This window comes from Anopheles gambiae, chromosome 3 (assembly GCF_943734735.2).
Source record: "Anopheles gambiae chromosome 3, idAnoGambNW_F1_1, whole genome shotgun sequence".
Classification (NCBI taxonomy): Eukaryota; Metazoa; Arthropoda; class Insecta; order Diptera; family Culicidae; genus Anopheles; species Anopheles gambiae.
Window position 1 is genome coordinate 66,528,877 of NC_064602.1, and position 67,320 is coordinate 66,596,196.

At 45.3% G+C, this 67,320-nt stretch overlaps 12 protein-coding genes and 1 long non-coding RNA gene across 21 annotated transcripts in view; 4 read left to right on the forward strand and 9 right to left on the reverse strand.

Annotated features, from left to right (window-relative positions):
• Positions 1-14,714: 14,714 nt before the first annotated feature.
• Positions 14,715-20,189, forward strand: LOC1272481 (ankyrin repeat domain-containing protein 13D). Of its 2 annotated transcripts, none has more exons than XM_061656026.1 (5): positions 14,715-15,182; positions 15,576-15,708; positions 15,779-16,876; positions 16,955-17,300; positions 18,891-20,189. In XM_061656026.1, the coding sequence occupies exons 1-5, from the start codon at positions 15,084-15,086 to the stop codon at positions 19,180-19,182; spliced, it is 1,968 nt and encodes a 655-aa protein (XP_061512010.1). In that variant the 5' UTR covers positions 14,715-15,083; the 3' UTR covers positions 19,183-20,189. The 2 variants fall into 2 exon arrangements, with proteins under 2 accessions (XP_061512010.1, XP_061512011.1); XM_061656027.1 differs by having other exon boundaries at positions 14,730-15,182; positions 17,731-20,189.
• Positions 20,190-20,426: 237 nt separating this feature from the next.
• Positions 20,427-23,058, reverse strand: LOC3291137 (uncharacterized). The gene is made up of 3 exons (XM_061656028.1): positions 22,618-23,058; positions 22,417-22,489; positions 20,427-22,312 (listed from the first exon to the last, which is right to left on the reverse strand). The coding sequence occupies exons 1-3, from the start codon at positions 22,657-22,659 to the stop codon at positions 21,144-21,146; spliced, it is 1,284 nt and encodes a 427-aa protein (XP_061512012.1). The 5' UTR covers positions 22,660-23,058; the 3' UTR covers positions 20,427-21,143.
• An 853-nt stretch (positions 23,059-23,911) lies between these two features.
• Positions 23,912-25,153, forward strand: LOC1272482 (uncharacterized). The gene is made up of 2 exons (XM_061659254.1): positions 23,912-24,054; positions 24,157-25,153. The coding sequence occupies exons 1-2, from the start codon at positions 24,017-24,019 to the stop codon at positions 24,308-24,310; spliced, it is 192 nt and encodes a 63-aa protein (XP_061515238.1). The 5' UTR covers positions 23,912-24,016; the 3' UTR covers positions 24,311-25,153.
• LOC133390929 (mitochondrial import inner membrane translocase subunit Tim10) lies at positions 24,441-25,153 on the forward strand. Its single transcript, XM_061659253.1, has 2 exons — positions 24,441-24,591; positions 24,675-25,153. The coding sequence occupies exons 1-2, from the start codon at positions 24,441-24,443 to the stop codon at positions 24,800-24,802; spliced, it is 279 nt and encodes a 92-aa protein (XP_061515237.1). The 3' UTR covers positions 24,803-25,153.
• Positions 25,154-25,219: 66 nt separating this feature from the next.
• Positions 25,220-28,478, reverse strand: LOC1272483 (nuclear exosome regulator NRDE2). The gene is made up of 2 exons (XM_061659250.1): positions 28,305-28,478; positions 25,220-28,227 (listed from the first exon to the last, which is right to left on the reverse strand). The coding sequence occupies exons 1-2, from the start codon at positions 28,354-28,356 to the stop codon at positions 25,256-25,258; spliced, it is 3,024 nt and encodes a 1,007-aa protein (XP_061515234.1). The 5' UTR covers positions 28,357-28,478; the 3' UTR covers positions 25,220-25,255.
• Positions 28,479-29,574: 1,096 nt separating this feature from the next.
• LOC1272484 (7-methylguanosine phosphate-specific 5'-nucleotidase) lies at positions 29,575-32,645 on the reverse strand. Its single transcript, XM_311397.5, has 4 exons — positions 31,452-32,645; positions 30,510-30,702; positions 30,174-30,407; positions 29,575-30,108 (listed from the first exon to the last, which is right to left on the reverse strand). Exons 1-4 carry the CDS (start codon positions 31,814-31,816, stop codon positions 29,992-29,994), a joined length of 909 nt encoding a protein of 302 aa, XP_311397.5. The 5' UTR covers positions 31,817-32,645; the 3' UTR covers positions 29,575-29,991.
• A 474-nt stretch (positions 32,646-33,119) lies between these two features.
• On the reverse strand, positions 33,120-33,708 carry LOC1272485 (putative gamma-glutamylcyclotransferase CG2811). Its single transcript, XM_311398.4, has one exon. The coding sequence runs from the start codon at positions 33,706-33,708 to the stop codon at positions 33,259-33,261; it is 450 nt and encodes a 149-aa protein (XP_311398.4). The 3' UTR covers positions 33,120-33,258.
• LOC133393605 (troponin C-akin-1 protein-like) lies at positions 33,120-36,248 on the reverse strand. The gene has a single exon (XM_061659252.1). The coding sequence runs from the start codon at positions 34,749-34,751 to the stop codon at positions 34,272-34,274; it is 480 nt and encodes a 159-aa protein (XP_061515236.1). The 5' UTR covers positions 34,752-36,248; the 3' UTR covers positions 33,120-34,271.
• Positions 36,249-36,694: 446 nt separating this feature from the next.
• On the reverse strand, positions 36,695-38,893 carry LOC1272487 (zinc finger protein 235). The gene is made up of 3 exons (XM_061659251.1): positions 38,524-38,893; positions 38,220-38,453; positions 36,695-38,150 (listed from the first exon to the last, which is right to left on the reverse strand). The coding sequence occupies exons 1-3, from the start codon at positions 38,728-38,730 to the stop codon at positions 37,113-37,115; spliced, it is 1,479 nt and encodes a 492-aa protein (XP_061515235.1). The 5' UTR covers positions 38,731-38,893; the 3' UTR covers positions 36,695-37,112.
• A 793-nt stretch (positions 38,894-39,686) lies between these two features.
• On the reverse strand, positions 39,687-41,716 carry LOC1272488 (aladin). Its single transcript, XM_311401.6, has 3 exons — positions 41,213-41,716; positions 40,191-41,142; positions 39,687-40,107 (listed from the first exon to the last, which is right to left on the reverse strand). Exons 1-3 carry the CDS (start codon positions 41,273-41,275, stop codon positions 39,767-39,769), a joined length of 1,356 nt encoding a protein of 451 aa, XP_311401.5. The 5' UTR covers positions 41,276-41,716; the 3' UTR covers positions 39,687-39,766.
• Positions 41,717-42,342: 626 nt separating this feature from the next.
• On the reverse strand, positions 42,343-58,835 carry LOC3291138 (uncharacterized). Of its 8 annotated transcripts, none has more exons than XM_061659244.1 (7): positions 58,393-58,835; positions 52,154-55,205; positions 51,291-51,603; positions 43,978-48,884; positions 43,768-43,891; positions 43,494-43,673; positions 42,343-43,398 (listed from the first exon to the last, which is right to left on the reverse strand). In XM_061659244.1, exons 1-7 carry the CDS (start codon positions 58,397-58,399, stop codon positions 43,000-43,002), a joined length of 8,982 nt encoding a protein of 2,993 aa, XP_061515228.1. In that variant the 5' UTR covers positions 58,400-58,835; the 3' UTR covers positions 42,343-42,999. The 8 variants fall into 8 exon arrangements, with proteins under 8 accessions (XP_061515228.1, XP_061515230.1, XP_061515227.1 ...); XM_061659246.1 differs by lacking the exon at positions 58,393-58,835 and adding an exon at positions 57,787-57,931; XM_061659243.1 differs by lacking the exon at positions 58,393-58,835 and adding an exon at positions 57,617-57,723.
• Positions 58,836-65,740: 6,905 nt separating this feature from the next.
• LOC1272489 (phospholipase D2) overlaps positions 65,741-67,320 on the forward strand; it is an 18,966-nt gene continuing 17,386 nt past the window's right edge. The window contains exon 1 of the mRNA XM_061659249.1: positions 65,741-66,321. The gene's annotated coding sequence lies outside the window, so the exon portion shown is untranslated. The remainder of the gene's footprint in view (positions 66,322-67,320) is intronic.
• LOC133393606 (uncharacterized) overlaps positions 66,736-67,320 on the reverse strand; it is an 845-nt gene continuing 260 nt past the window's right edge. The window contains exon 2 of the long non-coding RNA XR_009766276.1: positions 66,736-67,320. This exon is cut by the window's right edge and continues 90 nt beyond it. This is a non-coding gene — a long non-coding RNA (uncharacterized LOC133393606).

Below are 67,320 nucleotides of genomic sequence, written 5' to 3' on the forward strand. Positions count from 1 at the left end.
CACGCACGCACAGTGCAACAATCAGTGTTTGGTGCGTCGGAAAACTGTAACTTTTCCTTATGCAACGCGACCGCGCTCACGCTTTTGCCGGTGCGCGTTGTGGTACTGCTCGGCGGATGGTAATTGCGTCTTATAAAAAAAAAAAAAACGGCGGCACAAATCGAATTCTCCACACTGAACGTAATATCGTACGGATTGGTTAATCACTTTTTTAACGTCATCCTGCGTCGGAGCACTTGAGACGAAAATATACCATCGGTTTCAAACGCGTCTCGCACGTCCGTGATGGTGGTTATTGACAGCGTCTTCTTGAGCATTCTCAAGAAGGTTCACAATTGAGCCTGCTTGCTCGACGTCGCCCTCTCGAAGGTGGGTACAGCGTGATACAAAACGAAATCAGAAACAAATATGCGAAACAACATCCAGCTAGGAAGAAACCCGTTCTTCCATATCAACTTGTTCGCCCAAGGTTAAGGCGTCGTTTTCCTTTCCCAAGTCCAGAGTAGAGAATGTTGAAAGCAATAAAAGGTCATCCACTAAGGTGCTCACAAAACCTCCTTCGATAAGAGAAGCTGGCATCGTGTGGGATGATTTTGAACTTGAGTGGACAATGTTAGGCGATGTTGTAATTTGGCCCAAAGCACAAACGGTAAGCCCACGGCAAGACGACGCACCGGATACTTGCTGTATCCATCTTCGGACAGCGATTACCATTTCAACGTGGGCAACACTCTTTTATCTCGCCGTTGTCTACAGCCCATCGAACGATCGATATTCACATTTGGAGAAAGAGTTAGACGAATAATATAATACTGTTTCCACAATAGACACATCACAAACTGTACCAAGCACGAAAATGTTTGCGGTTACAAACACAACAACACACCTTCGGGCCAGATACTATCGATCAGAGTGCCGAGGGAAATGGTGATGGTACATTTTAACGTTCCGCTAGCATGATCACATTGCATGGCGAGAGGATGCACAAACCATATTTGCATGTGAATGAGGAGAGAATCTGTGAGGGATAGGTCCCAGCTATTCATTTTCTGGTGACGTTTTATTCACCATCGCTGTGGTTTGTGTGCACTGCGCGCTGGATTAGCTGCTGGTAGTGGTATGGACAAACAAATGCCACAAGCGATGCATTTTACATGCACAGCTTGAGACAAGCCCAGTGCAAGCGTGAATATCATTTCCGCCGGTGACGAGAGATTGCTTCCTGGAAAGCACTTGAGCGCGCCGGATCAGAAACCGCAGGAAAATGATCAAACCGCAGATTGAACTACGGATGAATTGGTGCAGAAATTTGTGGTTGATCTCAACCGTCAGGTTATTCAGATTGTGGGCTATCTTTGATTGCAAAGTGGAACTGTTCTATGAACATAGAAGTAGATTGCGATTATATGCACTACGACTAATTTAAATGTAATGACATTGTGTACGATAATACGAAATGTTTTCGGAACTACTAAGTCATGTTTAAAAGTTGAAGGGTTGCGTTTTGTATCGTAATCTGGATATTTTAAGATGTAAATACTTCAGAATTTTGAAAATCGCACTATTCTCCAATGATGGCTAGAACAAACTAAACGGATTCTATTTTACTTGATATTTCATAATTCTTCGTACAAATTGAAATTAAAACGCCAGTCCCGTGGTACAGTTGTAATATCGTACGCCCATCATAGGATCAATCCCGTATGGATCCTGCTACGAATAAAATAAATAAGTCATAGCCATATCTATTCATGTCTTTTCTTCTATTTGGTGTAACGTCCTACGTGGACAGGCTTTTGAGACTCATTCAGAATCACGAAACCGAATATATAGAACCTTGATACGGAGAAACCCATTAGTGTCTTATGAGAGGCATAGGAAAAAATCATTTCAATTTCTACTCGAGGTTGTTAAACTTCAACCAATTAACAAATGTACTATCAATTAAGTAAATTTCAACTTTTTACTTGAACTCGTTACAATAGAGCTATGGTCGAATAACCCCATTTCAACCGCATCACGATTCCGTAACCTCAGGATCATTACAACATTTTAAGCACAGAGATTGATCGTAAACTTGACCATCGTAAACAGAGAATGATTGTTAGTAGATGAATTACATTTTACACTTTTGCAGAAATTTGCTGTCTTAAATGAAATTTGCATACACATTAGTGGTTTAAATATTTTGATATCACTACAGGACAAGAATTTTCACATCATTAGCCTAACGACCTTGTGATGAGTTCCCCAACAAATAAAAACCATCCAAAGCAGTACCTATTTAGAAAAGAAAACTCACATACTCATTTAATTGCAACCGTAACTGTTGCACTAATCACACGAGAGGGACCCATCACCAGCATGGCTTATTTTGCGGGCCCGTCCTCTTTGGCACATCACAATAATAGTCAATCTCCCGATATCCTACGGTGCAGTAGCATCAGCCGGCGAAGAAAAGCAAACGCAATCCAGCCTTCAGTCCAAACAGTGAAAGTTGTGTAGCCGCGTACCACCGGTCTACCCCTAAGGAGGCCAGATCAGTCCGCACCAGCAAATGAAAAGGAATTCCAACACCACGTTTAACCGCCGGGGCCCCCATTAGTCCTTCACTCAAGGCTAAATCTCAAGTTCAAATTCGAACGGCGAGATTAGCGAACCGTTCCGTGTATCGAGGCCAGCTCGGGGCAATAAAGGACGAGCGCCAGCGTGATAAATGGGCGATCGGGGCTTTTAAATGTAACTATCAGCAGCACTGTTTCCGTGACATCCTGCAGACATCAAAACAAGACCCCCCAGGGACAGGGGAGGGGGGGGGGGTCCTGGACATAGCGTACAGTGGTGCTCAAAACTATAGTTCCCGGAGAGTTTTGAATGTGTTGTTAATGTTTTCACTCGCGCGTTGGTACGCCCGGCTGCTTTATTTATTTGATCAGCCGAACAGACTCATGTCCGCCCTGCCTACCTGCTCTCCACCCGGTTCACAAGATCTTTGCAAGATGGATGGATTTTTAATCGTCCGATAGTCACTTTCTATTATCGCCCTTCAAAACGCCCCGGGAGCGAGAAAGAGAATGCGTCGTACTTATTATGAGGTCAGTTCCGGATTGGCACGCTGTCTGTCTAAGCCATCATGCCAGGGGCCTGGCCTTGTTGTCTACGCCGTACGGGATGTGTTTACCTCAGGCGTTTGCGAAGTATATCTTATCGCAATAAAAAACGAAGACTTTCCCCTTTCGATGTTTCCACCCTCTGGCACTGATTGCCGAGTCGCACCGTTTGTGGTTCATTTTTGACATCATTTCGGTGACAAGGCAGCACGGTAAATAGACCGGTACAGTCACCAGACACCGTTTTGCTCGATCTATTTCCGGATAACACGCAATATCTATCTCTCTCCTTCCAGATTTTCCACTGACAGATGTTTTATTGTTCTTCCAGATTGACTTTTACTGTAACAGCTGCAGCGAACCATAAGTCTCTAGCTCCGGGACATAAACACAATACGAACTAGGTTAATCGATGGAAGATTACACCGGGGCTGTTGACTTTGGGCAACTTGCTCCGGGTGCGCGGTGCACCATTCATTCACTGACATTTCGCTGCCGGTCGCTAGCCGTGACCTTTCATTTATCGTGCCCACGAGCTGGTGCGCGAGCTTCTTTAATTAATTTATCTTCCCCTCCCTGTGCGACTCGATGCATCCTACGCACATCACCAAGATATCTCCATACCGATCGACCGCTTAGAGATGGACTTCTTAAAACAACACTTCTTTACGGTGCCTTCGGGCTATACTGGCACCGGTAAAAGGGGCCCACCAACATAACAGAGAACCGGTAACGCATCGTCGACTGTCCGAAAAACTGTATCCCATGTTTCGTCGTCACGGTTCCCCAAATCGAGCCAGCGCCGCAGTACGAAATGCAGCAAACGTGCGATCATTCCGAGCACGCGGTCGTGCAGGCGGTGTTCGCGTCGATCGTTTTCTTTTCGGCTGGATGCGTGCCCTTCCACGTTCCCCCGGTACAAGGTAAGCGCTTTCAAAATCGGAGCATATTGCGGCCATTGGCCCCTTTTTCGTGGGATGATGGCACACGTTCAGGTGCTTTATTCTTATACCGCCAACACACACACATTCAATGGGCTACGGGTCACCTTCCTAAGGCTGATGGGGATCAGGAGATGTTTGGATCGTGATTTAACTGAGCGCGTAAACAACAACATTCGCCCGACCGGTGCTTAATTAGGCAAACGAAAAGGAAGCCGCTGGCTGACCCACAAAACAATGAGCGACCTCAAACGATGATGGATGAATCTGACATTTTCAGCTGCCGTTTGGCGGCGGACTGCATTAGTCGCGGTAGGGATGCATTTGCGTGGAACTAACGTAATAGCCACAGGACAGCACTGGGAGATGGTAAACGTTGATAGTTACATTTGAAAGGCAGTTTAGGCAAGTGTTTTTTTCTCTTTAAAAAAATCGATCCAAATACATCTCATGAGTTGGTGCCATGACTAGGATATGCTCATTAAGCTCTCGGATACGCAACAATAAAATAAATCCAATAAATGCACGTAACCGTTTGGCAACAATTTCAATCTATAATATTGCACCAAATTCTATAAAAACTATAGTCAAAAACATCAAACACACTTGCCATTTTTTTTTATCGCCCTCTCACAGGCTCATCGAGATCACAAATGGAGGCCCGTTATGGAAGAAAACACACAATTCTTGATAATTACTCATAAAAAAAACAGTTCCTCTTTTTCTCTTCATCGCTTGTATCCCTTCCCGTACCCTTCGCATTAGGTCTTCATAATTAGCCCACTATTCCAGTGACCATACTATTCCCGACAGCAATAAACAGATAGTCGAGCTCATCGCGTTGTGAGATTTGGATTTAGAGCGACATCAACATCACACAGAAACCGCTACGCCCATTCCCATGCCGGACGTCCGAATGCCGTCGAAAGCTGAAGACCTCCTTTGTTCAGTGGAAAAAGTGGAGAAAACAGAAAACAAGCAACACACCCTGCAAATGAGTAAACGATCGAAATCATTTCGATAAACTCTATTGTAAAGACTCTGTTTGAATAGCAAAGAGGCACATTTTGGGTAGGTAATAGAGACAACTCTCTGCAGGCAGAAAACGGAAGGTGTTTTCCCCTGTCCGGTCTGGTCCGTCTGTCTGTCCATCTGTCTGTCTGCTGCACTCATCCGTCCGGTTGATCACATTTTCCTTCTCAAACAAACATCAGCACACGGTTCCTTCACACTTGAGCTGGCCAAAGCGGATGAAATTACTTATAATTGTTTTGCTGGTAATTTCCACCCGGGCATGGGAAATGTCCATTTTCCATACATCGAGCCTCCGGTTCCGACGAACGAAAAGTAGAACGGAATCATCGGTCTAACCCGACCGATTCGGTCACCTTCTTTTTCCTTCAACACCCAGATCCCCAGACACGCAAATCTGGGCCGCTGGGTGATCACTGAGCGAAAGCGAAAAAATGGAAATCAAATTACATCCTCAAGCGCCTCTCAGTCGTACCGCGCGCACAGGCAGTGCGCCAACGACCTGATCGACGATCACTTCATCCGCGGTACCATTACCGAGTGGATCGATTACCGTTCGGATGTGGATTTTTGGCAGTAGGGCTTCCCCCCATCGTGAAGGAGCTAATTTTCTGCATTCCTACCCCATCTACACGCCATTCGGTGTCGGTAGATTCAAATGAGCAACAGCAACAGCAGTGGCGGCAATATCTGCATGCAACTCTCACTTTCCCATTAGTTTTCCCTACCGTGACGAGCAGCTGGTAAGTCCTTCCATTTTTTGCTTCGCAAACACCTTCACGTGGTGTCGAACTTTGCTATTAAATCCATCAAGATTGGCTATGCTGGAATGATCCGTTTCGACGATAAATTGCCGATTTGTGGGTACGATTGATTGAAACCCATTCCGAGTTGGGCTTCAGCTACGGGAAGGTGCGATTTTCCGGCATTTGTGATCGGATTGTTGCTGATTAGCGCACCGCGAACAGCACAACTATCGGTACACGTCTGGCCAATTGCCATCATTCGAGTTGTTTGTTCCGGTGTGCGGATTCGGACATGGTGGGATGCGTATTATTTTCTGCACGTACTACTACAAAAGTGTAGTTCCACAACACATGCTCAATTTACAAGCGGTTTCGTTTGCAGCTGTGTGCATGATCTTTTTGCGTAATGTTAACGAAATTTATTTTTGCTAACGTATATTCAAGCCTTCTTTCGTAAGCCACGGTCGGTTTCGTGTGTGCAGATCGAGTTTGATTTGCAAAAAAAAAAAGATCACGTAAATTATCCGCCCGGCTCTCGGCCGCTCATAAGATATCGATCATGTGTTGAATAATCCATTTGTAATGGAATTAATTTTCGGGTATTACAAAACAGTTACTTATGGTGTGGAAGCTCACTTCCTTTGCTGCGCTCGCTAATTGCTGCACTCACATAACCCGACACGAGGTTAAGATAGTAATTATCACACCAATGCACAATTAAATGAAAGAAAAAAATGAAAATTATATATGTATAGGCCACGACATCAGCGAAATACTGTCAAATTTGTCACATATGGAGTTTTGTCACTTTTTTCAGCTGTTGTCACATTTTCGTAGTCTGAAAAAGTGACAAATTTAGGTTGACAAATCCTGACGTTTTATCAATGTTTTGCAAAACCATGAACGATGATATTTATTTATACATTGTTTTAATTATTCTTTATTTACTAATTCTTTTCAAAAGGTATTGTCATGCTCACATCATTCAAAAATTGTCAACTGTGAGCTCTTTTTGTTTTGCTATTATGGCCAGATAACTTATGATAAAATAAAAATTTTGCTAGAGGGTTTTTCATAATGTAACAATCCGTCAAAGAATTTAGCAACTTAATAGGCGCTAAAGAAAAAGTTAAAAAATAAATGTACATGTTAACTAGCATAGACTAGTTAAATTTTACAAAAATGCCATCTAATTTCAGTCAAAAACCCTTTATAAACAAAACAAATTATAACCGGTAAATTATATTAGTAATTTTATATTCATGATTTTAGTCACCATTCGATGATGGCTAGATGGAGAATGCTTAGAGCATATTACAACGTCACAGATAGACATTTTTCTCCCTAATGCATTTCCATACGCATACGAATAACCCAAATCAATACAAAATACTCGCGATTATAAACATTTTCACATATCCTGGCTGTTTTATCCAGTGATGTAGAGAAAACTCAGTAAGCACAGTGAAAACACGTTCGTTTAGATATGTATCGCGTCTTCTCAACTCCGTTGGAAGGCGGAAGTTACTCAGAATGTATCTGCCCCACGAACAACCTGCTTCATCATTTGTAATGAGTTTCGTTGCTGCTCGTATTTACTCTTTCCGTAGCACACGTCCCAACATACACAGGCGCGCTTCAACACTCCTCGTTTACTATCCAGCAAATGTACCGCAAAAATGTAAGTGTGTACGTGTTTCCCCCCTGTCATTAGTAGTACGGCTGTTACACTTACCCACGAGTTGTCTTTAAACTGCGCCATGTTGGAATGGCCGGCTCACAGGTGATTCGCTGTTCGGCTACTACGCTTCTTGTGTTCACATTCGACGGAAACAGTTGTTACCTAGTGTGTTTGGAGCGTTTTTTTTTCTAAACGGTTCAATGATCGTCAAAACATTGTCAGTGTACACTGTGTGGACTATCAGCCCCCTTGCGCCCTTGGTAATTGATCAATTGACACTCGTCACACTGGTCACTAGTTGTAAGCGTTTGAAACTCGTACACCCGAACACACAGACACAATGCTTACACACGGTGCTATTTAATGGCAGAAGCTTTTTTTGCCCTTTTAACTACTCCACACCACGTTTCACTAAACAAGGGACCGGGGATAACCAATAGACTATGTACACACACCAAGTAAGCTTATTCACAAAAAACAGCACTATTTCAAAAAAGCCCTTGCACTAATGCACCGATTGAAAGCAAACTTGCATGAGAAAGTGTACCATTTCATACTCTCAAGCAAAGGCAAACTAACAGCATCACTTTTGGGGAATGGAACACCGGCCTCAATGGAAAACCGTCGAAAGAAATCTTGGAGTAGAAAGCAGTTGACACTTTTTATTTTCGGGCAAGAAAGATGACAGAAGTGGACCACTTTTGATTTGCTGACAGTAATGGGCTGTCACACGCGCGATATCTTCCAATCACAGTATGCTTTGCCTAGTTTTTGGGACTGGGCTGCACGATGGTACTTTTCACACTGAAAGTGGGCTAGAAAATTTAATTTTCCTTTCAAGCACTAGCACACCATTTTCCATCTCCGTACGGTCTAGCTTTTCCTTTTACTTTTCGTCTAGCGAGGTACCATCAGATGCTCACGATCGATTAACACAGCCGCAAGGCTTCCACTCTCGAAGTGCACTCTTTCGATTTTCTGGGCGAAGCAGCTTAGCTCATTTCTTTTTCGGATATTTGATGCACTCAAACTATCACACACACATACAAAATAGATGGACGTGAAGTAAAAGTAACAAAGTAAAACCTTCATGTACACACTAGCAAGCACATCTGTTGCACCTTTATACCGCTGCCACACACTCTTCTAGGACGCACGTGTTAATTCGCTGACTCGCGTTGCTTTAGCTTTTTTGAGGTCGACACTGCGAATTTGACTAAAACCCATCAAATGACAGCGTGACGCGCAGGGGATTTTCTCCAATTTCGCTTTCGCACGAGGGTTTTTGCTTTTATTTCCACTATGTTGGTCTGCAATTAAACACGATGAACTTGTACGTTTTATTTTTGCTGTTTTGTTTGCACTCAGTAAAATGAGACGAACGGAAAGCGAATACAGCAACCGTTCACATACAATGCTTCCTTTGATCGAACGATGGATGCCGCTGCCGAAGCACTCTTTTCAACACACACGAAAAAAGTGGACAGATTTTCATCAGCAACCGATTAGCAGATTATTCGTCCCGTGACGATGAACAACATGATTTTATGTCATTTGTCGTATTTGAACGCCACCACGCAAGAAGTCTGGTTCTTTTTACTCGCACTGCGCGTGTGTGTTTGTGTCACTATCCACACGCGGTTTCAATTTTCGTTTTTGTTTGCTCCCGCCGAGCTGTTCTACATTTTCCACTCGGCGCCCCCTTCCCGGCGCAAACGCGGCGCTGTTTTGTGCGCAACGTGACGCGCTCTAACGCACTGACGACAAACAACTCTAGCTGGAAGCTGCGTCTTTGGGGGGTTTTTGATTTATAAGCGATGGGTTTTTTTCACTTTGCGATATTTCTAGCTCCTACTGGAAGCCGTACAAATGCTCGATCACACGTCACTGACCCACAAAGCTTCAAACACTATCGCCGCGAATGGTTCGCTCCGTCTTGTAGCTTGGTTTTGGTACTGTATCGCGTGTTAACGCTCGCGGATTAAATGCCGATTTGCCGATGCCGACCAAAACAACGGTTCGTTTGAACGCAATGGACCGCGCCGTTGAACAGCAAGCACCCTGCGAAAGCAACGGTTGGAAAGACTATGAAACAACCCTCGGACGATACCGGGCCCCGAGAGACGGGCTCCATGAAATCGCTCGCGACTTGCTTCAGTGGTGGTGGGGTACGTTTGAAAAAAATAAATGGCGGGTAAACCTAAAAGAACCGTACCTTGACTTGGTTTGTTGGAATTATGATGATACGATTTTCCATAATTATAAATAGTTCTCTGAAATTCCTTATAACTTTTTCAAGATTTTACAAGTTTAAATATTTATTGTTATCCTTCCTGTCGTAGATCCATTACCAGACTGATTTGTTTCTTTTCGACACCTTTCCCTAGAACCTGTTCCTATGTATACTTGATCGTTTTCTTCAAACATTCTACTCAACCCATGTACCAGGCATTCTTTTTTATAATTGTCAAATCTTAATTAATTTATTGTGATCATTTTTAAATAACCCGTTAATCATACTCTCGTTCTCTAGAAAGATCTCATTCGATCATTCTTGAGCTGGGAGCCGCTATGCATAAATTGATTTTAAATAATGCAATTCTCGCCTACATGAGCAAGTAACAAAGATAGAGTACCAATTATGTACTCTTCTGGAATCAATTTGCACCAATTTTTGTATTTTTTCCCAATGTATGCAGATAATTTTAAATCAAACTTTTGTTGCTCATAATGCAAGAATATGCTTTTCTGCGTTGGGTAATTTTAAAACATTTAAATTTATTCCTTATGCTAAAAACGTGTTAAGATGGAAGTTCGTTATAAGAGGGTAATAAATAAAATGAAATGAATCTTTTCTGGGAGTGAATGTAACTCATTTCTAACAAGATAGTTCTATGATGTCTTGTAATATGACCGCAAAAAGAATCGGTTAAAAATAATAATGATTTCGAACAAAGAATTGTCGTATCTTATCTTGTGTATATCAAACCCAAACATTGGACAAAGATACCTAGAGGCCCTGCACCTTTACGATCCACCTGTAGGCTAGTACGCATCAACCACTCTCTTTGTGCCGAGCTCAGCGAAAATAGAGATACACACATGGAGAGCCAACATCTCTCTCGTTTGAGCGTTTGAGAGAATATGGCTCATGTTGGCAACGGTTTGTCAATAAATGTTCCCTGCCACACTAATGCATTCATAAAGATGTTCATTTACAAAAAAAGAAATAAAACAGCCAATCAGTGACATTCTGTTTTCCACAGATTTTATTTTACGGTTTTTTCTGTTGGTTTGCTGATTTAACCTAAGGTCATCAAGTAAATTACAATAGAACATTTGAAGCTTGGATTTTTTTCAGAATTGCTTAAAGATTGTGTAATAAGATACTTTAAATAAAATATCGACAAAGGTTTCAAAATACATTAAAAACCTAATTGCGCATCTACTGTAAATGTAAAATAGACTTAACCTCCTCGTTTCTCTCGTACAACGAGGCTAAACTCCTTCGCATAAACAAATGCCCACGAACTGCCCACTAGACAGCCGGTTTATCGATTTCAACTTGCGAATTAATTCACCAACCAAGAAATGCGAAATGTGTTCGAAGAAACTTCTTGTAGGATCATCGATGCGTGGACACGCACCAACAACAGACAGAAGAAAAAAAGGGTTAACAGTTTTACAACAATCTGCTCACGTCCCCGCGTCGGCGATAGTTCCGCTACCGATGGCCTGATAGAGAAAGCTGTGCGATCGAGAAAGGTTCTGCAAGAAAGAGTGTGCCAATTGTTTCGAACACGTGTTCCGATGCCTCCATCGATTGCTGTTGGCTAGCGTGTTAACATTACGCGTTGCTGGTCGATTATCCTAAAAAGCTCTATAAAGATGGGCAGGTGAAAGGGGTAGAAAACAATTTAACTTTCAATTAAACCCCACCGCATCGTCTGTGATTTAGACGTTTAGAAAATAAAACTGAAGCTGAGACGAAAGAAATAATAAAAAAAAAACAACCGCATGAACAGTAAATGGAAAACGAAAGCAAATGAAACACACTGAACCCGTTTGTAGATTGATCAGCGCAACAATCGCGTCTCGCTTTTATCAGCTCCGCGAAGTGGTAGAGATAGTGTGCCCGAAAACTCGGCACCTAAATTGAATGATTGAAATTTGAATCTCAACGGTTCGCTGTCGGTATGTTTGTTTTAAGCTCTATTCCGGCCAATACGCATACACTCAACACACGACGCTAAACCGTGCTAAAGCCGGACAGCGGTTGACGATTTGTGCGGGTCGATTATAGGAAAACGAATGTGTGTTCGTTCTAGGATAATGCGGAAGGGAGTGGACAACCATTCCACGCATGGCATATTAATTAGAGTAAATAATATCCAAAGCTACAGTTGTATGGTGTGTGTTCGGGTGGAGGCCATAGCAAAATGAATGAATTTTTTTTTGTTGCTTATTTGGCGTAGCTTGGTACCACAAATGGGTTTAGCCATGAGTGTCTTATAAATTACCTGTAGTAGGACAGTCATTCTTACGGATAATTTACTTACTTACTTACTTACTTACTTACTTACTTACTTACTTACTTACTTACTTACTTACTTACTTACTTACTTACTTACTTACTTACTTACTTACTTACTTACTTACTTACTTACTTACTTACTTACTTACTTACTTACTTACTTACTTACTTACTTACTTACTTACTTACTTACTTACTTACTTACTTACTTACTTACTTACTTACTTACTTACTTACTTACTTACTTACTTACTTACTTACTTACTTACTTACTTACTTACTTACTTACTTACTTACTTACTTACTTACTTACTTACTTACTTACTTACTTACTTACTTACTTACTTACTTACTTACTTACTTACTTACTTACTTACTTACTTACTTACTTACTTACTTACTTACTTACTTACTTACTTACTTACTTACTTACTTACTTACTTACTTACTTACTTACTTACTTACTTACTTACTTACTTACTTACTTACTTACTTACTTACTTACTTACTTACTTACTTACTTACTTACTTACTTACTTACTTACTTACTTACTTACTTACTTACTTACTTACTTACTTACTTACTTACTTACTTACTTACTTACTTACTTACTTACTTACTTACTTACTTACTTACTTACTTACTTACTTACTTACTTACTTACTTACTTACTTACTTACTTACTTACTTACTTACTTACTTACTTACTTACTTACTTACTTACTTACTTACTTACTTACTTACTTACTTACTTACTTACTTACTTACTTACTTACTTACTTACTTACTTACTTACTTACTTACTTACTTACTTACTTACTTACTTACTTACTTACTTACTTACTTACTTACTTACTTACTTACTTACTTACATACTTACTTACTTACTTACTTACTTACTTACTTACTTACTTACTTACTTACTTACTTACTTACTTACTTACTTACTTACTTACTTACTTACTTACTTACTTACTTACTTACTTACTTACTTACTTACTTACTTACTTACTTACTTACTTACTTACTTACTTACTTACTTACTTACTTACTTACTTACTTACTTACTTACTTACTGATTAAACTTCGATAGCATGCAAGCTCTTCAATAGTTCACGGTCTCGCGCCTTTGACTACCAGTCCGTTATCCCTACCTTAATGACGGACGCCTCTACGCAATCTTGCCACCTCAGTTTGGGCCTACCACGCCTCCTCTGTCCTTGTGGACGGCCTAAACAGACTTTACGCATTGGGTCGTCCGTTCCCATGCGTACCGGTACTATATAGGTACGACAGGTTCTTTGAGGTAAACTGATTTTTCAGGCTGTGGAAAGCCAACATCCTTGCGCGCAGCTCAGTTATCATGGTCTTGTCGTTTCTGACCTTTGACCCAAGATAGGTGAATTGTGGGACGACTTCAAAAGTGCGTTCATCTATCTGTACGTCACGCCTACGTAGAGTCTGATTATTTATTGTTAGGGCCGCTGACGTTGCCACCATCAGTTTGGTCTTTGCCTCGTTTAACTGCAATCCGAGGTTCTCTGCCGCTTACTTGATCGCTTGGTAGGCTTCTGCTACATAGGAGAGTAGCAGACCAATGATATCTATATTATCAGCATATGCCAGGATCTGGGTTGACTTATAGAAGATCAAATTAAATTAGAGCAGTAAAATGAACGTAGGTGGAGGGAAAATATGTGTCAGATAACAGTCGCATTGATAGAATTTTTTCGATCGAAAAATCGTGCTGAGATCGATTGAAACGAATCATTAACGTTTTGGTTTATCAATTGATTTTTAGTCTGCTAACGGTTTTTATTCAAATGGAAACTCCTTTATCTTTTTAACTACTCATAGAATAATTCTGGAAAAAATATGATAGACGTGAAATATACAGTTTTCAAAATTCTTAGAGCCATTTTGCTGTGAAAATTTAGTTGAGTACTTAAAAAAATGAAGTACAGTCAGAATTCATTAGTTGAACGCTTTTTAGTTGGCATGCTTTTTAGTTGAACGCTCGATAGCTGGCTGATAGTTAGATTAAAAAGCATGCGTTTGTATGGGAAAACAGGTTTTTGAAAATTTCAAAAAATTCTCGGCATGCTGGGAAAATTTTCAGAATATTTTTGTATGGCAAATCGTGCCAACTAAAAAGCACATATTCAACAAGGGAATAGAAGTTCAACCAGTGAGTTCAGACTGTAATGTTTTTTTTTTTTTTCAAGCATAAACCATTCAACTTTCAAAACGATGGTGAGCTGAACCAATATATGCACATCTATAAAAACTAAATTATTTTATTAAATTTCCATAGCAATATTGCATCGATATTGGAATACGCATTCAAAAGTTATAAGTCTCCAAAGTCGCTGGCTACCCGGGTAGCCCGGTTGCCTGGGATGTGATGTATTTTTGGTTGCCAGTGACAAGGTTGAACACTTCTTTGTTATTTGTGTTTATACTAATACGTTATTCTAATAAATCACCCATTAGATATCCCAATATTTTCCTATGTATATCTCTTTCTTTTTATTTTAGTTCTTGACTTGACTGAAACCAGAAACGGCGCCTTCGACTGACATGCAGCTCACACGCTTCCTTGAAGCTGCCGTACAGCTGCCCAACAGCGACCTGCGCATGACAGCAAACGCAAAGCAACCAGCTGTCATCATTGACGGCTCGAATTCGGTACTTGGGTATTCGCTGCACAGAGAAGAGAAAAAAAAACTTTCCTCGGACGCAAAAATCTATCCTGTTTTCCATAATTATTCTTTCCTCACTTCCCGGTCACTAGCAACGGCACTGCAGCGGAGCAACAGTGCAATCGTCTGTCCCAATCTTCCACCAACCGAAAATCAATCGGCAAGGCAAAGCTTCCAGTTACCGTGATACAACATCGACAATCTCCGTCGCCAGTGCTTCCAGTGGTTTTGTTATTGTGGCCACTGTGGCGTACGCTGCACCGTGTTTGATGCATTTGGCTGCCGAGATTTGCTAGAGTCGAGTGCTGAGTGATAGTGCGACGGTCCGGTCCGAAAATGATAACCATCGATAAGATCAAGGAAAACTTTCCCATCCATTGGCACGTGTGGAATAATGATTATCAGGAGCTGCAGCAAGCCATCGGCGAGAAAACGGTAAGAACGGAAACAACGGAAAGCAAGTGCTCCTCTTCCGGGACGAATGTGGGTTGGATAGCGCCCCCCTCTCCCACAGGATGCCCTCAGTAGAAGGAATACGTTGGCACGAAAAAAAGTGATTAATCTAATTAGTGTCCTCGCGGTCGCGGTCTAATTCGATTAGACCGGTAACAACAATGGGCAGCCGTTTTGTGTGCGAAAACAAATAATCACGCCATGGTGAGGAGGGGGGGTTGACGAGGCAACAAAATTAATGAATCATTCAACTGATTTCCCCCGAGACACACATTGATCGGTGTGGAAATGTTTCTTTTTTCGCATTTTTTCCCTCTCCCCTCTGACGATGATATTTTCTCATTTTTCACCCTCACCCCCTCACCGCCGTTTTAGCATGACCTGGAAAAGCTGGATCCACGGGGTCGAACACCGCTAATGCTGGCGGTAAAACTGTGTCACCTGGAATGCGTCAAAGCGCTGCTGGCCGCTAAATGTAACGCCAACGTCGAATGTGACGGATGGTCAGGTATGTTGCGCGCGCCCCGACCAAACTCTGCTTTATGCTCACTCACACGCCTTTGCTTTGCTCCTCCCAGTCGTACAGGAAGCCGTCTGCTCCGGTGATCCGAACATTCTGACCGCCATCCTGGAGGTGCGTGATCTGCAACGGCACATCAAGCGCGTCTCGCACGTGCCCCAGCTGCTGCAGCACCTGCAGGACACGCCCGACTTTTACATCGAGATGAAGTGGGAGTTCACCAGCTGGGTGCCACTAATGTCGCGCGTCTGCCCGAGCGACACGTACAAGGTGTTCAAGCGGGGCTCGAACGTGCGCATCGACACGACGCTGCTCGGCTTCGACAACAACACCTGGCAGCGGGGCAACCGGAGCTACATCTACAAGGGCCAATCGAAGACGGCGAGCATGATCGAGATCGATCACGACACGGGCGAGGTGTCGGTCGAGCACATGCGCAACATCGAGGACGAAAACATCGACGGCATCCGGCCGAGCCGGGAGGCGGTGAACCTGCGCCTGCAGGCCCCGGTTATCTGCAACCACATCGACATGGACAAGATCAGCTTCGAGCGGAACAAGTCCGGCTTCTGGGGATGGCGCAGCGAGAAGGTCGAATCGATCAACGGGTACGAGTGCAAGGTGTACGGGGCGAGCAACGTGAAGTTTATCACGCGCACCCGCAACGAACACTTGGGCAGTGAGCAGGCGAGGGTGAAAAACTCCCGCACCCCGCTGCAGCACTTCCTCGGCATGACGGAGGAAGACTACGACCATGCGGCGGTGGCCGGTTCGAGTACAAGTGCGCTTAGGGGAGGAGAGCAGCCACCGCCGCCCAGTGCCCCGTCGTCGCCGTGTAACAATGGTTCGGAGGATCGCACGCCGGATGGAGCGGAGGGCGAGTGCAGTGGCACCGCGCAGGAGGCGGCACCGTCGGCCGAAGAGTACTTCTCCGACGTGGACCTGAACGGGCGAGACGTCGGTAAACCAAAGCGAATCACTGCCAAAGAGCAAATGTTTAAGGCCAACATCTGGCTGAGCGAAGAGTTCCCGATCAAGCTGCAGGAGCAGGTGCTGCCGATACTGGACCTCATGTCCACGATGGCCAGCCCGCACGTGTCGAAGCTGAAGGACTTTATCACGATGCAGCTGCCGTCCGGATTTCCCGTTAAAATTGGTACGATTTCCGTATGATACATAATAATGCCGGGTCCGTTCAATCATACTAATCGGATGTCTTCACTTTTGTTTTTAGAAATTCCACTCTTCCACGTGCTGAATGCGGTCGTCACGTTTGGGAACGTTTTTGCGATCGAAAACCCGGTCCCGCACGTCAGCCATATCCGCGAGAGCGACGAGCGGGTGACGTGCGTGATCGACGACGCGTGCTTCGAAGCGCCGAGCGGGTACGGTGTCCGGCGGGGCATCGCCGACTTCCGGCAGCAGCTCACGTTCGAGGACGAGGACGAGCTGATGCAGTTCGCCATCCAGCAGAGCCTGGTTGATTCGGGCAGCGAGAACGACAAGGTGGACATCTGGGAGGCACTCAAAGCGCCGAGACCACTGACGCCGCTGTACTACGAGGACGAGCAGCTGCAAAGGTATGGAAAGGGTGTTGCCGGGTGTGGTGGGAACTGTGGCATTTTGGGGAGAAGATTGTTTAAAATGTTTGGTCCTGTACACCCGTTCGATTACTTTCACTGTATAGATTTAGGAGGTCTGTTCAACCTACCAGTTTGATTCTATTCCTTTTTCTAATCGTTTTGTGTTTTTCGATCCTCACTCAAAACCTCCTTCCTTTTTTTAACTCAAAACTAAATTCCCGGATTTTTAATACTCTCTCTCTCCGTTTCTATTCTTTTCTCTTTTTCTATTTTTTTACCAATCTAAAAACGCACACATGTTTCGTTTTCACTAAAATCCCTGTTGTGTCCATTTTTTTCTAAATGCTTTTGTACAAAATCATGCTTTCGCGAACCTTCATGTAATTGTCGACTGTCATGTCCGTTTTCCCGCATCACATCCCCGTAGTTCCTCTGGTCGAGCGACCTCGCCCGAGACGAAAAAATCGGGAAACTCACTGGGTGGCATGCTGCCCACTTCCATCGCTAGAAGTCCGCTAAAGAAATTGTTTTCCAAAAGTTAATCAGCTTTCGCTATATGCGCTTTTTCAATGTGTGTTTTTGTGTGCGTGTGCGTCACTGCTTAAAAGTACTTTTTTATCAAAGCAATCTTTTGTGTAAGCTTTTGTGTAGTGACCAACCAATGGAGGGCACACAAAACACACATTTCCCTGTGTCTGATTTATCAAACCATCCCACCAGAAAATAGTTTAACAATTTAGTGTCAAATTTGATTTCGAATGCCACAGTTCTAAATTACTGTTCGCCGGCCATACACGTTGCAAATAGAAACGGCATGTTCCTATGGTCAACTGACAAGAATCTCCGTGCACAGACTCCTCCTCCACCACCTTCATGTGTACTGCTGGCTGTGTGCGTTTGCATACATGTAGTTGTGCGTAGGCCGCCACATCGCCATAGTAACGATTTCGCATATTTTGTCCACGTTGCCTAACGTTTATTTTTACGTGTAAGTACCATGTGTTGTACTGCTCCCTTCGTCGCCATCGACTATTCTCTGTTGCGCCCGTGTAGGAGAGAGGATGAGTCAGGCCGCTGCTGCTGCAAACAGAGTACGAACAGAAGTTTCTAATATAATGAAAACATTACTATGTGTCTTGTTAGTCAAGCACAATTATGTAGCGCATCTAATCAAGCATTTAAGTAAACTTATTTATTCTACCCGGTAACACATTTCATTTGTTGTAAGGCTGTGTTGTTTACGATAACGCTTTTGTGTTTACTTATGCATATTTTATGTTTTAAGGCGTTACACTCAAATTACATTTCGTTGATGAATATGTTTCGCTTCGTGTACTGAATTCGCCTCGCAGTGTAGGAAATGTGTATTTGCTCTAACCCCCTCCCTTCACAAACACTGTCCGCCGTAGATGCTGGTACACTCTCCACCTTCCCTTCCCATTGACTACTCTGCATCTCCCCAAATATGTGAGTCGACTTCGCTGCTGTAAAAAACCCAAAATCCCCCCAAAAAAAAAATCCGTATTGCTAGTAAAACAACAAAAAACCCACACCATGGTTCGCTTCTCTATGTTGTGTAATTCACAGAGCTTTGCAAGAATCACTGATAACCGGATTTCAAAGCAGTAGCGCAGCGACCGCCACCACCACCGCCGCCGCCGCCGCCTCTACGCTCCCTCCCGCCCTAGCCCTCGACCATCCTGGCGGTCCAGCGGATGCCTCGCCGGACGAACCCGACTCCGTGCCCGACTATCTCGACCCGAACCTGGAGCTGGCAATCAAACTGAGCCAGGAAGAGGAAACGCGCCGCGAAGAGGAACGTCGGCGGGAGGAAGAAATGTTGGCGGAAGTGTTGCGGCTCAGCTTGCAGGACAAATAGGGACACTACGGCCGCGGCGGAGCGATTGCGATGACGTTGGTGAAGGTGTGGAAAAAAATAGATGCTTCCGTACGAAGATAATCGAATGCGATCGATCAACTGTGAACGAAACGACGGATGACATTGAAATGGCGTCCTATGCAGACACGGACCCCTGCGTGCATCTTCCAACGTGCAGAAACCTCATCCCCATCCCTTACGAGGTGCTAAGCGAAGACGGGCGTATTAGCGTGGAATTTAGACCCGGTGCGTATTATTTAATTCGAGTTAACCACAACGTTTACGCTGCCATAGCAGAACGAACACAAATGCGCCAAAGGGTGCACCATCCTATCAAAGCCAAGCGCTCACGCACGAAAGGGAAAGTACAACGGAGTGTGTGGAGTGTGGGTCGCGTGCGTCAGTTGTCCCGAACCGATCCCACTTTAAATCAATTGGTACGCTGCTCCCTTCCTACCTAGTGCGTAACGCGGTCCTTTATGATAACCACTCTTAACGTCCCGTAGCTTCTTATTTATTAGTACCGTGACATCAAGTGATGCGCTAGAGCAATAATGCAAACGCAAATCTTTACGCCCATTCCCATTATTCGGGTTCGAAAAGAAAAACCCTCTTCCGCTCCCGCGCAAACAAAACAAAAACTTACCCCACACAACAATCGTCTAGAGAGGAGGAGAGAAAAGAATGAAAAAGAGAGGAAAAAACAGTGGAAAAGGAGGTATGTTTCCTACATAGTATATGTATATGTACGTACGTATGAACTACGCGCTCATACAGGTACAACAAACCAATTGATGCGTGCGCCAAAGCTGATTCTTGCGGATGATTTTTTTTTCGTTTTGTTTCTGTTTTTCGATAGCTATTAATTAATGTACACTATACCTACTACCTGAAAGGCGTAAGTAAGTAAGAGCCAGGATAAAGCAAAAACCCTAAAGTGAAATACAAAACTATTTTATACTAATCGCTTCATAATCACAGTCAATAAATTTTATCTATTTATACTATTTTGTTTAGTATGTTTAGGTAATTTTTTGTTCTCACTCCCGGAGCTACTACTTTGACTAAAGCACGTGACGTTATTATACAAAAATAACACCCCCCCTCCCCTGATTTACTATTTTCGTTAATACTTCTGGTACAAATCTCCTTCCCCGAAGAAGAAAAAAAAAACCGTCTAAATCGCGTTAACGCCTACCCTGTTTCTTTCTTTGACTATCAAATTGGTGTTCCGGAAACACGTGTTTCTTGGTTGTTGTTTTTTTTTTGTTACCGTTTTCTTTAATTTACGCTTTAATACAATCTTATTTCACAGTTACTGCGCTAACATGTTATGCTTTTCTTCTAAAGGCAAACAAAATTGAGTGCAGAAAGCCCAATTTAAAAAAAAAGACGAAAAAACCGAACCAAACCTCATACACACGCAACACGCGGCGTGTACGCGTTCTTCCGTTCGTTTGTACGACCATCCGGATCATCCGGTGTGACGCGAGGCTTCTGGCCCCGTTTCAACAGTTTCCGGTTTAGTGTGTGTGTGTGTGTGTGTGTGTGTGTGTGTGTGTGTGTGTGTGTGTGTGTTTTGTTTTACGTTTTGTTATTACTTCTCTCCGTTTTGCTTGACAGGCTTTACATGAAACCTATTGAATGTTTGGTAAAACTTATCCCTCCCTCTCTCATCCTTTCCGAGGTGCTTGCCTTCTGGGAAAGTGGGCAGGCATGACGCATAACACCATTGCTTGATTTTTGAACACACACATGCACACACACACACAATTGGTACTATTTACACTCATCACATCATAGCAATAGTTGCGTTGGGCTGTTTGGGTTTATGCGACAATTAGCTTTAGGGACAAACGCTAGCGAGGAAGGCCGGTACGCAAAACCACTAATAAATGCTGCAACTGTAACGCATCTCTCGCTTCCATTCTCCACCGCGTATGCCGGCTTCCGACGGTAAATTAAATGTCGTCATAATCCTCGTCCATCCCCGGAATGGTGGACGAGAGGGCGGAGAAGAGTGGTGGTGCCGTCAGTGCCGATGCCACCGGACTTTGGACGGCTGCTGAGTTGGCGGCCAGGGTTGCGGTGCTGGTCGTGGGTGATGCATACTGTTTGCTGCCTCCTGCCCCTCCTGCTCCTGTTTCCGTCAGTTTTTTCGGTGTCCGACTACCACCACCACCTCCATCTGCACTGGACAGTGCGGTAGTGCCGCCGGTTGCTAGGCTGCTGAGATCGATTTTGATCGTAGGCTGCAGGGAGGAGGAGGAGGATGACGACGGCACCGGGACGGGCCCGGTCGATCGGCTCCCGTGCGGGGAGGCGGACGTGGCCGGTAGTCTTAGGTTCGAGTAGTCCAGTTTTATCACCGGTTCGAGGGACGGTGCCGACGGGGCGGCTGCGGCGAGTCGTTCAAAATTGTACGTAATCTGTGGCGTTATGGCACCGGATGATGGTTGGTGGGTCGAGACGGGTTTGGAGACCGGGCTGGACACGGTGGTGGCGCTACCGGCCGGTAGATTTGGTAATATATCGATCTTGAAGGGCAGCGGAGTGGTTGGTGCACCACCGGCCGGTGCCGAGTTGAGCCGGTTCAGTTTCGGCGGCGGTGGACTCTCCGTCCCCTCGAGCGGTATCTCTTTGTAGAAGTTCAAGCTGCCACCCTGACTGAGGCCCCGTTTGCCGTGTGACGGCTGACTGTTGTGGTGGTGGTGTTGTGGCAGCAGCGAGATGGATGCTGTAGCCGGTGTGTACGACTCGGAGCGCTGGAGCGACGCCGGATGTACCATCTCGTACGGCAGGTGGTGGTGATGACCCGCGATGAGGGATGCCGAAGCCGATGCGGTTGCCGCCGCCGCACCACCATTCGAGTAGGACGCGGAGGATGATGAGGTAGAGGTCGAGGCCGGCGAGGTGCCTTCATTCCCGTAGCCCGCTTCCGACCCGGACAGCTCCTCGTTGATGCCCATGTCGGGGATGTTTTTGACGAGGTCGCGCAAAAAATCGAACCGACTCTCCGATATGATGCACTGCTTCATGTGAGATGGGGAGAGCGTCTTGGCATTCCGGGCGTTGGTGATTTTGAGCGTTTTCGTTAGCAGCGATTCGACGAACAGCTCCAATGTCCTAGGTACTCTGGCGGAGAAAGCAAGGTGCGAGTTAAGGAAAACTGAGAGCAAAAATTGGTCAACACAACGGTAAAGAAAATAAGAAAGCATTTGTTGAAAAGGATATAGATTATGACGGGCACTGCCTGGGCCACCTTTCCAACCTCCTCGTCCGTTTGCATTATCTTTTTGATGCGACCCTACAAAGAAGAGAGGGAGTGTGAAAACAACACATATTAGCATAACATACACACAGAGCCACACACACAAACGGGAGCAATCAAAGCAAACACCGGCGATGGATGCCCCCATATACTGCGCCACTTACCGCCGGAAAGCGTGCATTGTACTTTTTCTTTTTCGAAGGCATCGCTCGATGACAAAGTTAATAGTCACTCCACGGCACTTCCTACGCCGCAAACTGCAAGCCAGCGAACCCACACACCAGGCTCGAAAAGGCTTATCTCCGGTGCGTCTTGTGGGGCTTTTGGGTTTATCAATTTTCCGCCGATTCCTTGCTACCTTCGCAAGAACGCAGACCAGAAGTTTGCGGTCTTTCCTCCCCTGCCGTACGGACGATGATGTAACTGCCCGGTTCAATCCGTGCCGATCGAAGCGTCTGGTGTTCTGCTGTTCTGCGTGGAAAGGTAAAACCAAAACAAAACACTTCGATTTCGATGTGAGCGCTTTAAAATTTTTGGCGTTCTTCGAGGCACAAACACAATCTTTGCAAGAAGCAAAATGTTGTCCAAAAATATCAGTTTGACAGGCGGCGTAGATGTCACCTGCGATGACAGTTTTCAATGCAGGACACAGGGTGGCGATAAAAAAGAGAAGTTCAGCAAGGAGTAGAAAAGCTCTAATTTTGTAAAACCTTTTTTTTTAATTTGCTTTTATACAAACTGTCAAAACCATCCGGTATATTGAATAATTTGGGATTTCCAGAATGCATGCTACTTTTGCATGCTTGCTACATGCTAACATATTTATGCTGGATAATTTTCTGTTTTTGTCCAAGCAGCCCCGGCAAAGCCGGGTCAGTCGTTTACCGTCTGTTAAACGAATTCTTTTATGGTTTCTTCAGGCCGAGAGCTTGAGCCGTTTAGATCCCGTTTAGTGGTCGTTTAGTAGATTTTTGGTCCTTGGGTATTTAGGTCCTGAAACTGAACTCAAACCTATCACAGTACTGGAACGGAAGCTGACACTGAGAAACTGATATGCTTTTTTTCTTTCTAGTCCTTATAATTATATGCTTAGTACTACGAGAAAGCAACACAAACACCGTCTCTACCCTCATGCATCTTCGTTCCACCCTGTGAACAATCAAATTAGCGAAAGCGAGACAACATGTCTGTTTTGTTGATTGGGAACTCAGAGTTGGAATGTAGAGAAAGTTCAAAAACAAATTCTATGCACAAAATGTGCAAAATTACGTTGTAGAATGTTAACAGCAGGTCTTTTTCTTAATATTATTATTTTTTTTCTATAAACTACGTAATTAAATTCATTCAAACTGTCACTTAAAATGTCCGTCGTTTTGTGTTTACAAATTCCCACACAACTGTCACTGCGCAATCTAGAAGCAAAACCGTGTGCTCCACCGCCGTACAGTGTTTCGTAAGAACCTTCCCTCGCGTACCGGGTTCAAATTCAGCGCAGAAAGTGAAACAATTCCAACACGTTTGTTGATGTAGCGAACATTTCCTTTTTTTCCATTGCATACGATTATGCGCCTCGGACATTTGGGAAAAATCGGAATCGGCTGGTAAGAGAAAGAACCATTCCCGAGGTACACCATTTCACCCAGATTTCATTCACTAACATCATGTCCTTCCCATCGTGTGCGTTCCCCGTTTTCTTTTTCCAGGGGCATCATCAGTGTGCTAGGCATTGGAGCGTTCGTCGCATCGAAAAATTCGGTCGACAAGAATCGCTACGAGAATATGAAAATTCGCGAACGAATGCGCCAATCGAACGTGGGTCAATACGAAGTCAAGGAAGCGCGACGGTTCGACGCATAAGAGAAACAACCGAAACTCCCAGGAGCCTACCCCGCTTGAAAGAGGCAGCAAACGCAATATCAATCGACAATTTTGGATAACTTGTGGTTAGTTGTGAAAGCAAGAAGCAAACACCTCAACCGGCCACACCATGAGCATGCCCCAGCTGGACGCGGCCCAGCAGGCCAAACTGCAGCTGATGCAGGAGATGGAAATCGAAATGATGTCGGATCTGTACAGCCGCATGACACAGGCTTGCCACAAAAAGTGTATCCCACCAAAGTATGCCGACTCGGAGCTGGGTAAGTAACTTGAGGGGGTCGCGAACAACGGACACAAGAAGACTATTCGCCGCTAACGCATCGATTATTTCACAACTCCACAGGAAAGGGAGAATCGGTGTGCATTGACCGGTGTGTGGCAAAGTACCTGGAGGTGCACGAACGCATCGGCAAGAAGCTGACGGCAATGTCAGCGCAGGACGAGGATCTGAAAAAGAAGATGGGTGTGTAGAAAGGGTGAGCTCGAAGGCAAAGGCACTGTTAGAGTTAAATCCGTACCCGCATGTTAGCCACCACGTGTGTTGATTCGTTTTTTTTTACTTTTTATTCATTCATTACTTACTCAATGGTAAGCAATATTGGTAGCAGCAGTTCAGGGAGGGTTGGGAACCGCGTATGTTAGTTTTCAGTTGATCATTTGATGCGCATTTCGTCGTCAGCTCATTTTGACTTGTATTCATCTATTCGGGTTGCTCGTCCGATGCCACACAGTTGCAGCGTAGATTACATTACATATGCTCGAAATCGATAGACTCGCGAGAATAGATGAATAAAGCAATGGATTGACAGAGAGAAAAAGAAACGGACTCGTGTGTTGGACTCTCCTTCAGCAGTTCAAAACAATAAGAAGAATGGCAAGACTAATATATAAGTAGGATATACATCACCGAAAACCATTTTATTGTTATCCTTCACGCAGTATAGCCAACTCTTCCGGGATCGCGTGCACCCGGAGCTGCTTTTCCATCATCAAATCAAGCAGCTGGGACAGTTCCTGCGGTGCGCAGGACGCCCCATCGAGGTAGAGCGCCTTATTCCACGGGCACGCTTCCAGTGCCACGTACAGCGTTCTCCGGCACTGCTCCAGCACACTGTATCCGGGTGGCGCGTTCGGTTGATCGAACAGTTCCCGCAGGTACAGCCGCCAGAGCAGTGCATTGCGATACAGTACGGCCGCACTGTCCGTGCTGGTTGATTTCAGCGCACCGCCGAGCAGGTTCAGGATACGTTGCTTGTAAGGCGATGCTTCCGTGGCAATGAAGTCGTCCAGCGTTTCAGCCGTGCACGCCTCGCGATACCGAGCAGCAATGACCAGCAGCAGTACGGCTTGCGGGGTGAGATGTTTCCCCAGTACGCCGCGCAACCGCAACCAAGGAAGATTGTCGTTAAACACCACCAGCCGCAGTGCGTACAGATTGGCAGGGAATTCGTTCAGCGTACGATCGACGAGATCAAGCAAGCTGCGCAAACCTTCCGCTGGCGGTGGCTGGTGGGCCTGCTTTCTGCCATGTCGTGCGATTTCGAACAGCTGTAGGTAGATCTCGAACAGCTGCTCACGCAGTAGCCTTTGCCTTGCGTTCGTGGGATCGTTGAAGAGGTAAAGGAACGTTTCCAGTTGTTTGGTCGCTTCCGATAGATTCGATCTTATGAGTGCCAGATACGTCACGTACGCTTTGATCGACGTTATCAAGGGATGGACTAAAAAATGGTGCTCCGTGCGAGGGTTTAGCTCCGTGTCGGGTTGGGATTCAGCACGGACGGCACGGTTAACACGATCGCTGAATTTCTGCAAAGCGGAAAGCTTGGTCGTATCTGGTACAGTTGGCGTGGTGGCCGTCGTTTCGAACGTCAGCTCGTGTCTTTTAAGCGCTAGATTTGTCAGTGTCTGAATGGCTTCATCTTTCTGTCCTTCCAGCAGTAGCAGCTCCACCACAGTCAGCACAAGATGGAAAAGATCGTTATCATCCTCTTGCGTATCATCGTCACCGGACGGTGGTGCGGCTTGTTCGGATGAACAGAATACCTGCACGGAGGTGGAAAAAATCTTCCTGCACGCTACACTAAGCCCTGTCATTTCGTACTCGAGCAATCCATATTCCGCGTACACGGGCAGGCTGTTCTGGTTCGTGCTGTGGGTGTGCTTTAGCAAGTGCTTTACCCTGGCACGGACCGCTTTTGCTTGCGCTTCCTCGAGGATCGACTTCCTCCCCGCGGACAATGCTTTTCCCTCGCAGACCAGTATGCGTTCGAGCTGTAGATAGAGAGTGAGCAACACGGCACTTTCTGTCCCGGTGAAGTGATCAATCGCTAGGGCAAGCGATTTTCGCACCAACTCAAGGTACGATTCGTGCGCAATATTTGCCCTTATATACGATGGCGCTACGCTGAGCTGTTTGATGAAAGCGTAAAGCGAACCGTCCAGCGTACGGTCCCGAAACACGTCCAGAAAGATGGGTAGCAGCTGTTCCGGGTAGTCCATTTCATACGCTTCCACCTCCCGGTCGTACTGTCGGCGGAAAGGGAATTTCATTAACTTTAACGCCGTCAGTGTTAGCTCGAACGCACGCGTCTTGTTGATGAGCGGATACACGAAACCGACCACATCGTCCGTCAGCACCATTCGCTGGGGATCGCTGGCCAGTCGACCACCCTCGAACGGTAAGTAATGGAAAGCCGTACGCAGTTGCTCCACCCGCAACCATATCTCGTTCATTGGGAGGCCCGATTTTAAAATCAACTCCTCGTACTCGATCAGCTGCTGGAAGTGTTCGGGCGAGGCAAACGTACCGTCCGTCCCGTACCGTCCACTCACGTTCATGCTCAGCGCGTGCTGCACCATGCCGAACATTAGCTCACACAGGCCCGCCTGACGACAGAAGGTGGCACAGTTCCGGAACAGCTGCAGCATCGTTTCGTCGCTCCGCCGGGCCATAAACAGGGAGCGGGTACTCTTCTCGTACAGCTTCAGCACATCCGGCACGATGCACTGGGCCATCGCGCACTGCTTGTTACGTATTAGCGAACGCCAGAGCGTCACGTTCGTTTCGTCTTTCGTGATGGCGCGTCGTATCAGGTTCAGCACCTCGTCGGTCGGGTGGACCTGCACGATCGCTTCCAGGTAGAGCTGCAGAAGCTTCTCATCGTACGGAAACTGGCGACGGGCTCGTTCGATCAGCGAAAGCTCCCGCTTGTGGTTCTGGTAGCTGTCGAAGTGGATCGGATGATCCTGGCGGTAGCGCACCAGTTCGATCCACTTGTCCACCGTTTCCTCCGCCCGGATCGACCGTTCCAGCTCTGCCTCGCGGGCAAATATTTCCTCCTGTGCCTCCTTACCTGTATGAGCTTTGCCCTCTCGCTCTTTCGCTTTCACCGTCCTGTAGTATCGTTTGTATCGTTCCCGACCGGAACCCTTGCCATTGAAACGAACGCCTAGAGGGTTGAGGGTAACCAAACGATAACGGGGACAGGCCGGACGGTGCAGCTTCTCCACTGTCAGGTAAATTTTGAGCGGATCTACATCGGTGTAGTAGTCGACTTCGGAAACGCGGACCGCAGAAGGTGCCGGAATTGCTACAGCAGTGCATTTTTGCTTTTCTGTCTCACTTTCCGGCGAGGAGGAGGAGGAGGAGCCGTGACGTCGCTTGGAGTGTTTTTTCTTGCGTTTCTTTTTGTGTTTACTTCGGTGGCGCTTGGAAGGTTTGCTATCCTTTGCCGTGTCTGGCCGGCATTCCTCATCGGCAATGTCGGACTGATTATCGTCCGGCGTTTTCGGTGCGGAGTTTTCCGATTCCGTTTCATCATTCGTTTGCTTTGTGCCAAAACGAATGAAGCTTTGATTTGTTAGCCAGGCTAGTTCCGAAGGTGCGCTTGCCGTTGCTGTTTATTGGAAGAGAAAATGTATGGTAGTTAGGGGCGAGTTTAATAACAAATGGCGGGATGTTTAAATAACTTACGTTCACTTTTAGCCACAAGGGGTTCAGTGTTGTAGGCCGGGAATAACGACATCGCAAGGTAAAGTATCGCTACACGAATATTTTTCACAAAAATGTGATGAACCGCGATTTATGCCCTTTCGTGCATTGTTTACAAACAATTGTTCTGCTCAGCTTCCACGGCTTCGGATTATTCGTGTGTCAGATGTTTTTGACAGTTTGCGTGTTTAAATTCAACGACCAAAAACAGTGGCGCTCAACGCACACGATTCGTCAACGGATTCGCATTCGAATAAAACAAAATTATCGAAATCCATAATTAAAAATTATAATGGAGTTCTACGACTAAAATATGTTACAAAATAAGCAGTGATGAAAGCACAATAATAACTCACAATTAAAGCCCCAGAGACCTGCTTGGGTTTAGCTACTGTTGAACTGACAAACCGCATGGAAAACGGTGATTTGGATCAACGAGATCGAAGAACTCTTTGGATTAAAAAAGACAGATTAGAGATGCCCATAGAGAAGCTAAAGTGTGAATGTAGTGCTACAAATCTTACATTAAAAACAAGTGTTAAAATGTCTGAAGAAGCAGCTTTTGAAATTCGTCTGCTGCATGGCGATAAACCACCATCGGCAAAACCAGTCGTGAATCATTTCCCATCCAATCCTAGCTGTCTATAGCAAATCTGGACAATCCGTTGTGATTCCTTTGGCAAGGACGCTTAGAGGAAGACATATCTGAAAGCATCACTTCTACGTCCCACCAAAATGATGCTGAAAACTGAGAAGAATTCGCTTAGGAAGCTTTACGTAAGTTTTCCTATAATTTACTATATTGCTATTGGCGTGCAATTGGCTATCAGTGATAAATTGGTCTTTTCCACATGAGCATAGTCTCTGTTGGGTACGGAGGGCACGGTCTCTTCGAGTATATTGAATTCCAAGGGGAGCATGTTGTTAACGCTTGCATTTGAATACTTTTTAGCGGGACAATCCTAGAAAGTAGGTCTCCAGCTTACCTTTTAAACCGTTTGTATGAGTCTTCAAAATCACTCGCTTAACATCCTGTCTACCATAACGAACAACATGCGTTTTTATTGTTTTTGTTGATGGTATCCTGTGAATTCTAATTATTTAATAACATCCGATGTTGATTTGAAAGGGTCACCTGCGGTTATTCATTATTCCCGCTCCTTCCAGTGAGTAAAGTGGTATTAATTCTCAAATAGTATGACCATGATAATCCATCATAGCATCCTCACCCCAGCAAATACAAAACACAGCGTTAGTCCAGAATTTATATTTTCCTTTAACTTCACATTTACTTCGAACGAATCTTCTGACCTAGCGTGAAACGCTTACAAAATGCTCAGAAATGTGTCATGATGTATGAAAAAAAAAAAAACATTACAAGACGGAACCAAATCAACAAAACTTCCTATCGAAAATCGATCACAAACACTGGAACAAAAACGCAACAAACTCACGTTGTTTGTCCTCGCGCTGAAAACGTTGAGATACATTTCCGGCAGTAAAGTAGTAACGCACAGTATAATTAAGTCAACCGAGGCCGGATGGTGCGCCAGTCGCCAGGCCAGCGACGATGGCTTTGTGATGGATGGCCACACGCTCCGAAAGCCGTTCGAAACGATGCGCGACCATTGAATGCAAGGTGCTATTGCTCGGGGCAATAGCTGCTAGCTCACTCGTGCGATTGCTTCTTCACCATGTCCACAATCGCCCGCGGGATGTCCATCGTTTGATCGTCCACCAGCACGATGTCGAACGCGTCCATGTACCGAGGTAGATTCAGTTCCGGCTGTCGAAAGGCGAACAAAATAGTGTCAAACTAACTGTTCAAAGTCACGCTCGCGCAACACTTACATGATCGAACAGAAATCCTATCTTCAGGATGTGGGAAGAGGATGGCACACCACTCGCCATCCCGGCGTCTCCGAGCGAATCTCCCATCACTATGACGTGGTCGCGCGAGTGTACAATGTCGTAGTACTCGGTACCGTCAAGGACGGTTTCATTTTTGTTGAACGTGTGAATCATTGGATTCTGCAGACCGTTTAGCATGCCATTTTCGCTGAATTGCAGGAAATTAGACACTAGCTGTAAAATGGACGAGGGCGGGAGATTAGATACATGCAACCCACCAGCAACGTTCCATTGTTGTCATTTGTCGGTAGGCCATTCTGCTTGCTATTTGCTTACCTTTACATTTGGGTACATGACGTTGGCGTGCTTCAACACGGACGATACGCAGTTGCCCAGACCGGCCGAAAACACGAGACAGGGAACGTTCAGCTCGTGCAGCTCCTTGAACATGTCGTGCGTGCCATCGCGCAGCCCATCCTTGTACCGTTTTGCTACCTCGTCGATGTCTTCCTGGGGTAGCTTGAAGCCTCTAAAATAGGAGTAACAAGAATGTAAATAATTCGATTTAAATTTCATGTGCTATTTAAAAATTGAAATTCATTTTTTTATAAAAGTTAAATTTGATTGAACCTTAATTTTTGTTGATGATATTCAAAATATGACCAATGCATGAAGGTTAAAGACTAATCTATAGATTAGATCATATGAATAATTTCTATGTTAGTAAAATATGCCAAATTTGAATAATCCCGTACAAAATTATGAACAAAACATTCACCTCCGATTTCTCGCTTGTTTTCTAGGTAGGAAAATAGGACCAAAACAAAACTAAAAATTTAAATTGGCAAAATGAATTTCATATTCACCATTGTGAGAACTTATTTTGACACATTAAAAAAAAAACACATAAAATTAGCTAATATTGAGCAATATCAATGATGCTAAATGAAAACACCTTTACACATATTGCTATAGCAACGACAACAACTTTGTTAGATTTCACCGACCACGTTATCAACGATCGGACAAAGAAGCCTGTGTCAACCTTTGCGTAGTATAATCGATAGCGCGCCCAATGCCTCCAATCTTCGGAGCATAGCCTAAACAACATTCATTGTGTGATTGATGCTGTACAGATAACCGGGGCGCGTCTGATATGATAAGCAACAAATTGTACATCACAGCATTGTGTCATTTACAGGACGCACAAGGGGGTTATGTGCTAAAATGTTAGGAATGAAAAAAAAAACAACAAACATCTTGCATCTAAATGCTTACCGCAGCAGATCGCCCGTTTTGGCCCACCATTCAATCATGTAGACCACCTTCTCCTCGTGCGCCATGTGCGGGTCGATTTCGATCGGCCGGTACTTGTGGTAGAGGTTGCGCTGCTCCAGTATCACATCCTGCGGGATGGATTTGCACTCGTTGAACATGCCGAAGCTCGTCAGCACCTTCTCGCCGTTCGCGAGCCGCTGCTTGGTGATTGTGTAATCGAAATCGGTCACCACCTGCAGCTTCTCCCTACCGCCCGCCACTAGCTCGTTCAGCATCAGCTCGACGCGGGCCGGATCACGGATCTTGACGTGCTCCCGCTGGAGGGCGGCCACCTCGCTCAGCTGAAACTTTCGCTGTCCCACCATAATCGTGCGTCGTAGGACCACTTGCCACAGCGTAATTTTACTGACTGGCGTGCGTCCGTCGGCACGCACCAAAACCCGAAACGCGACGACGACGACAGCGACAACTACCCGAACGAGTGTGTGTGTATTTTTTTTTCTTCCTTCCCTTTTTCGTCTCGGGTTGCTTTGCTGGTGCACAGTTGTTATGACCGACCACTAGATTCAAACGAAGGCCCGGGGTTAGACGCGGAAGGGTGTCGGACCTTTAATGTTTGTTGCCTTTGCCGAAAACCGCACGCGAACGAAAATACGAAAAAATGCTATTTATACGCCTGGTCCCACTGACTACGGTACTACGGGGACGCGCTGTTGTTGTGTTGTGTCAACCTCACCGCTTCCTTCCGTTGCTTCGCCTTTCCCGGTCTCCCTAGTTACTTGTTGCACTTTTCACGCACGCCGCCCGTGTGTGGGAAGGCCAATGTACGACGCTCTCGCTGATTGTTTAGGCAACGCACACGACAAAGTGTGTGTCGAAAACACCATGGATAAACAAACACGCTCTGCGTACACAATAATGCCAAGCCGTGTTTGTCGCGGTGGAACGGTGCGTTTTCGCTAGAGAGGCGACGCTTTGTGCTTCACGAAGATAAAATACACTATTCTTAGGTTTGGTTGGAGATAGAGAGGAATCTTGAATGCGAATAATTGCAAGGATATCGGTTTTCACGCGTCGAGTTGCCCTTTCTGCAGAAATTTGCACACGGCCGTACGAGGAAAACAAAGATGTAAACAAGTAAACATACTCACAGCTGTCAAGCGCCAGTTCAAAACGGTTGCTTGGGAACCGTTTGAGCCCTAGGTGGATACTGGGAAGCCTTGCGGTCATATGTAAGATTTATTTTTATTTTCATCAGTTAGATTTTTTTTATTTAATTTAAATGATATTATAATGCTGTTATAATTTAAAACAAAGAAACATATGAGTCCAAATCTTATATAAAATACTAATTTCGCTCATTTTTTCTTTAAATATAAATTGACCTTGTTTGTGCTCATAGTCATATCCTTGTACGAATGTGATCTAAAATTGTTAAATATTTACCTGATCAGGCCCATTGCACTTGCTGAACACAGTTTATTTTTTTCATAAAATTCAAATTAAAAGTTGAAGCTTTTAGCACTTGATTAGACAATTAAAAGCTTTTGTGACATCTTCTACGTGTTTCTTTTTCTTTCTGTTCCTTCCCATCATGTTCCCCAATGTAGATTATAAAAGATGTGTTTAAGCGATTTCAAATGACCTTCAATAATGTTTGACGACTCATTGCGAATCTGTTGGCTCTTCTTTGCCGCTGCAGCTTATCTTTATTTTTGTTGTGCACGCGCCCTGAATGTCTAATTAGTACCAGCGCCTGCTATTATTGGCGGCATCGTACCAACCGTACCACCCCATCCAATACAGATCACTCATCAAACACGATATCATCCGATTCCGCGTACGGCTTTTCGGGCGTGTCCCGGTACTCCTCCAGCAGGGGCAGCTCCAGCAAACGCTTCGGAAAGCTTCGTATCAGATAGACCCAGCAGCACTCCACCGCACTGCTCGTCTCGTTCCGTATCTCTTCTGGCCGGCGATCGTACAGCTGCGGATAGTCCTCCAGCACGTCGAGCCGGCCCAGCATGCGATCGTCGATTTCGTAAATTTCGCCCACGACCGAGTGCCCGGTGCCGCGAACGTCCAGCAGAAAGGGCACGTTGTGCCGGGTGGCAACGACGAGCGGATAGCGCCCAACCGTACGTCCTTTGGCGATGAAGCGGGCCTGCCCGTTGGCCGCATCCGTCAGCCAGTGGTGGTTCGGTTCGCCCCTCTTCAGCGTCCCGTAAACAAACACTCGGCGAAGCGTGGTGGACATGTTTGGAGCGACGCTAACTATGATCCGCTACTACACGCAACCGCATACGAATCAGCACACTGGCGAACTGTGTGGTGAATGATCTCGTGCGCTGTACGCTTGTACGGGGCAAGGCTAGCGCACTATGCCAATCTCATTATCTCGCCGGCAATAGATAATTTCGTCTAGGCACGCCTTGAAGTAGTAGTAAATGTTTTTTTCTAACACGAGCGAATCTGGAGGTATTAATTGCTTTTTTCTTGTTTTATTCTAACTGCTTAAGATTGGTTCCGCACTTCCGCCCACGGACACATTGTGTATGGCTTGACGTTGCTTTGGGAACTTCGGAATAAATTGACGTTTGTTTGATTTATTATCATTATTACACTCCACCATGTAATACTAAGTACAAAATAAATCGTGTGCGACCTTGTAGGATTCACGTAAAACAACCCGTTAGGGTTTTTTTTTCGACAACATGCAGAACGCAGAAGATTTGTTCTGCTTCCCTTACCCTGCTAACCACCTATCACTACACCTTTTTTACCCCCTTAACCCACACATACACATAAACACAACACACACTACTCATCACCCTTGAGCAGTTCCTCGAAGATGTTCACCTTCCCGGGCGGCCGGCGCGAGTACGGTTGCTCCAGCGAGTTCCGGTACTCGGTCAGCATCGGCAGCTTCAGCAGCCGGTCGGGACAGTTGCGCAGCAGGTACAGCCAGCACGGCAGATTGCCCCCCTCAATGCCGACATTAATATCCTCGACCTGCCGATCGTACAGCTTCCGGTAGTCCTCCAGCACGTCCAGCTGCTCGAACAACGGATCGTCCACCTCGTAGATCTCGCCCGTTACGTAACTGCCGGTGCCCGGTTTGTCCAGCAGGAAGGGAATGTTGTACCGGGTGGCGACGATCAGCGGGAACCGCCGGTTCGTCGAGCCCTTGCAGATGAACTTGGCGTACCCGTTGTCGGCATTGGCCAGCAGATGGTGGTTCGGTTCGCCGCGCTTCAGCGTACCGTACACAAACACCCGGCGCAGTGCTCTCTGGGCCATTCTTGCACGTTCGCTGTCGGATGTGTTTGCAAGGAACTCTCTCTCTCTCTTGCTTTAAGGCTCTAATCCAGGGGTTGTAACCTTAAGGCACGGTGTGCTCCAGCTAGTTTGGAAGCCCCGGATGTAATGACTAGGAATGCAAATCAGTCCACTTCGGAGAGGTAGTTGGTTTCGATTTGTGCGCACCAAAGCAATGTTTCACGCAGTTTCACAATATTTGCTCTTGCTGTCGGACGCGTGCTGCTCCCGAATGTTCCAATATCACACAACACTCCCAAGATATGGGCAAAAGAGATATGGAAGAACGAACACGCCCGTGCACGGCGAGAAGACGACGACGCACTGAGTTGGGGCCGGACAATGTAATAGTGGAAATTAACACTTTACAGCGCGTTGGGGATGAGATTTGGTTTTACTGAAAACCGGCCAGCAGGGATACACGCTGCAAGGGAGAACGGAAAAGGACACACACACACCGGTTTTGGTTTGGTTCGGTCGGTTCGTCTGGCAAACCGGTTGGGCGCAATGCTCTTTCCGCGGTCTTCTTCGTCATTGCGCCGCATTCGGCGGCCCCGGTTGACAGTTGCGCTGCGACTGTGTGCGTTTCTATGGTATTTGTGTTTTTGTTTTCGTTTTGTTCTTTTTCTTTATTTTTATTTCTGCGATGTATCAGCGTGGGGGAAACTCTGCAGCAGAAGGAGGTTCCATCTTTTTTATTTCTAATGCACCAAATTCATAGTAAATTCTATACATAATTGAATGCCATCGTTTATCAACTTTTTTCTTTTATTTATTTTTACCACTACAATCAAAGCGCAAGAACGCAATTTCCCTTTCATTCGAGGAATCGTCATTGCAGCTGTAAGTTGTAATGCTCTAGCGAAAACCGGAACGTGTCTTTACGGTCTGCAAGTGGAGAGGTGGCTTTATCCCGTTCGTTCACAGTGGAATAAAGTGCTTTTCTTGAAATCTGCTTTATCTCTGCTTGGAATGCATACCGGAGCAAGGTTCAACGAATTTCAATGCGTTTTAGTGCCTTGTTCTTGTTTATTGTTCTGCCTGGTTTTTACTGCCTATCCGTAGGTGCGCTGACCTTGTATAGACACTTCCTGGTTGTCGAGTGGGACGTCTACCTGCCTGCTACAACCAATATTTTCTGAAAGGCAACTTGAGGGCATATCTGCTAGGACGACCCGATGGCGTCCCATCTGTGCCATTTTGGTTATAATGCCAGACGTTTTAGCTTTGTAATGTCCTTTGCGCTCTGGAGAAAAATATCGTGAAATGTCCATTCGTTAAACTACTTAAAGAATTATTAAACTCTATCTCCATTCAAAACATGACAGCAGCACTGTGATTAGTTTCTTTAGGATATCCTTTTTGTACTCAACGACTGACACTAGATGACTGATAGTAGAACGTATATTAAAAGTTTTTTAAACATCTGATCATGCAGATATTTTATTTCCAGTCTGGTTTGCACAATAAAGCCTATATGTATATCTCCCGGTTCGCATCCTTATAGAACAGGCATCAGAACGGGAATCAGTCTTCAAAAGAAAATTCTTCTGGCACAAGTAAGTAAGTAAGTAAGTAATAAGTAAGAAGGTAAAGGTCTAATTGCTAGCCAGAAGGCCAGAACATTTGCTGTATGGAAGCAGTTGAATATTCTGCGCCAACCTCCGTCGACAGGGCTTTCTTCTTGTGGTCTAGCTACATAACTTATCTGCAAACAACTTACTGGTAAGAGCATGAGTTCAGCTCCTCTTATGCCTCTCATGTCTCATCTATCGTATCATGTCGTTCATCGGCTTGGTCGGGGTATCCGATTTGCCATACCGCCATTTCAAAAGTCATGAGTTCTCAAAATCTTCAGGATTCTCAGGAAATCTTCTTCAAAAATTCGAGTAACCCGCACAAAACTTCATTGAACTCAAGATAGATTTGTTCGAAATTCCGATTAAGGCAATGTATAACAATGTATTTATTTGACAAGACGTTTTACGCAGACGTTTAATGTTTACACATACATTTAGTGCATTAAATATGGCGATCTTCTTCTTTTTATTCTTCTTCCTTTTGGCGTAACGACATCCGCGTTAATGTCGACCTATACAGGATTTCGAGACTTATTTAAGTACCACGCAGTCAGATAGACAATCACTTTGCTTCGGGGGAACGACCCATACGAGGCTTAAACCCAGGACGAGCATGGTCTTAAGTCGTGCGAGTTGACGACTGTATCACGAGATCGTTCCTATGGCAAACAGAGCCATAAAATATGTATATGGCCCATATGGCTCATTAAGACGAACTTATAATGAAAAAGTCGCTAAAGAATTCGACACACTTCCCGACAACTCAATACTTAGCATTCGAAGCAACCATCTCCACCGTATCCGTACACTTTAAATGCCCTTTATCATCGATCAAACCGAGCGCCACCAGCTCTTGGGGATGTTTGGCTTTCATGTGCACGCTACGACCCTTATGATGCGCAAAAGCCATTCCACAAATTCGGCAGCACAACGGCTTCTCCCCAGTGTGTGTACGCATATGCACGGCCAGGTGCGTGGTGGTTCGGAAGCGCTTATCACACACACTGCAGCTGTGGGGCTTTTCACCCGTATGCACTCGCAGATGCTTGTTGAGCGTCGTGCGCAACAGGAACAGTTTGTCGCAAATCTCGCACTTGTGGTGCTTCTCCTGCGAATGCGTCAGCATGTGGCTGCGTAGCGTTCCGGCAAACAGGAACCGCTTCGGGCAGAGATCGCACGCATACTTTCGCTCCCCGCTGTGTATTCGCATATGTCCCTTCAGGTTGTTGTTCTCCAGAAAGGCTTTGCCACAGATTTCGCACTTAAAGTCACGCTTGCGCAAGTGTACACCGTTAATGTGCGATTGTAGCTTGTGGCGCGAGGTAAAGCTTTTTGGACATTGGTCGCATCGGTGCGACCGTACCGAATGGATGGCCATATGCGACCGGATATTGTTCACCGATGTTCCACATACGGAGCACGCTATCTTCTCCTTGGTAACGGGTTTCTTTGATTCTAAAGCTGTCGCATCACTAGTGCCGATTGGACATTCGTTTTGTATGATGATTGTAACTTCTTCGGGATGATCGACTTCTTCTAAATTATCATCCGTATAGGTGAACTCTATTTCCTCTTCGTATGTTGCACATTTTCCATCGTCATTTAATGCCTCTATCACCCGATCCTGCTCTGTAACTGCAGCTTCATTTTGTACTTCCGGTTTGTTTTGACCCTCAATCAATGCACACATAGATGCTCCCGACGATGTGATGCGCTCTGATCCTTCATTTTCAGTGTTTTCTTCGACATCTTTTTGAGTTAGATTGGCTGATCTCTTCTGTACCCGTATTCCATGGGGTAACTGTAAGTAATTATACGTGAGCTTATTCTCGTTTCACCATCAAGTAAAAAGTCCAAAATTATGCTTTACCTTTTTAAGTATTTCTTCACAATTTTGCTTCACTCGTTTGGTAGCCGATTTTCTTTTGCTTTTGCGTGGCAAAACATCAGTCTTCTCGGAACGATTTGTTTTAGCTTTCTCTTCCCGAATTCGATGCAGAATTTGTATTGAATCGTCGCATTTGCGTTTGAAATTTACAATAACGTTCAGGTTCTTCTCACATGCTTCACACAGAAAGTTTGGCAACGCATCGTTCTTGTTTATCTGTTTCGGGGATACGAGGGGAAATCATTATTCATTTTAAAACTACATCTCAACTACATGCCATGCTTACCTTTATCTTAAGTAAATCGAGTGCAAACTTTACAAAGTTTCTTATAAAGTACACATTCCGTCCCTGTACGTTGCAGTAGATAGAGATCAACCGTTCCCGGGATAGGCAGAGCCGGCATAAACGATCAAAATCGCCGACATAGGATTGCCAATCAACAGCCATTTTACTCCCCGTCGGCTCAGGATTTGTGTCCATTTTGGAGTCCATGGAGGATGTTCCAGTGTAAGGAATTCCACAAACAACACACAACACAGCTGGTTCTACAGCCCGAAACGTAAACAAAACCGGTGATTGTCAGTTTGAAAATTGGGCTTCGTTTATACCGCATGGTTTACTTAGAGTTGGATCGTGTAAAAGAAGGAAATCGCGCCATTACTACGAAAAGAAAACACATGGTGTTGCGGCAGTGAAAATTTGTAAGTGTGTGTTTTCTAGAAATGGAAAAGGATGAAGAATACAATATCATGAATGAAAAAGCGTATTTGTAGAAATTCTTCTCCTTTTCGGGGCTTTTAGCGGCTGCATCATCACCAGCAACGTCTTCTGATTGTTTGCATACATCCTTGTTGATTTCTACGGTTTCCAGTTGATTACGCATGCTTCGTTCCTAGTTTGTTGTTGTATCGTTAGTTAACAGGAGTGTAGTATACTTTACTTAAATGCCATGCGGACATCAATATTTCTTTATCGCCATGTTGGAAAATGCCACAGCTATAGACCGTCGCTGCCACAAAACTTCCGAAAGTGGCGAGGTCTTTTGCAGCTTCTGCAAACATGCCAGTGCACACACTTAACGACCTCCACCTAAGGCTGAATGTGACGGCTTCATAGTTAAATCTGGTCACATCTGGACAGTTAGGAGCTACAAACTGTAGAACAGGGGCCACAACAATTGCAGCTACAGCTATCAGATAAGTTATTTTTGTTTCAGGACATTTCGGATATTCTTCAGCAACTAAGATACTCAATTTATGTACTAATCATTTAACTCAATTAACAGTCCGTAGTCTCAGAAGAAAGGGAATTCATTGACCTGACATGATTTATGATGATCCTGTTCAATATTCAACAGACGCTACCCATTTTATCCATATCAGAATGTTCGATAAAGCAGAAACTTTATCTCTCTATCTTTCTCGCTATCCGTACTAGAACACCATATCGACATAGTAAAAAAAGATTTATTTAACATACGTGAGTGTAGTGGTAGTAGTCCTGCTCCATCTTGGCATCAATGTAACCCCTACAACGGATAGTACTCAACGCGACCGGATGACCAGCCGATCGTGAGCACAGACTGTGCGTCCGAGTCGTACTCCTGCTGATAGTTTTCCTGATAGCACATGCACGATGGATACTCTACGCCCACGCCAAAAATGAGGCAGTACGGATCGATGTTAATCTGCAGTCCGGCCAGATTCGTAAAAAAGATGGCAATGGCCGCGGTGTTTTTGAACGATATGGCAAGAAAGCGGTCCCGCGGGCACCAGGCGAGTGATTGCGCTTTGCCACCGATCGCTAAACCACCGTCAGTAAGTTTCTGGTCGAGATCCACCAGTGGGAAGGCCAGCTCGTACGATGCGCCTGTGGAGGAGAAAACACCAACAAAATACGTTAAATAAGGTGCTTGTTTTGTTGTTTCATTGGTGCTTTAGCATCTCTCTTACTTTTCAAACCGGACAGCCGCATGTAGAACAGCTTCATATCGTCGGTGGTGACAAAGAGGAGATGCTTCTCGTCCCGGGACCAGACGAAAGATTGTAGCGAACCATTTGCCGTACTCCAGCCGACTCGCGTGACACGCTCGGGCGGTACCGTGCAGAGGTAGAAATCTTTGCCAATTGTACTGGCGATCATGTTGTAACCGAGCGGCGCATAGCTGACCAGGGCACAGGGCAATTTCACGCGATGCATCGGAACGCATCGCTGCTGATCCACGTTCCACACGAGCAGATGCGTGTCGTTGATGCTGGCCGTCACCAGCAGCTCTCCGTTACTGCTCCAGCTAACGGCGGTGACCGGTTGGTGCCGTCCGTGCTGCAAATGAACCGCCTGCGAGAGGGGCCGCGTAATCTGGCTCGTCGGATCGACGCTCCAGATGAGCACGCCGCTTTGGCATCCGATCGCAAGCTCGCCTCCGGTGTACGGTCGCCAAGCGAGACAGGTAACGGCTTTCTGGAGACTGCTGCGCAGGATCGGCGTTACGCCGGGGTTGCGCGTGTAGATACGCACCGTATCGTCGATGGTCGCAACGGCCAGCTTGAAGCACAGCGGATGCCAACTCAGACAGCGTATCGTGCTCTTCTGCCAGTTGCGTGTTTGCGAGTGCTTTGCCACCAGATCCATGGACAGTTCGCACGGGTACGACTGCCAGTACTGCTTGAACCGTCGGCCAATCATTTGCAGGTAGGTGGCGGCACGGGCAACAAACCGTGATTCGGACTGGGTCGCTTCGCCGAGCGCTTCGAGCAAACCGAGCTCCATAAAGATGGCCAGTATGCGCTTCGGAAGCGACTCCGTCACGGGCACCATCACATCGCGCGTACTCTCCGACCGCCGGCTGTGTCCGGGAGGGTGCAACATTTCACGTGTAAACACTATATCCGGATAATGATCGCGCTGCAACGGGAACGAGAAGCACAGGTGGTTAAGGCGAGATGAAGGAAACCTGGGGCAGCAACATACTTACGGCTGAGAACCCAATCACTTCAGCGCTGGGAGGGAAATTGCTAAGGTTTAGTGCACGACTCATTTTGTAACTTTTTTATTTACCCAAACGATACAGAAAGCGATTGACCGGGAACTGTTTACAAACGCTCTCAACAAAAGACCGGCTCTTTACGACCCCCTTCCGATTGGGCGCTCTTTTTCGGGCTGTCAATATTTGCCCAAATGTCAAAAGCGGCATCCTGCTTGTCACTTGTTTCAAATTGATTTAAAAATAACGTTTTTACTTAAACGGTTATTGATCTTCATTTTTATATAAATTGTTGAGCATGAGCTTAATATAATTCATCCATGATTTAATATCATTCGACACGTAATTTTTTTTACACTAATTTTGTTGCCTTCCGCTCCTAAAGCGATAGCTATAATTGGCTAGTTCGGTATCCTTGTTTACAATATGCTCGTGCTATTGATGCTTTTTTAATACATATATTAGACTTCTTTTCATCTTTGGTGTAACGACTTAGGTGGGCATGCCGGCTTATGTATAAAATATATAAATCGGAACAGTCAAAACCTTCATATTAAGGGATGATCCAGATGTCAATCGAACCCGTTCCGGCCCTGTAGAGGTCGTTATATCGAATATACTTCTGGGCCGTTGCTTATCGATGATGCAGTGCAAGGATATATCTTTTGCCTGCAACAATCTTCGAACACTCCAGATCTTCGTCATCCAAAAATTAGGTGATTTGCAGGAAAGAGCAACCTAAGTTCAATATCTCCTAAATCTATATGCAATAATGACGATCTTGACTATTCAGTACTGGAGCTAGAAGGGTTTAGTACCTTTATCATTCATTATTTGTACATCGCTCAAACGAATATCACTATTTTTCAGTAGAGTCGTTGATGATGTACTCAAGAATCTAGTATTTGACTCGTTCATCGGGATTCCAGGATTCTACGCCACCGGCACAAATCCTTAGACAGGCTTCAGTTACTTACAGGAACTGCTAATCAATGATGTTCAACTTTTCGAAGTATGCTTACAACTGGAATGACTTGTAGAAGATGGTTCCCGAGATCTTCCAATCCCTCGGGTTCGGTTGGCAATCATGCGAAAAAAGAAAAAGACAATAATACCACTACTTTTGAATTCTGTGTGTGTTTTTTTAATTTGTTCTTCCACTCTCTGGACACATTAAAGTTACAAAGTTCAGTACAGTTATGTTTAACCATTTATGTGTATCAATGCTTAATTCAAAACTATCGTTTTTGGTGTGAGTGATATCTACAAATTAACTTTTCTAAACATCATACATAGTGTTTGCCATTTGTGAGGCCTAATGCTTAACCTTAAACCTCACAAACCACAAGAGTCATCCACGATTACTTGGAGATCGCGAATCGGATTCAAACCCTGCCGGCCTTACAGCGTACTGAATTTCTATCATACATTTCTAATTACCCTTGTAATAGCCATCAGTTCGTAGAAAACCGAGTTCAAATTGATTGATGAACCGATAACACACCACACCGTGGTTCACAAAACATACATTAGTTGCCATTTCCGCGCCAGGGGAGCATTTAACAGAGGTCCTTAAGATGATACCCCCGACAGCAGCAACGAGCTGGGTAATTTTAAATTATAACAACAAACAAGTTGCAGTGCTTTGGACTTTGGACGATGTACACGAAATGCTAACGCACACACAAGCGCCAATGTTCAATGAAAATCAATTATTTTTGCTTAGATCATTCCGGCAAACCGTGGAGCAATTCACATAGTGCCTCGATTTTCACATACTAATCGTCGTCAATTACGATCACGGATTCCTGACCACCTTTGCTACCGCTTACGTCCGTCGCAGGAGTATTCTTTGCGGTCGAATTCCTTGTGATTGAATTCCTTGCGGTAGAATTCCTTGCGGCCGTGTTCCTTGCGGGCACATTTTTTGCGGTCGCATTTTTTGCTGTCGTATTCTTTGCGATCGCATTCTTGGCAGACGTATCTTTAGCAGACTGTTCCGTGGCAGATTTATCCTGTGTAGACTTCTCCGGTGAATCCTTTGCTTCCGCAGACCCTGAAGCTTCTTTCAGTTGGCGCAGCTTCGCCTGATTAGCACGACGTTGTTTCATTAAGTTTTCACGCTGCTGCTGCAACCACTTGCTCTTTGCCTTCGCGGAGGTGATAATTCCAACCGCCTGATTTGGAAAGAGAAAAATGTTGTTTAATTTGATTGTTGTGTGTATGTTTATAGCTAGACAACAACAAAAAAAACGTCAAAATGAAACCTTACCCGATCGTAAATTTTGTCATCGTTTTCGTAACATTTTTCGTCCTCGTAGAGTTGCTTATTGTAACACTGCATGGCTAGCTTCATCCTCATAAGATCTTCGTACAATGCTGGCAGGGTGGATTCCACCGATTCCAGCTGCTCCTGCTTAGATACATTAATTATACCATACACCGTAACAATCTAGAATGATTATGGAAGCGGAAGAAACAGAGTATGTTACATTAATGTACTCTTTCCCTGTTCGATCAGTCGTTCCTTCGGACACGGTACTTACGCAAAACTGGTTGATAACGCTGGTCATTCGTTCTTCTGGTCGTAGCGGTAGCGAACGCTCCTTGAACTTCCACTGTATGGCTAAATTGTACGGTCTGAACGCGTACGTATTGCGTTGGATGAACCTGTGTGGTACAACGAATTCAACGAAGTTGTGTCAGACAAATTGATGCTATTTACGATGTAGGAGAATTGTTCGTGCAATACTTACTGGTTCAGCAGCGTCACGGCAGCTTCAAGATTGTGAACGCTTACAAGCTGCTTCTTTACCGTCAGTTCCTTCATGTGTATGATCACCTCGCGTTCAAAGCGCACCACCTCCACCAGTCCAAGTCCGGGGATTTTCGACTCCAGCACGCCCCTGGTAAATGGATGCTCGCCCAGCAGCTTCTCCTCTTGTGCTTCGCTCAGGTACTTCAGATTATCCAGCAACCCGCCTGCTGTTCCAGCCGATCCAGGCGGGATGACACTGTTGCCAACGCCTCCGTCTGAAATACGGCGAGCGCCAGCAACATCACCGTACCTCGCTGTTGCGGCGGTAACTGACACACGTGGCACCACTTTAGTCCGCGGCATTGTAATGGTCGTTGAGGATGATGACGACGATGATGGTGATGGAGTAGCGGATGCATTTAGAGACGCAGATGCTGGTGCAGGGATTGCTGATGGTTTTGCGCTGCTGCTACTGCTGCTACCTACAACGGCTTTTCCATTCACGGAAGTGGACGATACTGATGGCAACAAGGATTTCGCATTGCTGCTCAATATTCTAACCTCGCCCATCTTTCCATTCACGACAGCAGAGATCGCTGACTTGGCGCACGTTGTACCTTCTCCTAGCATGGCATCGTTTTCGATGGAAGTTAACAGCGAGCGCTTCATCTTGAGCAAACCGGACGTAGGGTTGAAGCTGTAGCCGTCCTGTTGGCCCGTTTTGGTTAGGTCCACTCGACGCGCTATCATTGCAACCTGTTCCTGGCTGAGAATGGTTTTCTGTGCGTATGCTGTAACGCCATTTATGGCGTTCGATCCAGCTACGACAACGGAGGCGGTGGCGGCAGGGGCAACGGAAGTGCTGCTGGCTGCGGTACGATCAGCATTTCCACTTGTCGAGGCTGGTGGTTTCATCTTTTCGTTGCTGCTTTCGTTATCATCGTCGAGCCAAACTACATCGTCCTCATCGTCTGATTCCTGCACTACCGGAGCAGGCCTGCTGACCTGGACGCTGACACGCTCAACGGCCACGGAGTTCAGCCTCGGTCTCGGTTTCGGTGCTCCTGCCACACCAACAAGCTGACGACCGGACAATTCGTCGGCGAGACTTGCTTTCGTTGTACTCAATGCCCGTACCGGGACACCCGGCGGAGCATTCGATGGTCGCGATACGCGAAGAGCGTTTTGCACCACTTTGACCGATACGTTACTTTCGGCGGATTTCAGTGGGGCAATTGTGAGTGTGCTTACACCGTTGATCGGTCTTGTAATCGTAGTTGAACCCGACTTTAACGTCTGTGGACCCGGTAGCGATATTCGTGTGAAACTGTTCCGTGCGATCGTAGTGCTTGCTGGAATCCTTATACCACTCGGTAAGGTTCTTTCGACACCAGCGGCATCAGTTATTCGGATCACTTTGGCCGCGGGTGCATAGTTGGCTGCAGGCGGTAGCGGTGATGATTGACGCTTCCGGTTCGGCTCATTGCGATTCTGATCGCCCGACACGCTTTTCGTGACGCGTTCCTGTTTCAACACTTTCTCTATTTCGCGCTTCTCTTGCTGGTTTTGCTTCATCGTTCCTTCTACCAGCCGGAACAGATCTATACCGATTTGTTCGACCGCAAACTCCCGCCGGGGTTGTTCGTTGGCTGCGTTGCTATTCTCCGTCGACTCCTTAGCAGTGCCCAAGTTCTCACCTTCGTCATTGTCGTCCGAATCCAGAACAACAACGTCATCATCTAGGTCGTTCGGAACACTAGCGCTCGGTGTTTGGTCCTTTTCGACCGCAGTGATTGACTGCCGTGCCTGTTTTTCCGGACCAACGGTTGCCGGTGCCAGCGGCATGTTATTTCGCTTGAGCAGTGATCGTTGTGCGGTATTGCAGCTGGTGCTAGCTACCGTCCCGCTCGGTGCCTTAATGGCTTCTCGAGGCCGGAACGAATTGAACGCTGTCTGACGTATCTTGCCCTGCACGGATGCTACTCGCGATGTGACCACATCGACCCACCAGCCGACAGTTCGTTTGGTGTTGGCAGGCATCGGTATTCTGTTCTGCCTCTCGTACACTTCCCGCTCGTACAGGCTGCCCTGCACGCTCTGGCAAAGAATCACATCGATCTTGGTCTCCGAGCTTTTGTACGGGCCAAGGAAGAGCGCATTCCCTTCCTTAGGCAGCGCATACATGAACGGTCGCTGCCGCCTTTGAGGCTGATTCGGTGGGGCAGGATTGTCGAGGCGAATTGCTTGCGCCGTACGACTGGCATCGTAAATGGCTTTCTTGATGCGGCCATACGTTACGCAGCACTGCCAGCTCGGCAGGTACATGTGGCTGAAATCGTTCTCAATCTTTATCCGCATCCACCGGCAATCCGACTCACCGCCCTCCGGCGTGTCGGCAATACCGGGCAGCAACCCCAGCGGAAAGTGTACCGGTTGCATGGCTTTGGGCACAATCTCAATGTTCGATTGAGTGCTGAGCATGTTGGTGGACGGTGCTGGTTCAATATGACTGCTGTTGCTGCTACTGCTGCTTGACGTTTGCTTACTCGCTGTGGCCTGCTTGGTGGATTGCTGCGCTGTGGTCGTCTTAGCGGTCGTCGCCGGCACCGTTTTGCGCTGGTAGTCATTGAGGCGTGTACGAATCTTTGAATTGGCAATGGTGGACGGCGCTTTCGGGATGTTCGAATCGGTTTTGAAAGACGTTTCGTCCACCTTGAGAAAGCCGCAAAAGTGCCAGAAATTTTCGTTCCCGTACAGCACTAGCGCGAGCTCGTTCGTTTTCACGTTCTCCACATTGCAGACGACCATTTTCATCAGCAGCGATGGCCGTTCGGCGACAATCATCTTGTCGATCGTGAGCCGCCGCGCACTGATCTGGTGCTGCACGTTCGGTACGAGCTGCTGCTTGAACGGAGCTGTCGCGATAACCGTCATTTCAAGCCCGTTGGTAAGCGTCAAATCCAGCACGTCGATCTCGGCGAGTGCAAACGCGTTCAGCAGCTGGTTCCAGCGGCAGATGTGCATGATACCCTTTTTGGCCGGGTTTATGTGGAGCGTCTCACGCCGCAGCAGCTCGTTGATGTGGCGCATCAGTGAGCACAGCTGACGGTCCGTTTGCTCTATCGGGCTGCTGGCGTTCTGGTGCTGCGTCACCGCTTTGGATACTCTTTGGGCGTAGGCAGATAATTTCGGCGGCTCTGGGTATGGTTCAATGTCGTCTAGGTCCTTTGCCGGTTCGTTTTTCATTTGTGGAACACTTTCACACGATTGCGCCTTTTCGACAGCAGGTTCTTCCGATTCGGTGCTTTCGTCCTCCGACCCATTGCTTGCCGACAGTATCTGCACGATGTACGTGGTTCGGTTGCGGTACGGCATGGTCCGTTCTGGTGGCATGCCATCCTTAAACGCCCGTCGCGCAATAAACGATCGTCGATTGCCGTTGATGACCAGCTTCTTCGAGCCGTCGGAAAGGATGTTTAGCTGTGGTTCATTGTCGATGTTTTCCTCGGTGTCTAGCAGCAGAATGTTTATGAAGGCCAGCCTGACCTCCGTGCTGGACGTATCATCGGGCGTTTTCTTCACATCCGGCGAGTTTTTGTACTCACTTAGCATAAGCTGTTTCAGTTTGCGCACCGACATGTACTTGACCGGTATTTCTGCGGCCCCTTGGTCCTTCGGTTTGCTGGGTGGTGTTGATTTTTTCGCCGTAGCCTTCGATGATGCTGAGGGCAGATGTACCATCGGCGCAAAGCTTGCATTTGAGGGAATTCGCTTCAGGATGAGGTTATTTATGCCTCCGGAAGCTCGCTTCGGTTTGACGACAGTGTACTGAGCGTCGGTCCCGGTGGACTGACTTTGTCCGGGTGCTTTGAACACATCATCATCCTTCTGATGAGCTACCGATGATCGTCGCATGGCTAATGGGACACTCTTCCGTGCAGAGCTAGCTGATTGTCCTGCATGCGCTACTGAAGGGCGCCGAGTGGAGGCTACCGACCGAGCAGACACCTGCCCGGGAACCATTGACGCACGTCGGGCACGGAGGGAAGAAGCACTGGCGGTAGCGGTTTTCTCTTCCAACGAAGTGTGGAGCTTCTTCTTAGCAACCTTCCGTTCGTTCGGTGGTTTGTAGGATTCTTCCGAACTATCCCGTCGTTTCCGGCTGACAGGGAGACCACCCTTGGGAGACTTGCCATCGCTGCTGCTGCTACTGCTACTGTGTGCAGCCGGCTCGGTATAAGCCTTTTCAAACGAATACAACCGTTTACGGACGCTGGCGATTGGTGCAGTGTCGTAGGTAGGTTGTGCTGTTTCCGGCGTGCGATTCTTAGCCCCCATCATACGACCACTGGACGTGCTATCAGCCGGCATCAGCACCAACGAAGCATGGTCGACCGAATACGACCCATCCGATGGGAAAATCTTTCCAGGCGAAAGGCAACCCTCTTCCGTGAAGGAAAATGGTTTACCCTGGGTAGCCTTGCCTTCGCAGAAGCATCGGTACAGATCGTGAACCATGCACAGCGGTTCGATATCGGCCAGCTGGGGCAGTTTGGTCAGCAGCACGTGCGCGTGCCTCATACGATCCGCCGGCGACAGAGGTTTCGCATTCGGCGGCGGTTTACTGATGTACTGCGACACGTCCTTTGCGCTGCCACCGTTCAGCAAACTCTGCATGCTCAGATCGTTGTAGTAGTCGTCGTACTTTTTGGGTTTTTTCTTCTGCCGACGAGATTCGGTCTCCTTGTTGTGCACCAGTACGGTTGTGTTTTTGGTCAGGATGACGGTGTGCGTAAATTCACGTTCCTCTTTCGCCAACCGGGCCGTCGCTTTCTCCCGAAGATACTTCACGTCCGCGCTGGTCAGAGCAGTGGCTTCGCCCTTTCCTTCTGCAGCAAGATCCGTCTGAAGGAAAACAAGAAAATATACACACGATATTGTACTCGTACGACATAACAACATGTCCAATCATCGGCTCAAGCCCCGTATGGACTGACTATCCTGCTATGAGTATACCACAGTACAAGCCACATATTTTCAAGTGCATTGGTGGCAGTGCTGTAAAATGTCACTGTCAATGTCATAAAAAAATCTGACTGAAACAAAATCCATATCAGCGTCACGTATTCAATTGTGATAATCAGTGGTGATACTCAGAACGATTGGTGTGACTAATACATGCTCATGACATGTTTGCGACCATCGCATGATCAGTCATTATGTCATGGCTTTTTATACTGTGATCAGTTCTGCAAAATGTCAATGACATAGCCATGGCAAATTCCGGCTGAAACAAAACAATGTCAGCGTCACGAGCTCTACTGTGATGATCAGAGGTGAGACTCAAACAGTTGTTGCGACCAGTGCACATTGGGCAAACGCCTGTATAAAAATCGAAAAACCAACTTCATCGCAGGTTAACACCATAATCATTTTCTTAAAATAGATACTTAAACTTAATTGAAACCAAAATATTTCACGTTTTTATTTTAAACTTACTGAGATATGCCATCAAAGTGTAAACTTTGTGTTTTTTGTCCCAAATTGGAGCTATTTTTCGACCGAACATAAACCATCATATTTTAGTATATGATGCTTAGATTTTGATAATCAATGTGTCGTTGGAAAGGTTTTTTTGTCATACTTTGATGTTATGTCTGAATATTTTACAAAAAATTGTTTTTAAAGTTCATAAATGATTGAAAACCAAACATCCCTGCTGAATTTTTGGATATTTTCATTTTGGAGAGTGATTTTTTTATGATTCAACTCGATTTCACTCGTGAGTCGTATATTATAAGAAAGATCAACATTTTTCCTACATTTTGTCGTTAAAATTAGCTGCGACCATCTGCGATCCCGAAAATTATTAAACTTTTATTATTAAAATTATTTAAACATAACTTTTTTACCGCGTAATACTTTAAAAAAACATGTTCAGTCAGAAACTTATTCCACCTTCGTTTTAATTCCTAAACATAAACGTAAACACTTACTGTTGATGCTGTTAACTGATACGCAATAATGCAATGTTGTGAGCGATAATTATTAAGTTTTATTCGCTGTCTTGACGATTTTAGTGTAGGACTACCCTGTATAGTAAGAACAATTGTATTGAATGAAGAAAAACTGCAATAGCACGAGGAATTGATTTTCATCCCGGCGTTTGTATGGCCGTTGCCCACTGTGCAGTGTTGCGAACGGTAATAGTCATCAACATAAAATTTTACAAAATGATACTTTTTGAAGCCTTGCATTCTAGCTTTCATTCGACAATCACGGAAAAAATGTCATTTGACACGATGATATTTTTTTGATACATTCATTTGAATTATTGATTTTTCCGTACTTCAAGTCAACTAGATGTTCATCGAAAATTGGTCCTTTTTCGTGGTTTTGCGTGAATTTCTATACTCCTGTAAGTGAACACCATTTTCCTGGTTGACTGAGTGAAAATATGAAAAGTGGTCTAATGGCTAAGTATCGGCAAATGCACGATTAAGCAGTTCTGGCATCACATGAAAAATGTCAAATAACAATCTTTTTTTTTTTTGCAATCATGTCATCGCAAAAGCATTGACTGTTATTGCACAAATGATTGTCGCTCTTGAACAGTCGTGTCATGGTAACCACGAATATCATGGTCACGACATTTTTTGTCGATGATGATCACAATAGTCATGGGAGATATGCGGTGCTTGCGAGTGGTTCCAAGAAACAAAATGAGCATGGTTTCACGCTCTGTTTGATCCGACAGACAATCAGAGCAGACAGAGCGAGAAATAATTATCATTTTGTTGCTTACGACAACACGCCAAGTGTATTCCACGAATGTCGTGATTATCACCGACAGAAAATATCGTGACCAAGTGAGTGACCAAGGGTTGGGTGCTAAACAAAATGTCACCAAGTATGTGATTGATCCTCTAACTGTTTGAGTCTCGTCATTGATCATCTCAATTGGGTACGTGAGCTGATTTGAGTTTCATTTCAGTCATGAGTGTTGGTGACTGAAACAGTGACATTTAGCAGCACTGTTAAGCTCAGCTTGTCAGTCAGAATGTTTCGTTTGAATCAAGCACTCGTATGTCGTTTTCGTCATGTCATGACGCACTTTCATTGAGTATCACCAATGCACATCAAACTACCAGATATGTTAATTGTTTTCGAAGGTGAATATCTCGTGATGCTCATTACATTTTGCAGCACTGATTGGTGGTATAGGAAGGCCTAGCCCGGGTAAGGTTTTTGTGCCAGATAGGAATAGAAATCGTAGTTCATCAACAATCAGATTGAACGACAAGTACTTACCTTCACTTCCTGAGTTTGATTGGCAAGCTTTTCTTCAAATCCACAGCTGCAGCCAAACATGCAGCCACTCTGCCGGCAGTGCTGCCTTCGATCGGTAGCGGCCACGGCAGCAGGTTGAGAACTGTGCAGCACGTCGCAAATGCAGCCCAAGGAACAGTATTGCGGGTCGCATCGTTGCTGCTGTTGCTTCTGCTGCCGGGTGGTTTCAGCAGAACTGACCGCGGGATCGCTAGGGTCTTCGATAATGGTTGCGTTGAGACGTTTCATCTCGCGGCTAGTGGGGAAGGGGGAAACGTTTATTACGTCAGTACACCTGTTACAATGAGATTTGAGTGATGGGATGACACAAGCGGAACATGACACAAGCATTAATTAATAGAGGGTAAGGTTTTTTTAATCATTTGCATTCCTGAAGTTTGGGTGGATGTAGCTTTCGAGGTTTTAAATTGCCATAATGATACGTATATAATCCGTAAAAACATGACCATCTACGATCTAAAACTCAATACTAGACGTGATGATCATTCGAAAATTCAAGATGCATTTGTTATATTTTGATGTTTATTGATGGGTTAAAGGAAATGTATACCAAAATAGATACAAACATTAGTTTAGTTTAAGTTTATCACATTAATTTGCATTAAGAATCCATCAGGCTACAAGCAGAACAAGACAAAGTGTGTGGAGCACGTTTAATTCTGCATTAAATTGGATCTTTCAAGCATACATAAAGTGATAGCAAAAAGCAATCCAACGAAATTCAAAAGAAGCAGCAATAATATGTTATATGAAAGATTGTTAAATTAGTTACCCTACACGAATGCACAAACTAGAAACAGTATGATGTAAAAGGTTATGCTTACAGTAGTTTCAACTTGACTGGATCGACCGTCTTGCTGCCGCTCTCCGAAGACGGTGCAGGACCGCTGGGCTCGGCAGCAGGGGTAATCTCTACACCTGAACCAACTTCGCTGGCTGCAGGTGCTGGTGGAGTGCAGGTCTTCTCAGCGCCACCAACAGCACCCGACACCGGTGGTTCATTCTTAACTGACATAGGCTTCACATCACCACCAGCTCCCGATGCCGGTGTCTCAATCTTGATTGGCATGGTCATCTGCTCTCGGAATGGACGCGCACCGTCCTCCCGCTTCACATAATCCACCTCCGGATCGTCCTTCCCCAATATATCTTCCGCAAGCGCGATAGCTACGGAATCCGTAATGGCGCTAAGCACATCGGCACACACCAACTCATCCGGATCGATTTCATCGCCTTTGCCTTCCTCCAACGCTTTGTCGATTGCTGCCCGAAACGTCAGCTTTTCGTCCATCAGTTTCCTAAACTCCTCGACGTCACAGTGCACTGGCGATCCGGGGCTCGCCATAAAGCGACGCCTGATCAACATGCGGCGCTGATTGTTCAGGTACGGCAGCTCAAACACGAAAGATCGCTCTTCGCTCGCGCTGGGCACCGTTTTGTCCTCCTCCCGAGCACCATCGGCTGTCAGCGTTGAGACGGCAAACCGCGCCCAGTTTTCCGTAATACCGTCGTGCGGAAGGATCATCTTCAGGTACGGCTTAACGAAACCATCGAGCGGGCGATTGAGCTTTGGAAACACCTCCAGCTCCACCGGCGGCATTTTGAACACCTCCAGCTGTCCTAGCGTCGGATCGTCGTCGGGTGACGGTTGCAGACACTTTGAGGACAGGGGACCGGGCTTGGTGCCCGGATAGGAACGTTTGTTTTGGTAGCCCGTATCGTTGGACGTGGTGCGATACAGGTAACGGGCAGCGTCGTTCATCATCCGTTCCTCTGCATCCGATTGGGAGGATTTGTTTCTGTCCTCTGAGATATTCAGCTTCACTCCCTCGGGAAACGGTGGACAGTGACATTTGCTAACGTAGTGAATGCGATGGCCGTGGGATGCCACCACCGGGCTAGAGTACAGTGGGTTCCGCGAAAGCGTCTTATACCGATGATTGCCCCGACACCCGGACATCTTGATCGTGCGGTTATCGATGGTAATCGTTTGGAAGTAGTAGCGGCCCTTCTCCGTTCGCAACCACGACAGCGCTCGCCAGGTGTCGCGGGTGAACGGAATCTGCTGATCCTGCAGCTCCTTCATGCGCTGGAAATCGAGCGCGGCATCGATGTTCTTGCTGCGCTTTTTCAGAAATTGAAATATTTTCGACTCATTGTCGATCATCAGGTACCGCACATCGTTCTCCCGCTGCACCAGGATGCGCTTTTGGGCCACGGTTCGCGGTCGCACCATATCGTTCGGTCGCTGGGGACACTCGAGCCGCGGCGGCAGCGAACCGAACGAGATCAATCCTTCCTCGCGGAACAGATCGCTTCGCGTTTTCGCGCCCGTTTCTACACTGTCTGCGTCCATACTGCTGCCGTAGGCAAGGAATGGAGCGAACGGTTGCGACTTTTTCACGATCGGCGTCGGCAGCAGCCCCGGCAGGCTCGGTTTGTCCAGCTTCACTATCTCGCCCTCGTCGAACCCATAGAACTCGGTCGACGAGTTGGAGTTTGCGCAGTCGAGATCGAGATTGAGCGTTTTGTGCAGCTTGCCGAACACCTTCGAGACCCGCATCTTGCGCGGCTCCTCGGGAATTTCGATGTACCTCGGGCGGGCGGCAATTTTCGTACGATCGCGCAAACTGCGGCGCCCCTCGCTACCGTCCAGACTGTTGTCGGAAAAGGAGGAGGGTACGGTGGCCTTCGCCGGTGGCGATAGGTTGAACTTGTTTAGCAGTGAATCGACGATCGAGCGATTTTTACGCTGCTCCAACGGTTCCAGCTCTATATCGCACGTGTACGTTGGATCCAGTATGTCGGATTTGGACGTTTCGAGAAAGCTGTACGTGCGGGAGTCGTCCCTCGGTTCATCTTTCACCGGTGTGCTATTGACACGGTTTAAAACAACCGCTGCCGGTGACATCGTTTCCAGCGTACCGTCTAAAGGAACATTATTTTCTTTGTTCGGATCGGCATCCTCGGTTGAGCAGTTTGGTGACAGGTTGATTTCGGTTTTAACCAACGGTCCTCTCTCCGCTGGATCGTCCTCCGTGGATGTGCCATTTGCTTCGACACCGTTCTCAATCGGCTTCGGCGAACCATTATCGAGGGGTGCTTCGTCCTCCGGAGCGTCCACGACTTTGCTCTTTTGCATCGACTCTACCTCCTCCATCCTTTCCTGCAGCATTGCCAGCAACAACCGAATGGCACACTGTATCGAGTAATACTCCTTGATGGTGCTGAGCGTGTCTACCCGATCGGTATGCGAAGTCGTCTTTGGAGTTGCCCGCACGAGTGCTGTACTTTCTTCACTCGGCGGATCGATACGTTGCTCTTGAGGTGCCGACGAAGATGGTTCTTCCTCCCGAACTTGGCTAATGTCACGACGTTCCTCCTCACTTTCCTTCGTTATGGCATTTGAATTCACCGGAACTTCGCCTACCGCGGCATCAGTCGATCCATCGGCAGGTGATGGCGCGTGGTCGGTCGCACCGTTGTGCGTTGAGGCACTTTGCTTTGCGGACAGCGGATGCTTGACGCGCTTCTGGAAGTAGTGTGGTATGGCACGGCGGGCCGCAAACGTTTGCACCAGCCTGATGGCCCGTTTTTTGACCAGCGCCAGTCGACGGTTCCGATGTTGGCGCAGATCCGATTTGCAACTACCCTGGGGCAGTGGCTTATACATTAAACGGCAAATACGCAACCGGCACGGGTACGCCTTCGGATCAGCGTCCTTAGCGCGGGGGACTGATGCTAAGGGATAAACCGGTGGTGCACTGTCAGCACGCAGAAAGCTCGACTTCCGTCCCAACCAGCAGCTGAAGCTCGGGCATTCGCAAGGGGGGCTGGGTTTGTATGTGTTTGATAAAATCATACAAGGATGGGAACCTAGAACGATACGAACATCGATGGATAGGATTACATGTTTGCAACAGAAGGTTCAAGATCTAGCACTTGTGGAGGAATCCTTCAAAATAAACAATTTAATGAAATTGCCGTGAGCCAATATTAACGACTTATAATAGAAGCATTTATAATAAACTAGATGAAACAGGAAAGTAATCCAACACGGATTGAGCTATAAAATAATACAGCAATTTGCTTATTTGATTGCCATCAAATCGATAAAAGTGCAAATAAAGATGGCGCCCAACACACACCTAGAAAAGCAAAATACGTGATCGTGTTTGTGTCAATGGTAATTATTTTCTAAAAATGCATATTTACACCCACAATCACGTTCAAGTATTTCTTCACGAAAATAATCATTTTTTATCATAAAAACAGTTTCCGTGATTTAAAAAGACTATCAGTTAATTTACACTTTAAAATATGTTTTCACCACTTTAAAAAACGCTCTGCATTTGCTTTGTATGCAACGCAAAATGAAATAATTATTGTAACTTAGTTAAAACGTATAACCAAAGGCACAGAGAGAGACACTTAAATGTGGCCGTCTTGCATGAATTAGTTTTTCTTTTTTTCCCACCATTCATGTCCAACGCAAAATGGCCAAAGGTGAACAAGTGAATGATGGTAATGAAAATAATGTTACACATTTTTCAGCAAAATTTCTACTCCCCACCTAGCACCAGCGATGGCGGTATTGAAACACATTTAGTTTTTCGATTCATAATTATCCCCCTCGTTTCTGTGATTCTCTATGATTCTTCCGCTAGACGACTCGAGGCAGGAAAGGAAAAGCACACAACTGTCGTAAAGATAAAATGGCTGACTATATCGATAGGATGAATGGGAGAGTACGGAATCGACACTGACGACGGGGCTACAACAAAAGCCAAGGGAGAAAAAATAGATCAATCCCAGAATGACGACCTTGGACATTTGGATTTTAGGCACCATTTGCGCAACCTTTGACATTAATCATTCAAACTAAATTATGATTTTACTATTATTTTATTACATATTGATCGGAGAAGAAAAATATACGAAACTAATTAGCAATGGTTACATTCTCGAGATAATCCGAAAATAAATGGTGAATTATCAAAGAAGAAAAATAATAAAATAACACCTCTAATTAATTGAACTCATTACTCCATTACGCGGTGCTGTAATGTAGCGGCTACCAGAGAGACGAATTTAATATCCACATTCTCGCACACGCACATAAAAACCCGCAAACCGCAAGCAGGAAGGAAAGGAGAGGGAGGCGGAGGATGTTAGTGAGGCCAACCGAGAAATAACTTCGTTCACCAAAATTCATCTTTAAGCCATAGATAAACACACAAACACACACGCGCATACATCTATCCTTATCGAGAGACACCTACACCTCCCCTTCCCCTCCACACTCTTGCCGTGCTTCCTACACAACGTTGGCAAAAAAACATAAACACAAAAAAGTCACTTCAATCTTCAAAAGCCATAAGATGCGCTTTTCTGCACCCACACACACACACACACACACACACACACATTTTCTTACCATTCCGCAACAATGGCCCGGACATGGCTGTCGCGGCGTTCATCGACCGAAGCGAGTAGTGGAAATGGAAATGATTGTCCCCTTTGCCACAGTCGCACACACCCCGTCACACACACACAAACGCACACAAAGCGGTACAAGCGGGACAAGGTATCACAGCACACCCGGGGGGATGATGCTTCGCTTCCTAAGCCCACAACGTCTGGTAGCTACGTCGTGAAGAAAACATTCTTCTCATGTGTCACACAACACCAGCAGCACCGCACACCGTGCATCGTGTTCATTAATAACACCGTCCGGGGCGGCACGGGAGAACTTCATAACGTTTGACAATTGTAACAACAAACAGGCACAGCCAAAGGGTCAGCACAACTAACAGTCAAAACTGGACCGGGGGCGATGCGGGAAAAGCACAAATATCATGCGGTTCTCGGTGCGTGATGGTGGTTGCGGCTGCTGCTTCCCATCCTACGCCGAGCACAATCGATACGCTGCTTCAAACGCAGTGTATTTCCCGCAGCTGGCTACGAAAACGCAGCAGCAGCAGCAGCCACAGCAAAAGGCGAGAGGAGCGAGAGATAGAGAGAGCGCAACCAAGTGCGGACGAACAAAAGAATGACAGGTAAATTAGATCAACATAAAACTCACTGAAAGACAATTTCACGGAAACCCACTGTACCTGATGAGTTATGTAAGAGAACTGTAAACTCCGAAGCATAACGTCCGACACGCACCCGAAATATGAGCAAATAAAGAATTCCACCCGAACTTTACATATCTACTCGCACCTCACAGAGTAGTGAAAATATTCAACCACAGTGAGTCACAGTCAGTGCAAAATGGCACGTACCACCCCTACACATCCGTTCTGATCGCGCACGGTAAAATCACCTTCTCTCGAGAATCTTCTTTCATTACCGGAATGTTCCACATGTGCACTCCCGAACGACTTTCTACCGAATGGCCGACGTAAGGGAAACTTTTCTCGATCGAACACAGCTAGCTAACCACTTCGCTTACCCGGCGGCGGCCATTTTGTTTTTTCATCAGGCAACACAAAAATGGCGATCGTGGTGGTTAGGCTGAACTTCACATTTCTGCACACACACTTTGGTATTTCGGTCAAGCTGTCATGGTGAAGCGAAAAAGGAACGTGCGGGATGGGGTTGAATAATGAGCATCATGTACCGTTTTACAACGAGGCTGTGTTTTCTCTCCTACTACGAAATAACTGCCTGACTGATCTGAGCAAACCCGCAGCCGCACCAAAGCAAGGCGTACTTTGTTAGGTTAGCCGTTTCCGGTTAAGGCGTTTCACGGTGACATGTACAGTCTACCCGATGACAGCATCAATTTTGGCATGATCCTGCAACACTGGAACGCGTCTGACTAACTTCCGGGGTTCGGGAACGCATTCTAGGGGATCGGAAGTTTACTCGCGATGACAGAACTGAGGGGGGATACGGGAAACAGATGCGTAGTAGAAGGGCAGATTTGGGGAAAAAATCATACGGGAGTCGGGGTAACACTTGCCAATGGATAGGAAACTGTTCACACTACCGGGGTTGTAATATTATCGAACACGACATCACACCAACAATTAACAAAAACAAAAACAACTCACACTCAGCATCCCGCTGTATGTTCCTTCGCTAGGGATCCGAGGGCTCCAACCGTGGGGGATCCGACAGCCGCGCACTGTGGCAACATTTTAAAAATGGCGGCCAACCTCAATCGACAGAGCAAACGCGCCCCGTCGCCATTGTCTGGGATTTCGTTCGCAAACTTTGTTCGGACACGGCCGTGGCTCGCGCGAGTGATGTTTTCACCGACACCGTTTCCAGCGCGTAAAAACACAAATCGTCGCAGACTTGGACTTTTTCGCTTCTGCACAGCGTGGCAGATCTAGATCTTCTCTCATGCAGGCACACACAGCCGACCGTAAAACAGAATTCGATATCCGTGGTTGAATGCGCGTATATCCTCTGCGCCGCTGCACCCTGGTTCACTGTGAAGGAATTGCTTTTTTTGCTGTTGTTTGCAGTGCGACGAGCAAAACTAACCTCCCTGTCGGAACTGTCAAAACCCGCAGGCCCGCACCGTTGTTGATATTCGTCCACCGAGCAGCGGACCGTGTGTGTTCGTGTACCAGATGCTACGGATTTGATGTTCTCGGTGAGTAGAAGGAGATATATTTTACACGTTGATATTTTTGGATGTATGTAAAACAATATAAAGATGTGATTTAAATCGTAAAATTAGCAAAAGCGTACATAAATAATGGAAATCGTTTTTCGTCCGTTGCTGGGAAGGATGACAGATCGACAAAGCGAACAATATGTCGGTCGATCGGACTGAAGCCGGCTTGAAATAGGGGTGCCATGTTTGTTTTCGGCTCTGTTGCTAAAACGAAAATAAATTTGAAATGCATTACTTTGAAGCAATTTGATTGGGGCTAATGTAATAATTGTGGTCGTAATAATTAGATTATCATTATGGTCGTAAATGAAATCGACTTTTACGTTAAACAAAGTTTGTTTTATTGCATGTTTGTCCGTTTTATGTCTTTCAAATGTATGAGTTTTGTTTGAGTTCTAATGGTGTTTTTTAGTGACCCCGTTGTTATCTGTTTCGAAATGTATCTTGTGTATCTAAAAGAATTTTATCCTCGGATGATAATGTAATAGGGCAAAGTATACCACGAATTTCGTAGTTTTATCGACTGTATAGAAAAACACGATAGCGTTTTTCACTTTATGGCAGTTGGCCTTCTTTATGCTCTAAAATCTACACGATATTTGACAGATGGCAGTATGTTGTCAAAATCATTCACCGCTGTGGATCGCCTAGAAGCACTGTCACAAAATAGAAAACATTTAATGTACTGAATAATTTTCTTCGTTTGTTGAGATGTTAAAAAAGTTAAATAACCTTATTTCTGTTTTTAAATAACTATTAACCAACCAGCCTAGTAGGGGGCGGTATACATTTGAACCACCCAGGTGCTCTTTGTGTACTAAGCATAGCAACTGGACTCAAATTACATGGCTGTGTTAATGTATGTTGATTAACTCATTGAATATACATAGCAGGATAGTCATTCCTGTGTATTGCGAACGGCGTTCAAACGGGGCTTGAACTCATGAGGACCATGTTGTTAATTCGTACGAGTTTAGAACTTAATTATGGCAACCAGAGGTATCACGGGAGAGTCCTGAGTGAAACCCAAGTGCCACAAATCCACTAAACGACCACTAAACGGCTTTTAAACGACTCAAGTTCTCTACCTAAACGGAATATAGAAAGACTTCGTTTATCAGACGGCAAACGACTCATGCATTCTAAAAATAGCAAAAAAGCTGGTGGCGCTCTCTGTTGGTGGGATACCCCAACCAGTTGAGCTTCATCGCTTGGAGGAGAGCTTTCTCATTTCCTCTGTACTGTTGTATGGTTTCGCATTGAAGTTATGCATCGCTAGAACTAGAACGGCGATACGATTGTTTAAATACTAAACTCCAACGGAAACCACCAGCACTGAAGCAAGTGAGATTTGAGTAATGGTCGTTGGTGTTGATTCCCACGTATCTGACCACACGACCATTCATATAGATTTTTGCTCAGAAAGTTAGAAGGCTATATAGGTCATGATAAGATGAAACTTGTCGAAACACATTGCAAGAAAAAGAATGCAATACAGGCGGTCCCCGAGATACACGGTACCTCTTATACGCGGATTCGGAGATACGCGGTTTTCTAAATTTGACAATTCTTTGAGCAAATTGTACTGATTTGACACATCAATTGCAAATTGCCAAATAATTTCCGTTTTGATCGAATGTTAAAAACTATTTCAAAAGGTTTAAAACAGTTATATTCAGTCAGAATCATATCAAATAGTTCATAAAGTGACTAAAACCGCCCCCTACTTGCAAAATTACACGAAAATTTGTGATATTTTAGCTGGAAATCACGAGATTCGACTTACGCGGAAATTCGAGATACGCGGTATTTTGCGGCCGTTTTCGGTCCCCATTAACCGTGTATCTCGGGGACCGCCTGTATAATGATGAGTTGTGTAATACGCCATCTATTGATCAAACCAATGAAGCTGTGGAGCTTTCATTTTTTTTTCTATGGATATTCAATTTTCCAGTCGTTTAAGCTTAATCTGTGGCGCTTGGGAATGAAAGCAAAAAAAAAAAACTATTACTGCCAGATCAAAACCCATGGTGCTCAAATGCAGTGGCCTGTTAGCTTATGAAAGATAGCAGGTTATCGATTCTCAGTGAGAATTTATCACCTCTGCATTGAATTGTTCTTCTGCATACTTAAAATCTGCCACTTAGGTTGGTTGAACGAGGTTGAAGTCTGAGTGAAAGCTATGTTGCTGTAACGCATGGATTTGTATAGAATTCAAACAGAAACAGGGAATCTTATTTAGAAACTTGTCTGTTGAAGCATATAAAATATGTAATCGTTTGAACCCAAATAGCCAGAATTGCTTAAGCAGCTCATTTTGGTACGCTAAAGATCGCTGCTCTAATTCGCCTTTTGCAGTAGATAAACAGCATCAAAGTTCTATGTGGGTCTTTCAAACAGCGCCTAAGCAGCTTCCTTATGCCACGATGCTAGGGATTATTTTTCTTTGTGTTTTATTTTCAAGCAAGCGTCATCGATGAAATAAACAACAAGATTTGTTTCGTTTAAACACATATGTATATTTTTAAATCTTTTGTATTGATAAATTACACAAATTTTTACACAATTTACTGATAATTCACAATCGCTTCACTCAATATTCATTCTTCAAGTAACGAATCTAACTTGTGCAGCAGCAATGAGATTATTGCCGGCGTCCGTCTTTGACACTTTGACAAGAGCCACCTTGAACCGATGTCATGCATTAAAAAGCTATAAAGTTCCACCAAGTTCAGTACCGTTTCTTAACAAGCCTTCAAGTTCCATCGTGAACCCTACACATAGTGCTAATCAGCCGCAAAGTTCCAAAGAGTACCATGTGCCTGTTAAAAAGCTCCATAGTTCCGCAAAGTACCGTCTATCTCTTAATCAGCCACAAAGTACGACATCGGAACGATTTTTCGTTAAACAGCCCTAAATCAGCTATAAAGTACGAGCTGGCTATTTGGGAATTCTTCTTCTATTTGGCGTAACGTCCTACGCGGACATACCGGCCTATACAGGCTTTAAAGACTTAATTCATTCCACGCATCCGGATAGTCAGTCCTTGCTACGGGGGCACGGTCCATTCTAGAATTGAACCTATGACGGGCATGTTATTGAGTCGTTCGAGTTGACGACTATAACACGGGATCTCCCCGTTTGAGTACACTGTTCGAATTTCAAAAGCGAGGACGTCAAGCTCGTGTAAACATTGTTTGGAGTGTACTTATAGATGAGCTTGGTGAATCAGTTTCTCAATACGGGTGTGTAATAAATTCGAAAGAAGAGTTTAAGCTAATGCAGACATACGGTATATTTTTATTGTATGGAGAATTACACGTTTGCAACAACTACATATAGTTCACGAGGTATAGGCTGGTATTATTGAATCCGTTCGTAGCGGCGGCGTACGTCTCGACACTCATTTTCCTAACGTACTAGATGATTGCTACAGTTATTCACCGTGGCGTTGTTGGAGCGGGCTCAAGAAATGCGTTGTCATCCCTAGAATTTCATGTGAGCGCCGTACGTTCCCGCTACGAACGGATTCAATAATACCAGCCATAACGTACCTGATTTACGCGGACAGCTCCTGGAGCAAGTATGGACGGATTTTACAGGTCAGGTGTCTTTTATGGTACAGTTTAAAATCATTGACACAAAATATTATACAGTAGAACGTCGATTATCCGGGGGCGGATTAACCGGCGGGCGGCTTAACCGTGCGCATAAATGTGACAGCTGTTCGAACGTACAGCGAACATTTGCAGCGATAGTCAAGTGAGCAACCAGTTTTTTGTGCAGCTCTGTAGCGTCTAGTAGTACAGTGGAGCGCCGTTTATCCGGGTACCTTTTATCCGGCTTTCCGTTTATCCGTGCTGTTGAGAAATGACAGTTCAATACAAAGATGACATTGCGTTCTGAGGAGGGTATTTGAAAAAGCGGTTATAAGAGCACATTGTCTTAACAAAAAACATTATAATTCTTGGCATATTTCAAATATTCTCAGTGGAAAAACATGAATTTTATAAAAACTGGGTTATTTTTATCAAAAAATAAGAAATTTTTCCAAAACCTAATGAGGAATTGTTGATAAAATATATCATTTGACTCATTATCCGTGTTATTTGCTTATCCGGGCGATGTCAAGTCCCGAGAAGCCCGGATAAACGGCGCTCCACTGTATTTTCGAAATTCATTTTTGTTCGTGAAAAGTTGTTAAACCTATTGTTATTGATTAAAATAATATTCTACTAACGATTAATTGATAGATTCAAGGTAAATTAATCATAAAATTAGTGAATTTTATATTTTTTATATGAATTTGACATTTCTCGGACGATTATCTGTGCAAATCGATTAACCGGCAACCGTGTGGTCCCGAGCTGCCTCGATAATCGACGTTCTACTGTACAGTCATTATCCGATATACGCTATCGCACGGGACCGAGCGCAATAGCGTATCTCGAGTTTTCGCGTATAGCGGATTCCTATGGAAAAATAGTTTACACTACCGGTTCAAGGATTGAAATATAGCGCCACAGAGTTTTGCATTGAAGTTTTTTGTTATAAAACAGGTATCTTTTGCACAAATTTAATGCAAAATGCATTAAGAACACTAAGGAAATTCAAAAAGAGCATAAAATATTTCAAATATTTAAAATATTTGCAAAAAACAAATGAAGCTGTCAAATTTAGAGGAATCGCGTACTGCAAATTCGCGTATATCGAGTATCGCGTACTGCGGATAATTGCTGTACTCAATTTCTGCAACAATATTATCTCTTCCTAATCTTATCCTAATTACAGTAGAACGTCGATTCTCCGGTAGCGGATTAACTGGCGGGCGGGTTAACCGTGCGCATGTAACAGCTGGTAAATCGTGGTGAACATTTTTTTGCAATGGTCAGTTTGGCAAAAACATTTGTTATACAGCTATTACCGAAAATAGTGATATTTTCGTACTTATCTTTTGTGTAAGAACAATTGTTATAGTTATTCAATAAAACAATATTGTACTTATGATTAATCGACTGGTTTAAAGCAATCGATTAACCGGACGTTCGGTCCCGAGCTGCCCGGATAATAAACCTTCTATCGTAATTTGTTTAGTAAGTATTTAATGAATATCAATTTTATGGTATGATTGACTTGAATAAAAAAATCAGCCTACTTTCTCACTCTGTCCAAAAAACCGTCAAAATTTGACAGATCGAAAAAGTTGGTTTTGTTCCTGAGGAGCAGCATAGGATTAGAACGGATCGTATTAGCCTGGCTGAAAAAGTGGAACCTATGAACTAGTGGTGGACGGGTTGATTAAAATCTTTTTGGGTTGACCGTAAAGGCCCTATTATATTACAGGAATAAATCTGGAATTTATCTGTCGTTTACCTCATTTGACAGAAAAATCTGCTTCTGTAATGTTTTAAAACGCTCGAAATTACGGAACAGAAATTTATATAAAATGTATCTTTCAATTTAAAAAAGTTACAGTAAAACGTCGATTATCCGGGGGCGGATTAACCGGCGGGTGGCTTATACGTGCGTATAAATCTGACAGCTGTTCAATCGTACGGCGAACATTTGTAGCGATAGCCGATTGGGCAACCAGTGTTTTGTGCAGCTCTGGTGTCTGGTGATCTGTCTGGTGGTTTTATCAAATTTCAGTTTTGTTCATGAACGGTTGTTAAACCTATAGTTTTTGATCAAAAAAATATTCTACTAACGATTAATCGATTGATTAAAAGTGCGAATTTGATATTTCTAGGACAATTATCCATGCGGCAACCGTCCGGTCCCGAGCTGCCCGGATATACGACGTTACACTGTATGTAATGGAATTATTAAAGGAATGAAAGGTTTTACACCTTGACAGTGAAATACTCCTTCATGAAAGATTCTACATTGGCCTGGACCGATTCATTTTTTCTGGCGAGGTAAAAACTGTCAAACGCCGTTTGACGTACCAATTCTATTCCAAATTCCCCAATGTGATAGGGTCTTAAATCTCGTCGTGATTTTGGGTTCAATACGTTTAGTAGAACGCTTATGAAAATGAACATATGCGGCAACATTTCCGTATTTGTTCATAAACATGAGTTAAAATTGATTTGAAATTATTTTGTGTCCGTTTTGGCATGTGCCTCGTTCAATTTGGTATCCGAAAATGTTCCTGCAGCAAATAAACTTGTAAATATTTTTAAACAACAAAACAGCGGTTTGCTTCTCGTGCAACAACAAAAAATCCCGCAAAATGAGTTCGTTTGTACGATTTGCCAACAAATGTTTCCGCATCATTTCATACGCTTTCTTACGATTTTGGGTCAGAGTTTGTTGGGTCGTATTCGATTCTTTTAAGCCCATGGCAGTGCCTCATTCGATGTGATTTTATCGGAAGATCAAATCATCATTTTTTTATTGCGTCGGATTGTTGCCTCCGATTTAACCGGTTGATGTAATTGTGTAGTTTTTGTGTAGGAAAAATATCAAATTTATGTTTTATTATCGTAAAAGTATTAAACTTATCCCAATAATCGCAATAGCAATCGAAATAGCAATTGACAACACGTACCCGGCTCTTGGTTTTTTACACGAATCATTTTGTATGACACATCCCTATTCTAAACTGAAGCCTTTAGGATCGGAACGAACTTGATCGGAGTTGATCGAATCGGAGCGGAGTGCAAAAGAATCGGAACTACTTCTGCCAAGTTCGAACAGGAACGTCCAACACTAGTTGTCTAGACAAAGCAAAACAAAACAAACAAGCACACATGATTATTCATGGGACGCGTAGTAGTGTGATCTGCTTGCTCTTCTTCCTTTATTTGTCTTCCGCCAACAGCGTTTGGCGACCCTTTCGCTGGAGCAATCCACAAACACACCCCCAGAAACCAGTGTGTCAAAACTGTCTGTGGCAGTTATGGCAACGGCACCCGCGGAAGCACCGGAGAGATGAATGGAGCAGCATTATTCCCGAGAGCAAAGCATTTGTTCCTTGTGCGCGCGCGGGCCGTGTTGTGTTGTTCGGTCGGCTAAGACGTTGATGGGTCCGCAAATCCATGAACGAATAGCACACACACTCACACGCGTAATACCGCGTCGATCGCGAATGGGTTCTCTCCCGCTCCCAAGAGAGGGTGGCTGCACGGGTCCGCGTACGTTAATTCCATTTCGCACGATTAGACGTCGCTCGGCAGCGAAATTTCTCGGACGTGCGTGTGTTGTGGATTTTGCGGCGCTTGAAGCTAACGGAGTACGACACCGCGACAGCGATCCTTTTTGTTGTTGTGATGTGCAATAGCTGCGGGTGATTTGCGAAACCAGTGTCTTTCTCTCTATCGGTCAGTGTAGTGAAGTAGCAAAGGCCTAAAAGTAAGTTGCAACAGCTTGAAACCCAAACCCATGCAAAATTTGATGCACGATCACGGTGTGTGAGATGGAAATGTGAAACGTGTCGATTGGCTGAGGTGGCTGTGGAAGGCACTGGCAAGGCCCCCCAAAAAGAAAAACCATAACCAATCAATCAGCCAGTGTGTAATGTGTGTGGCTCATTCTGTGGAAGTATCGGTAAACGATTTTCATTTTCGCGTGTGTTTTGCAATACGTCATCAAGCCGCGAAACCCGTTTTTCTTTTCGATTATTGCTTGTTGGAATTTGGTAAACGCCCCGTTGTGAATTTGGCCAAGCATAGGCAAATGTGGACCATGCACGAACAGGCCTCTCCGCAGCTGATACCGATCATGTGTCACAATTCCAGTGATCTTTGGTTGTGGCATTCACTATAGTGACCTCAGACTCTCCTTCCATCAGCGACGGCTGCTGCGGTCGTGCTTATGTTTATGTGTGTGTGTGCGTCTTGAATTGTAGCAGGCTTAGAGGCAGGCCACCTGAATCACGGAGAGATAGAAGCTCAGCCTGAAGATCGTTCACCACACACGCTTATCAATGTGTCTTCCGTGCATTGCAATTGTTTTTATCTTCGTTTCACTTTCTCCAACCCCGTAACTGGGTAGATTGGTGCAAAATTACCGCAACTGGAAGGGTTGGTACGCGAGTGTCTCTGTGTGTTTGTGTGTGTGTGTGTGACTGTGTCCCGTTGCAAATTGTACACCCTTTTGTTGACACGGTAAATCGCCCAAAGAACACGTACAGTTGTACATGACGCGCTTTATTTAGATTGTTATTGTTGTTCCGGTGTCTTACGTCAACTCTCCGACCAGAAATCCGTGGCTTCACTGGAGCGTTGTTTTGTTGTCTTCTCCAATCAGAGCGCCGCAGGGTGGGAGCGCCCGCCGCACGTGTGTGCTGTTTTTGCGCGATCGTTTGCTTCGTTGGGTCTGTGGCGTGTGGGGGGGTATTTTAATACTGGA

What these genes read in the sequence shown, in the direction of transcription:
- LOC1272485 (XM_311398.4), bottom strand. Translation starts at nt 33,708, where the DNA reads ATGTCCACCACGCTTCGCCGAGTGTTTGTTTACGGGACGCTGAAGAGG.
- LOC133393605 (XM_061659252.1), bottom strand. Translation starts at nt 34,751, where the DNA reads ATGGCCCAGAGAGCACTGCGCCGGGTGTTTGTGTACGGTACGCTGAAG.
- LOC1272482 (XM_061659254.1), top strand. Translation starts at nt 24,017, where the DNA reads ATGCGCCTCGGACATTTGGGAAAAATCGGAATCGGCTG. An exon ending in GGAAAAATCGGAATCGGCTG is followed by an intron (nt 24,055 to 24,156) that starts GTAAGAGAAAGA and finishes TTCTTTTTCCAG; the next exon opens with GGGCATCATCAGTGTGCTAG.
- LOC1272484 (XM_311397.5), bottom strand. Translation starts at nt 31,816, where the DNA reads ATGGTGGGACAGCGAAAGTTTCAGCTGAGCGAGGTGGCCGCCCTCCAG. An exon ending in AAAACGGGCGATCTGCTGCG is followed by an intron (nt 30,703 to 31,451) that starts GTAAGCATTTAG and finishes CTCCTATTTTAG; the next exon opens with AGGCTTCAAGCTACCCCAGG. An exon ending in TAGGATTTCTGTTCGATCAT is followed by an intron (nt 30,109 to 30,173) that starts GTAAGTGTTGCG and finishes GCCTTTCGACAG; the next exon opens with CCGGAACTGAATCTACCTCG.
- LOC1272481 (XM_061656026.1), top strand. Translation starts at nt 15,084, where the DNA reads ATGATAACCATCGATAAGATCAAGGAAAACTTTCCCATCCATTGGCAC. An exon ending in AAGCCATCGGCGAGAAAACG is followed by an intron (nt 15,183 to 15,575) that starts GTAAGAACGGAA and finishes CCGCCGTTTTAG; the next exon opens with CATGACCTGGAAAAGCTGGA. An exon ending in CGGATTTCCCGTTAAAATTG is followed by an intron (nt 16,877 to 16,954) that starts GTACGATTTCCG and finishes TTTTGTTTTTAG; the next exon opens with AAATTCCACTCTTCCACGTG.
- LOC3291137 (XM_061656028.1), bottom strand. Translation starts at nt 22,659, where the DNA reads ATGCCTTCGAAAAAGAAAAAGTACAATGCACGCTTTCCGGCG. An exon ending in ACAATGCACGCTTTCCGGCG is followed by an intron (nt 22,490 to 22,617) that starts GTAAGTGGCGCA and finishes TCTTCTTTGTAG; the next exon opens with GGTCGCATCAAAAAGATAAT. An exon ending in GGCAGTGCCCGTCATAATCT is followed by an intron (nt 22,313 to 22,416) that starts ATATCCTTTTCA and finishes CCGCCAGAGTAC; the next exon opens with CTAGGACATTGGAGCTGTTC.
- LOC3291138 (XM_061659239.1), bottom strand. Translation starts at nt 57,484, where the DNA reads ATGCTTCGGAGTTTACAGTTCTCTTACATAACTCATCAGGTACAGTGG. An exon ending in CCAGTCAAGTTGAAACTACT is followed by an intron (nt 51,604 to 52,153) that starts GTAAGCATAACC and finishes TCATTGTAACAG; the next exon opens with GTGTACTGACGTAATAAACG. An exon ending in GCGTTATCAACCAGTTTTGC is followed by an intron (nt 43,674 to 43,767) that starts GTAAGTACCGTG and finishes TAATCATTCTAG; the next exon opens with ATTGTTACGGTGTATGGTAT.
- LOC1272483 (XM_061659250.1), bottom strand. Translation starts at nt 28,356, where the DNA reads ATGTCGTTATTCCCGGCCTACAACACTGAACCCCTTGTGGCTAAAAGT. An exon ending in CCTTGTGGCTAAAAGTGAAC is followed by an intron (nt 28,228 to 28,304) that starts GTAAGTTATTTA and finishes TCCAATAAACAG; the next exon opens with CAACGGCAAGCGCACCTTCG.
- LOC133390929 (XM_061659253.1), top strand. Translation starts at nt 24,441, where the DNA reads ATGAGCATGCCCCAGCTGGACGCGGCCCAGCAGGCCAAACTGCAGCTG. An exon ending in GTATGCCGACTCGGAGCTGG is followed by an intron (nt 24,592 to 24,674) that starts GTAAGTAACTTG and finishes ACAACTCCACAG; the next exon opens with GAAAGGGAGAATCGGTGTGC.
- LOC1272487 (XM_061659251.1), bottom strand. Translation starts at nt 38,730, where the DNA reads ATGGACTCCAAAATGGACACAAATCCTGAGCCGACGGGGAGTAAAATG. An exon ending in TCGATTTACTTAAGATAAAG is followed by an intron (nt 38,454 to 38,523) that starts GTAAGCATGGCA and finishes TCCCCGAAACAG; the next exon opens with ATAAACAAGAACGATGCGTT. An exon ending in GTGAAGAAATACTTAAAAAG is followed by an intron (nt 38,151 to 38,219) that starts GTAAAGCATAAT and finishes AATTACTTACAG; the next exon opens with TTACCCCATGGAATACGGGT.
- LOC1272488 (XM_311401.6), bottom strand. Translation starts at nt 41,275, where the DNA reads ATGAGTCGTGCACTAAACCTTAGCAATTTCCCTCCCAGCGCTGAAGTG. An exon ending in AAGTGATTGGGTTCTCAGCC is followed by an intron (nt 41,143 to 41,212) that starts GTAAGTATGTTG and finishes TTCCCGTTGCAG; the next exon opens with CGCGATCATTATCCGGATAT. An exon ending in GCGGCTGTCCGGTTTGAAAA is followed by an intron (nt 40,108 to 40,190) that starts GTAAGAGAGATG and finishes TCTCCTCCACAG; the next exon opens with GCGCATCGTACGAGCTGGCC.